Below are 72,089 nucleotides of genomic sequence, written 5' to 3' on the forward strand. Positions count from 1 at the left end.
GAAACCAAAGTAGCCGAGCTGGCCCGATTATTAAGGGCGAACTCAGCCAAAGGCAAGAAGGACACCCAATCATCCTGATCAGCATAAACAAAACATCTCAAATATGTTTCCAAAGTCTGATTGGTTCGTTCGGTTTGGCCATTTGTCTGAGGATGGAAGGCCGAAGAAAAAGACAAATCAATGCCCATCTTAGCACAAAAGGACCGCCAAAACCTTGAAACAAACTGGGAACCTCTGTCCGAGACGATGTTCTCCGGAATGCCATGCAAATGAACCACATGTTGGAAAAACAATGGCACCAGATCGGAGGAGGAAGGCAACTTAGACAAGGGTACCAAATGGACCATCTTAGAGAAGCGATCACAAACCACCCAGATGACCGACATCCTTTGAGAGACAGGGAGATCTGAAATAAAATCCATGGAAATATGCGTCCAGGGCCTCTTCGGGACCGGCAAGGGCAAAAGCAACCCACTGGCACGAGAACAGCAGGGCTTAGCCCGAGCACAAATCCCACAGGACTGCACAAAAGAACGCACATCCCGTGACAAGGAAGGCCACCAAAAGGATCTAGCCACCAAATCTCTGGTACCAAAGATTCCAGGATGACCAGCTAACACCGAACAATGAACCTCAGAGATAACTCTACTAGTCCATCTATCAAGGACAAACAGTTTCTCCGCTGGACAACGGTCAGGTCTATCAGCCTGAAACTTCTGCAGCACCCGCCGCAAATCAGGGGAGATGGCAGACAAAATTACCCCCTCTTTGAGAATACCAGTCAAATTCTTGTGATCCGTCAAGACCACCACGCGATGCTTAGCTCCTTCAAGCCAATGTTGCCACTCCTCGAATGCCCACTTCATAGCCAACAAGTCTCGGTTGCCAACATCATAATTACCCTCGGCAGGCGAAAACTTTCTAGGAAAGAAAGCACATGGTTTCATCACCGAGCCATCCGAACTTCTCTGAGACAAAACAGCCCCTGCTCCAATCTCAGAAGCATCAACCTCGACCTGAAACGGGAGCGAAACATCTGGCTGGCACAGCACAGGGGCAGAAGAAAAATGACGCTTCAATTCCTGAAAAGCCTCAACGGCCGCAGAAGACCAATTGACCACATCAGCACCTTTCTTGGTAAAATCAGTCAACGGTTTAACAACACTAGAAAAATTAGCGATGAAGCGACGGTAAAAATTAGCAAAACCCAGGAACTTCTGCAGACTCTTCACAGATGTAGGCTGAGTCCAATCATAAATGGCCTGAACTTTAACAGGGTCCATCTCGATAGTAGAAGGGGAAAAAATGAAACCCAAAAATGAAACCTTCTGAACTCCAAAGAGACATTTAGACCCCTTCACAAACAAGGAATTAGCACGAAGAACCTGGAACACCATTCTGACCTGCTTCACATGTGACTCCCAATCATCCGAAAAGACCGAAATATCATCCAAATATACAATCATGAATCTATCCAGATACTCTCAGAAGATGTCATGCATAAAGGACTGAAACACAGATGGAGCATTAGAAAGCCCGAATGGCATCACCAGGTACTCAAAATGGCCCTCGGGCGTATTAAATGCTGTTTTCCATTCATCGCCCCGTTTAATACGCACAAGATTATACGCCCCTCGAAGATCTATCTTGGTGAACCAACTAGCCCCCTTAATCCGAGCAAACAAATCAGACAGTAGCGGCAAAGGGTACTGAAATTTGACCTTGATCTTATTAAGAAGGCGGTAATCGATACAAGGTCTCAAAGAACCATCCTTCTTGGCCACAAAAAAAGAAGCCTGCTCCCAACGGTGACGACGACGGGCGAATATGCCCTTTCTCCAAGGACTCCTTTATATAACTCCGCATAGCGGCGTGTTCTGGCACAGATAAATTGAACAGTCGGCCCTTAGGAAACTTACTACCAGGAATCAAATTAATAGCACAATCACAATCCCTATGAGGAGGTAGGGCACCGGACTTGGGCTCATCATATACATCCTGGTAATCCGACAAAAACTCAGGAACTTCAGAAGGAGTGGAAGACGAAATTGACAGCAATGGAACATCACCATGTACCCCTTGACAACCCCAGCTGGACACAGACATAGATTTCCAATCCAATACTGGATTATGGACCTGTAGCCATGGCAACCCCAAAACGACCACATCATGCAGATTATGTAACACCAAAAAGCGAATATCCTCCTGATGTGCAGGAGCCATGCACATGGTCAATTGAGTCCAGTACTGAGGTCTATTCTTGGCCAAAGGCGTAGCATCAATTCCTCTCAATAGAATAGGACACTGCAAGGGCTCCAAGAAAAAAACCGCAGCGCCTGGCAAACTCCAAGTCCATCAAATTCAGGGCAGCGCCCGAATCCACAAATGCCATAACAGAATAGGACGACAAAGAGCAAATCAGAGTAATGGACAAAAGAAATTTAGGCTGTAGCGTACCAATGGTGGCAGACCTAGCGAACCGCTTAGTGCGCTTAGGACAATCAGAGATAGCATGAGTGGAGTCACCACAGTAAAAACACAGCCCATTCTGACGTCTGTGTTCTTGCCGTTCAGCTCTGGTCAAGGTCCTATCACACTGCATAGGCTCAGACCTATGCTCAGAGAATACCGCCAAATGGTGCACAGCCTTGCGCTCACGCAAACGCCGATCGATCTGAATGGCCAAGGACATAGACTCATTCAGACCAGCAGGCGTGGGAAATCCCACCATAGCATCCTTAAGGGCTTCAGAAAGACCTTTTCTGAAAATTGCCGCCAGGGCACACTCATTCCACTGAGTAAGCACAGACCACTTTCTAAACTTCTGACAATATACCTCCGCTTCATCCTGACCCTGACACAAAGCCATCAAGTTTTTCTCTGCCTGATCCACTAATTTTGGTTCATCATAAAGCAATCCAAGCGCCAGAAAAAACGCATCTACATCACGCAATGCAGGATCTCCTGGCGCAAGGGAAAATGCCCAGTCTTGAGGATCACCACGTAACAAAGAAATAATGATTTTTACTTGTTGAACTGGGTCACCAGAGGAGCGGGGTTTCAAAGCAAGAAACAGTTTACAATTATTTTTGAAATTCAGAAACTTAGATCTATCCCCAGAAAACAAATCAGGAATTGGAATTCTAGGCTCTAACATTGGATTCCGAACTACAAAATCTTGAATGCTTTGTACCCTTGTAGTGAGATGATCCACACAAGAGGACAGACATTGAATGTCCATATCTACACCTGTGTCCTGAACCATCCAGAGGTAAAGGGGAAAAGAAAGACAAAACACACTGCAGAGAAAAAAAAATGGTCTCAGAACTTCTCTTATCCCTCTTTTGAGATGCATTAACACTTTTGGCCACCTGTACTGTTATGGACCTGGTGGTTAGGAGCACCCGGAAAGACCTGATGGTTAAACTCACAGGTCAAGCTCTGGGAAGTGGGAACTCTGCTGACCGCAATCCCTAATCCTATCACACACACTAGAAATAGCCGTGGAGCATACCTAACATGGCCTAGACGCCTCGACACAGCCTAAGAACTAGCTAGCCCTAGAGATAGAAAATAAAGCCTACCTTGCCTCAGAGAAATATCCCCAAAGGAAAAGGCAGCCCCCCACAAATATTAACTGTGAGTTAAGATGAAAGTCACAAACACAGAAATGAAACAGGTTTTAGCAAAGGGAGGCCAGACTAACTAAATAGACAGAGGATAGGAAAGGTATCTTTGCGGTCAGCACAAAAAACTACAAAAGACCACGCAGAGTGTGCAAAAAGACCCCCGCACTGACTCACGGTGCGGAGGTGCCACTCTGCCTCCCAGAGCTTCCAGCTAGCCAGACAGAATCATATTAGCAAGGTGGACAAGAAAACAAGAACAACAAAATAAACTAGCAGGGACTTAGCTTCTGCTGGAGTAGACAGGTCACCAGAAAGATCCAAGAGCGAACTGAACCAGTACTGGAACATTGATAGGTGGCATGGAGAAACGATCAGGGTGGAGTTAAATAGAACAGCCAGCCTAAGAATAACCCAGGTCACCTGTGAAAGGAACCTCAGAACCAGCAGCTCCACTCACAGCCACTAGAGGGAGTCCATGGACAGAACTCGCCGAAGTACCATTCATGAGCACAGGAGGGAGTTCCAAAACAGAATTCACAACAGTTGAGTAGCGCGTGTTTTATGTGTCCCTCCACATGCTTGTGCAGGGCAGGGACGGCTTGCCTGCTGAAATAAAAACAGCTGGGCACATTGTACTGTGGGACTGCCAATGCCATCAAGTCACGGAATCTGTCAGTCTCAACCAGCCTGAATAAGAGCATTTCCAGTGACAGAAGTTTGGCAATGCCTGCATTCAGAGCCTGTGCTCGGGAGTGGTTTGCTGAGAATGGCCACCTTTTCTCCCATGCCTGTACTACTGATGGCTGTAGACTGGGCTGGGAGTGTGAGGATGACTGGGAACGTGGTGCTGTGGGTGGAATTACAGTGGGTCTCTGGACAACAGTGCCAGAGGTTCTTCCATGGCGATCCTGGGAGGAAGCCGAACCAGCTGTGTGTGAGCTGGAGGAAGAGGCAACACGAGCTGAAGAGGTGGTAGCTGCCTCTGTTGGTTGGCCTAGGTCTTCAGTGTGTTTTTGTAACTCCACCGCGTGCCTGTTCCGCACATGTTTCCACATATTTGTGGTATTGAGGTTGCTGACACTTTTCCCTCTTTTGACTTTCTGATTACACAGCTTGCATTTGACAAAGCAAATGTCATCTGCAACTGTGTCAAAAAAGGACCAGGCACTGCAAGTTTTGGGAGCGCCCTTTTTGGCTTTTGGAAGAGACAAGTGTTATGATCCGGTGACCTTGGAGCAGCATGAAAACTTTCACTGGAGTAGGTGGTAACTATACTGACCGCAAATCCTGATCTTAACACCGCAACTAGAAGTAGCCGTGGGGAGTACCTAACAAACCCTAGACACCTCGTCAAAGCCGGCGGACTAGATACCCCTAAAGATGGAAATAGGAATACTATCTTGCCTCAGAGCAGAACCCCAAACGATAGGCAGCCCCCCACAAATATTGGCTGTGAGTAGGAGAGGAAAGACAAACACAGGCAGAAAACAGGATTTAGCCCAAGAGGCCACTCTAGCTAAAATAGGAAAGTATAGAACAGAGTCCTGTGTGGTCAGTATTAAATCCCTTCCAAAAATATCCACAGCAGATTATACAAAAAATTCCTCCATCTAACTAAAGACGTGGAACGTATATCTGCAACTCCAGAGACTACTACACTCAGAGCAGGAATACAATCAAAAAAACAAGCACACAGCTTGTGTGCCATAGAAAAAGAAACAGACACTTATCTTTGCTGAATTGGCAGCTAAGCAGGAGAAGCCAGACAGAGATCCAACACTTCCCAAGAAACATTGACAACTGGCAAGGACTAATGAGTCCTGCAAACCTAAATACCCCAGTCAGAATTGCAATCAGCAGATACACCTGTACAGGACTGCAGGCCAGGGACAACTGCATTACCACCTAAAACCACCGGAGGGAGCCCAAAAGCAGAATTCTCAACAGTACCCCCTTCTTGAGGAGGGGTCACCGAACCCTCACCAGAGCCCCCAGGCCAGATGAAAGGCACGAACCAAATCAGCGGCATGGACATCAGAGGCAAAAACCCAAGAATTATCCTCCTGGCCATAACCCTTCCATTTGACAAGGTACTGAAGCTTCCGCCTCCAAAAAAGGGAATCCAAAATCTTCTCAACAACATATTCCAACTCCCCATCAACCAACACAGGGGCTGGAGGATCAACAGAAGGAACAACGGGCTCCACATATTTCCGCAATAAAGATCTATGGAAGACATTATGGATCGCAAAAGAGGCCGGAAGCGCCAGTCGAAAAGACACCGGATTAATAATCTCAGAAATCGTATAAGGACCAATAAACCGAGGCTTAAACTTAGGAGAAGAAACCTTCATAGGAACATGACGGGAAGACAACCAGACCAGATCCCCAACCCGAAGCCGCGAACCAACACACCGACGACGGTTAGCAAAACGTTGAGCCTCCTCCTGAGACAAAACCAAATTGTCCACCACATGAGCCCAAATCTGCTGCAACCTGTCAACCACAGAATCCACACCAGGACAGTCAGAAGGCTCAACCTGCCCAGAAGAAAAACGAAGATGAAAACCAAAATTACAAAAAAAAGGCGAAACCAAAGTAGCCGAACTAGCCCAATTATTAAAGGCAAACTCGGCCAATGGCAAGAAAGCCACCCAATCATCCTGATCAGCAGACACAAAGCATCTCAAATAAGTCTCCAAAGTCTGATTAGTTCGCTCGGTCTGACCATTTGTCTGAGGATGAAACGCAGAAGAAAAAGACAAATCAATGCCCAGCCTAGCACAAAAGGCCCGCCAAAACCTAGAAACAAACTGGGAACCTCTGTCGGACACAATATTCTCCGGAATACCATGCAAACGGACCACATGCTGAAAAAACAACGGAACCAAATCCGAAGAGGAAGGCAGTTTAGGCAAAGGCACCAAATGAACCATCTTAGAGAACCGGTCACAAACAACCCAGATAACCGACATCCTCTGGGAAACCAGAAGATCGGAAATAAAAGCCATAGAAATATGCGTCCAGGGCCTCTCAGGGACCGGCAATGGCAAAAGCAACCCACTAGCACGGGAACAACAAGGCTTGGCCCGCGCACAAGTCCCACAGGACTGCACAAAAGAACGCACATCACGTGACAAAGAAGGCCACCAAAAGGACCTACCAACCAAGTCTCTGGTACCAAAAATGCCAGGATGACTAGCCAACACGGAACAGTGAACCTCAGATATCACTCTACTAGTCCATCTGTCAGGAACAAACAGTTTCCCCACAGGACAGCAGTCAGGTTTGTCAGCCTGAAATTCCTGAAGAACCCATCGTAAATCAGGGGAAATGGCAGAAAGGACCTTTCAGAATACCAACCGGTTCTAAGACCTCAGGAGAATCAGGCAAAAAACTCCTAGAGAGGGCATCAGCCTTAATGTTCTTAGAACCCCGAAGGTACGAGACCACGAAATCAAAATGGGAAAAAAACAAGGCCCATCGAGCCTGTCTAGGATTCAGCCGTTGGCAGACTCGAGGTAAATCAAATTCTTATGATCAGTCAAGACCACAATACGGTGCTTAGCTCCCTCAAGCCAATGTCACCACTCCTCAAACGCCCACTTCATAGCCAACAACTCCCAATTGCCGACATCTTAATTGCGTTCAGCAGGCGAAAACTTACGGGAAAAGAAGGCACACGGTTTCATTAAAGAACCAACAGGATCCCTCTGAGACAAAACGGCCCCTACCCCAATCTCAGAAGCGTCAACCTCAACCTGAAACGGAAGAGAAACATCCGGTTGGCGCAACACCGGAGCAGAAGTAAATCGACGTTTAAGCTCCTGAAAGGCAGAGACAGCCGCAGAGGACCAATTCGCCACATCAGTGCCTTTCTTCGTCAAATCGGTCAAGGGTTTAACCACGCTGGAAAAATTAGCAATGAAACGGCGATAAAAATTTGCAAAACCCAAAAATTTCTGAAGGCTCTTCACGGATGTGGGCTGAATCCAATCATGAATGGCTTGAACCTCTCTATAGACGAGGGAGAAAAAATAAAGCCCAAAAAGGAAACCTTCTGCATCCCAAAGAGACACTTAGACCCTTTCACAAACAGGGCATTGTCACGAAGGATCTGAAATACCATCCTGACCTGTTCCACATGAGACTCCCAATCATCGGAAAAAATCTAAATATCGTCCAAATATACAATCAAGAACTTATCAGTATAAGTCCCGAAAATATCATGCATGGAGGACTGAAAAACAGATGGAGCATTAGTGAGCCCTAATGGCATCACAAGGTATTCAAAATGGCCTTCGGGCGTGTTAAACGCAGTTTTCCATTCATCACCCTGCTTAATACGAACACGATTATATGCCCCCCGAAGGTCAATCTTCGTAAACCAACTAGCTCCCTTAATCCTAGCAAACAAATCGGTAAGCAAAGGTAAAGGGTATTGAAACTTAACCGTGATTTTATTCAAGAGGCGATAATCTATACAGGGTCTCAAGGAACCATCTTTTTTAGCAACAAAAAAGAACCCCGTTCCCAACGGTGAAGAAGATGGCTGAATAAGCCCTTTCTCCAAAGACTCCTTAATATAGCTTCGCATTGCGGTATGTTCAGGCACAGACAGGTTGAAAAGTCGACCCTTAGGAAACTTACAGCCTGGAATCAAGTCAATAGCACAATCGTAGTCCCTGTGCGGAGGAAGGAAACTGGACTTGGGCTCATCGAATACATCCTGAAAATCAGACAAAAACTCTGGAATGTCAGAAGAGGAAGAAGAGGAGATTGACATCAAAGGAACATCATTATGCACCCCCTGACAACCCCAACTAGTCACAGACATGGACTTCCAATCCAACACAGGATTATGTACCTGCAACCACGGAAAACCCAGCACGATAGCATCATGCAAATTATGCAACACCAGAAATCGACAATCTTCCTGATGGGCTGGCGCCATGCGCATGGTCACCTGTGTCCAAAACTGGGGCTTATTTTTAGCCAAGGGTGTAGCATCAATGCCCCTTAAAGGAATAGGGTTCTGCAAAGGCTGCAAGGGAAAACCACAACGCCTGGCAAACCCAAAGTCCATTAAGTTCAAGGCGGTGCCTGAATCCACAAACGCCATGACAGAAAATGATGAAAATGAGCAGATCAAGGACACAGATAACAGAAATTTAGGTTGTACAGTACTGATGGTAAATGAACTAGCAATCCTCTTTGTCCGCTTAGGGCAGACTGAAATGACATGAGAAGCGTCGCCACAATAATAACACAACCCATTCTGACGTCTGAATCCTTGTCGTTCCATTCTAGACAGAATCCTATCACACTGCATTGGCTCAGAAATCTGCTCTGAGGACAACGCCACAGCGCGCACAGTTCTGCGCTCCCGCAAGCGCCGGTCAATCAGAATAGAATCACTCAGACCGGAAGGTGTGGGAAACCCCACCATAACATCTTTAACGGATTCAGAAAGACCCTTTCTGAAAATTGCCGCAAAAGCATCATTATTCCATTTAGTCAACACAGACCATTTTCTGAATTTCTGACAATACAATTCTGCCGCCTCTTGACCCTGAGACAAGGCCAACAAGGTCTTCCCAGCTTGATCCATAGAATTAGGTTCATCATATAATAATCCTAAAGCCTGAAAAAAGGAGTCTACATCTAGCAAAGTCGGATTCCCAGATTCCAGGGAAAACGCCCAATCCTGCGGGTCGCCACGCAGCAGGGAGATGACTATTTTAACCTGCTGAATGGAATCAGGTCTCAAAGCAAAAAACAGTTTACAGTTGTTTTTAAAACTCAAAAATTTGGACCTGTCACCAAAAAACAAATCAGGAGTAGGAATCTTCGGTTCTAAAACAGGATTCTGAACAATATAATCAGAAATACCCTGTATCCTAGCAGCAAGCTGGTCTACACGAGAAGCTAATTCCTTTACATTCATGCTAGCACTAGGCTCCTCAGCCACCCAGAGATAAAGAGGGAAGAGAAGATAAAGCAGACTGAAGAAAAAAAATGGCTCAACATCTTTTTTCCCTTCTTCTGAGATGCATTTAACTCATTATTGGCCAGTTGTACTGTTATGATCCGGTGACCTTGGAGCAGCATGAAAACTTTCACTGGAGTAGGTGGTAACTATACTGACCGCAAATCCTGATCTTAACACCGCAACTAGAAGTAGCCATGGGGAGTACCTAACAAACCCTAGACACCTCGTCACAGCCGGAGGACTAGATACCCCTAAAGATGGAAATAGGAATACTATCTTGCCTCAGAGCAGAACCCCAAACGATAGGCAGCCCCCCACAAATATTGGCTGTGAGTAGGAGAGGAAAGACAAACACAGGCAGAAAACAGGATTTAGCCCAAGAGGCCACTCTAGCTAAAATAGGAAAGGATAGAACAGAGTCCTGTGCAGTCAGTATTAAAACCCTTCCAAAAATATCCACAGCAGATTATACAAAAAATTCCTCCATCCAACTAAAGACGTGGAACGTATATCTGCAACTCCAGAGACTACTACACTCAGAGCAGGAATACAATCAAAAAAACAAGCACACAGCTTGTGTGCCATAGAAAAAGAAACAGACACTTATCTTTGCTGAATTGGCAGCTAAGCAGGAGAAGCCAGACAGAGATCCAACACTTCCCAAGAAACATTGACAACTGCAAAGGACTAATGAGTCCTGAAAACCTAAATACCCCAGTCAGAATTGCAATCAGCAGATACTGTACACCTGTCCAGGACTGCAGGCCAGGGACAACTGCATTACCACCTACAACCACCGGAGGGAGCCCAAAAGAAGAATTCACAATAGACAAGCTCCTAACGGGTGCCAAAGTGAAGGCTTCAGGCTCCGCAGTCTTCCCCCTCCCTCTCCCTCTTTGGCCTGTTTGGGGAATCTCTTCCTCAGAGCTGCTCCCACCACCTTCCTGTACCTCACGCCACGATGGGTCAAGGACCTCATCATCTACACTACCCTTTGCCACCAACTGCTCCTCCTGGGTAGTCTCGGCAGCACAGTACGCATCATAAAGCGGCACCTGAGTTTCATCATCAGATGCGTACTGCGCTGTGGTCACCGCAGGCACTGGCCCACCCGCCTCTTCAGAGTCAGAGAGACAAAGCTGTTGGGCATCACTGCACACTGCCTCTTCTTCCATTTCTCCAATGCTGCTTGGCTGGCCCCCTGTTTCCAAGCCAAGAGATTCAGAGAACAGAAGTAGAGACGGCTCCTGTCCTGGGCTCTCTGACTGCTTGGCCAATTTGGCAGTTGGTGGTGAAGAGACAGATGGCTGGTCTCCAGTGGTCTGTCCCTGAGAGGATGTGGCACTAATTGAAGTCGATGCCGATGCGTTAGCTGCCATCCATCCGACAACGGCTTCAATTTGATCTTCACGCAGCAGCAGTGTACGGCGCTCTCCTACAAAGCTGCGCATGAAGGACTGTTCCCTGCTGAAACTGGGTGATGATGAGTCACCGGTGCCCGCAGCAGGCACAGAATCACCACGTCCTCTCCCTGCTCCTCTCCCTGCTCCGCGCCCACGCCCCTTACTTCCTGCCCTCTTCATCTTGGTTGACAGATAAAGATAAGCAGAAAAGTACTAAGGCCATGGTGTGCTTATTATTCCTGAACAGCTCCTCCTAACAGGTATAAGAAACACTTATTTTCTAAAGTGTGGACTAGACTTTATTATTACTATGGCCTACACAACTGTTAAGTGGTGTTTGGTGAACTTTACTTTTTTGTGGGGGGGGCAGATCGGACTACAGAGCGAGTTTCACTCACACGGAGACCGTGCAGACAGTCGTAAATGGCGCTGCAAGGCCCAAAAACACTCCTCTAGGTTATCCTATGTAGTGTTTTTCCACAATTTAGCTGGAGACGAGTGAAGAGCCACTAATAGGAAATTTAAGAAAAAATGTGCAGCAGGCTGCACTATTAGCAAAAAAGGACAATTTATTTTACAGTATGAGGCAGTGACGCACCCTGAGCTGAATACAACCGGCTGTGGCTGCACACAGACTACACGGCGAGCTGCACTCACACGGAGACCGTGCAGACAGCCGTAAACGGCGCTGCAAGGCCCAAAAACACTCCTCTAGGTTATTGTTGTGAGTTCTGTTTTTGGGCTCCCTCTGGTGGTTACTGATGGTACTGGGTGACTTGTCTTTCCTGGGTCTCTGGGTTCCACCTGTTCCATCAGGATATGGGAGTTTCCTATTTAACCTGGCTTTGCTGGCATTTCCTCGCCGGTTATCAATGTATCCAGTGTGTCTTGTTACCTCTGCTCCCTGCTCCTAGAACCTTCTGGTCAAGCTAAGTTTGGATTTTCCTGTTTTGGTGTTTTGCTTTATTTGGTTTTTTAGTCCAGCCTGCAGATATGTGATTATTGCTGCTGGTTGCTCTAGTGGGCTGAAATTGCTCCTCATGTACCATGAGTTGGCACATGAGTTCAAGTAATTTCAGGATGGTTTTTTGAAGGGTTTTTCGCTGACCGCGCAGTTCACTTTTGTATCCTCTGCTATCTAGCTTTAGCGGGCCTCATTTTGCTGAAACTGTTTTCATACTGCGTATGTGCTTTCCTCTCATTTCACCGTCATTATATGTGGGGGGCTGCTATTTCTGTGGGGTATTTCTCTGGAGGCAAGAGAGGTCTGTGTTTCTTCTAATAGGGGAAGTTAGATCTTCGGCTGGAGCGAGACGTCTAGGATCATCGTAGGCACGTTCCCCGGCTACTTTTATTTGTGTGTTAGGTTCAGGGTCGCGGTCAGCTCAGGTTCCATCGCCCTAGAGCTTGTTTGTATCTGTGCTTGTCCTTTAGTGATCCCCTGCCATTGGGATCATGACAGTATAACCGGCCCACAAAGTGTTAATTGTATTGGCTGAAGTAGGAGGATAAGTAGTCTGAGGAAGTTTTTTTTTTTTTCCCCCCAGAGTTTGCTGCCTAGCCTTATTGCAGCCTGGCTACTTCCTCCTCCTCTTAATCTTTGAATGGCTCTGATCCCAGCTGTTTATCATGGACGTCCAGAGTTTGGCTTCCAGCCTGAATAATCTTGCCGCTAAGGTTCAAAATATACAGGATTTTGTTGTACATGCTCCTATGTCTGTATTAAGCTGGGGTTGTCAGGGGGTTCATGATGATGCACCTCCGATTTCTATCGCTTCATCTACTCCTTCTGAGATTCCTGTGTTTTTGTCTGACTATCGGGATGTTTTTGAGGAGCCTAAGCTCAGTTCGCTTCCTCCTCACAGGGATTGCGATTGTGCTATAAATTTAATTCCAGGCAGTAAATTTCCTAAAGGTCGTTTGTTCAATCTGTCAGTGCCAGAGCATACTGCTATGCAGGATTATGTTAAGGAGTCCTTGGAAAAGGGACATATCCGTCCATCTTTGTCCCCTTTGGGAGCAGGTTTTTTTTTCGTGGCCAAAAAAGATGGTTCCTTGAGGCCTTGTATAGATTATCGTCTTTTGAATAAGATTACCGTAAAATATCAGTATCCTTTGCCATTGTTGACTGATTTGTTTGCTCGCATTAAGGGGGCTAAATGGTTCACTAAGATTGATCTTCGGGGTGCGTATAATCTTATACGAATAAAGCAAGGTGATGAGTGGAAAACCGCATTTAATACACCTGAGGGCCATTTTGAGTATTTGGTAATGCCTTTCGGACTTTCCAATGCTCCTTCAGTCTTCCAGTCCTTTATGCACGATATTTTCCGTGAATATCTGGATAAATTTATGATTGTGTATTTGGATGATATTTTGGTTTTTTCTGATGACTGGGAGTCTCATGTTCAGCAGGTCAGGAAGGTGTTTCAGGTCCTGCGGGCCAATTCCTTGTTTGTAAAAGGCTCAAAGTGTCTCTTTGGAGTCCAGAAGATTTCTTTCTTGGGGTATATTTTTTCCCCTTCTACTATTGAGATGGATCCCGTCAAGGTTCAGGCTATTTGTGACTGGACGCAGCCTACATCTCTTAAGAGTCTACAGAAGTTCTTGGGCTTTGCTAATTTCTATCGTCGTTTTATAACTAATTTTTCTAGTGTTGTTAAGCCTTTGACGGATTTGACTAAGAAGGGTGCTGATGTTGCTAATTGGTCTCCTGCGGCTGTGGAGGGCTTTCAGGAACTTAAGCGCCAGTTTTCTTCTGCTCCTGTGTTGCGTCAGCCAGATGTTTCGCTCCCTTTTCAGGTTGAGGTTGATGCTTCCGAGATTGGAGCGGGGGCGGTTTTGTCACAGAGAAGCTCCGATGGCTCAGTGATGAAGCCATGCGCGTTTTTTTCTAGAAAGTTTTCGCCGGCTGAGCGGAATTATGATGTTGGTAATCGGGAACTTTTGGCCATGAAGTGGGCATTTGAGGAGTGGCGTCATTGGCTAGAGGGTGCTAGACATCGTGTGGTGGTCTTGACTGATCACAAAAATTTGATTTACCTTGAGTCTGCCAGGCGTCTGAATCCTAGACAGGCGCGTTGGTCACTGTTTTTCTCTCGTTTCAATTTTGTGGTTTCATACCTGCCAGGTTCAAAGAATGTGAAGGCGGATGCTCTTTCTAGGAGTTTTGTGCCTGACTCCCTTGGAAATTCTGAGCCCTCTGGTATCCTTAGGGATGGGGTGATTTTGTCTGCTGTCTCCCCAGACTTGCGACGTGCTTTGCAGGAGTTTCAGGCGGGTAAACCTGATCGTTGTCCGCCTGAGAGACTGTTTGTTCCGGATAATTGGACCAGTAGAGTCATCTCCGAGGTCCATTCTTCTGCGTTGGCAGGTCATCCTGGAATATTTGGTACTAGAGACTTGGTGGCCAGGTCTTTTTGGTGGCCTTCCTTGTCGAGGGATGTGCGTTCTTTTGTGCAGTCTTGTGAGGTTTGTGCTCGGGCTAAGCCTTGCTGTTCTCAGGCCAGTGGATTGTTGTCACCTTTGCCTATCCCGAAGAGGCCTTGGACGCACATTTCCATGGACTTTATTTCGGATCTCCCTGTCTCTCAAAAAATGTCCGTCATCTGGGTTGTGTGTGATCGCTTTTCTAAAATGGTTCATCTGGTACCCTTGCCTAAGTTACCTTCCTCCTCTGAGTTGGTCCCTCTGTTTTTTCAGAATGTAGTTCGTTTGCATGGGATTCCTGAGAACATCGTTTCTGACAGGGGATCCCAGTTTGTGTCTAGATTTTGGCGGACGTTCTGTGCTAAGATGGGCATTGATTTGTCCTTTTCGTCTGCATTCCATCCTCAGACGAATGGCCAGACTGACCTTGGAAACTTATTTAAGGTGTTTTGTTTCTGCTGATCAGGATGACTGGGTTACCTTTTTGCCGCTGGCCGAATTTGCCCTTAATAATCGGGCTAGTTCTGCTACCTTGGTTTCTCCTTTCTTTTGTAATTCGGGGTTTCATCCTCGTTTTTCCTCTGGTCAGGTGGAACCTTCTGATTGTCCTGGAGTAGACATGGTGGTGGATAGGTTGCATCGGATTTGGAGTCATGTGGTGGACAATTTGAAGTTGTCCCAGGAGAAGGCTCAGCAGTTTGCTAATCGCCGTCGCCGCGTGGGTCCTCGACTTCTTGTTGGGGACTTGGTGTGGTTGTCTTCTTCTATGAAGGTCTCTTCTCCTAAGTTCAAGCCTCGGTTCATCGGTCCCTATAGGATCTTGGAAATTCTTAACCCTGTGTCGTTTCGTTTGGATCTCCCGGCATCGTTTGCTATTCATAATGTGTTCCATCGGTCGTTGTTGCGGAAGTATGAGGTACCTGTTATTCCTTCGCTTGAGCCTCCTGCTCCAGTGCTGGTGGAGGGAGAATTGGAGTATGTTGTGGAGAAGATCTTGGATTCTCGTGTTTCCAGACGGAAACTCCAGTATTTGGTCAAGTGGAAGGGTTATGGTCAGGAGGATAATTCTTGGGTGGTTGCCTCGGATGTTCATGCTGATGATTTGGTTCGCGCTTTTCATAGGGCTCATCCTGGTCGCCCTGGTGGTTCTCGTGAGGGTTCGGTGACCCCTCCTCAAGGGGGGGTACTGTTGTGAGTTCTGTTTTTGGGCTCCCTCTGGTGGTTACTGATGGTACTGGGTGACTTGTCTTTCCTGGGTCTCTGGGTTCCACCTGTTCCATCAGGATATGGGAGTTTCCTATTTAACCTGGCTTTGCTGGCATTTCCTCGCCGGTTATCAATGTATCCAGTGTGTCTTGTTACCTCTGCTCCCTGCTCCTAGAACCTTCTGGTCAAGCTAAGTTTGGATTTTCCTGTTTTGGTGTTTTGCTTTATTTGGTTTTTTAGTCCAGCCTGCAGATATGTGATTATTGCTGCTGGTTGCTCTAGTGGGCTGAAATTGCTCCTCATGTACCATGAGTTGGCACATGAGTTCAAGTAATTTCAGGATGGTTTTTTGAAGGGTTTTTCGCTGACCGCGCAGTTCACTTTTGTATCCTCTGCTATCTAGCTTTAGCGGGCCTCATTTTGCTGAAACTGTTTTCATACTGCGTATGTGCTTTCCTCTCATTTCACCGTCATTATATGTGGGGGGCTGCTATTTCTGTGGGGTATTTCTCTGGAGGCAAGAGAGGTCTGTGTTTCTTCTAATAGGGGAAGTTAGATCTTCGGCTGGAGCGAGACGTCTAGGATCATCGTAGGCACGTTCCCCGGCTACTTTTATTTGTGTGTTAGGTTCAGGGTCGCGGTCAGCTCAGGTTCCATCGCCCTAGAGCTTGTTTGTATCTGTGCTTGTCCTTTAGTGATCCCCTGCCATTGGGATCATGACAGGTTATGCTTTGTAGTGTTTTTCCACAATTTAGCTGGAGACGGGTGGAAAGCCACTAATAGGAAATTTTAGAAAAAATGTGCAGCAAAAAAGGACATTGGATAGAACAGTATGAGGCAGTGTGAACCCCCCCTGAGCTGAATACAACTGGCTATGGCTGCACACAGACTACAAAGTGAGCTGCACACACACACAGAGAGACCTTGCAGAACGCTGTTAAAACAGCGCTGCAAGGCAAGAGCAAGGTGAACACACAGCGGTTGCTAAATTAGCCTGGGAAAAGCGCAATGAAGCAATTCGCTATCTCAACTGGCCCTCAGTCAGAACACAGCGTCCTGTCCCTAACTGAATTCACAGCAGAGTGAGTGCAAAATGGCGGCAGCGTTTTTTATAGTGCATCATGACATCATTTCAGCAGCCAATCACAGCCTTGCCAGTAGTTACATGCCCACCATGCTAAACAGGATGTGCCCCCACTTCCATTCATTCCTTATTGGCTGCTGCGTGTAGTTTGAATTCTGGGAACTTCCGATTCCGGTATCCGATATGCGGTGAGTATCGGAAATCGGTATCGGAATTCCGATACCGCAAATATCGGCCGATACCCGATACTTGCGGTATCGGAATGCTCAACACTAATCACAAGCCCACAGTGAACCTTCCAATCTTTGTTGTATTTTTGCGGTGCCCTCCATTTATATATTTATTCCTGGCTAAACAGGTTAGCTGTAAGGGGTAAAGGATAGGGAAGGTGAGCTGTGATTTTATTACCCTCTCTGAAGTCCAAGCATGGATGCCGCCCTCCATCCTATTAAACCCCCACAGTGACGGGAGAGGGGCATGGCCGTATATGACCCTAAGGCCGGGATCACACATGCGAGAAACACGTCCGTGTCTCGCATGTGAAATCCAAGCTCTGGCTCCGGCACTCCAGAGCGGAGCATGCGGCTCCATATGTTGCTATGCGGCCGCACGCTCCACTCCACAGTGCCGGCGCTAGAGCTTGGATTTCACATGCGAGACACGGACGGGTTTCTCGCATGTGTGATCCCGGCCTTAGCCGGACACTGGAAGGGGTTAAATAAGCGAGATTTCGGCATTTTAGCTCCTGGTGTGGAGGCGATAGCACAATCATATGCCGCCATATACTAGACGTCCGGTAAGCGGTAATATTTCCCTCATGTGTGGGGTCTACTTGTCTCCAGAGAAATCACACGTTACATTCCACACATAACATTGTGTAGAAAAGGCGGCGCGAGGTAATTGTGCCAGTAGTGATGGCGGAAATGTCACTGACTGAGGAGAAGTCTCCATGTAGCGTCTTCACTGCGGATCACATGACCCCTGACTCCTCCCTCCTGTGACCTCATCACAGGTCCTGTGCACACAGAGCAGCCATATATGTGGAGTGCGGCTCTGCAGGTGGAGGTATGTGGAGATTCCCCATTACTGAGCGCGGGGACATTAACCCCTTCTGCACTGAGACTCTTCTGGGGTTGTTGTTGGCACTTTATAAGAATCATAACGTTGTTGTTCTGTTTCCTGTAATAGATACATACGAGCCAACTATGGAGGACAGAAAGTGAAGGAGCTGATTGTTCTCCTAGTACAGGGCCCCTTTCTTGGCCCCACACAGTGTAATGCCCCCATTATGCCCTGTAAGCAGGGTTCTGCCCCACACCCAGCTGCCTCGGGCACGTTACCATGAGCTGGTACCTCAGATTCTTCCCTGCACCCCTTTCCTTTGCTTGGCGCCAAATCTGTTCTGCCTTTGGGGCTCCGGCCTTTATAATATCAGTAACTGCGTCATCAAGGTCTCCTGACCAGGTGCACCCTCTAGACTCTGCCCTCCGGAAACCCTCCCTCTTCCCATTGATGTCACATGGTCCCGTCTGGATGGCAGATAGCAGTCTTTTTGTACAAATGCAGCACAGCCCTGAGGAGTCTTTTTATGACTCTCCTTTTTACATCCCTTATGTAATATATATGATGGCGCTCACACAGTATAATGTTTCCACAGTACTGGCATCTCTCGTAAAAAAGGTATTTTCACACTACTGCCATACCCCCACACAGTATAATGTTCTCATAGTACCGCCATACCCCCCACACACAGTATAATGTTCCTACAGTACCGCCATCCCACCACACAGACAGTATAATGTTCTCATAGTACCGCCATACCCCCACACAGTATAATGTTCTCATAGTACCGCCATACCCCCACACACAGTATAATGTTCTCATAGTACCGCCATACCCCCACACACAGTATAATGTTCCTACAGTACCGCCATACCCCCACACACAGTATAATATTCTTATAGTACCGCCATACCCCCACACCAGGGTGGATTTGATTTAAATCTAACTGATTTAAATCACGATTTAAATCACGATTTAAATCACTAGTCAGTAAGGCTTGATTTAAATCAGTGATTTAAATCAAAGTTTCTACCTAAACTAGTTCTTGATACTTTAACATGCAAGTAGATGAAGATTTTTAGAATCATTTTTTATATTACCTTTTTCTCCCCAGTTTAATGGGTTAATCATTCATATTTGGACACCACTGTTCTGTTGTACTTAGGAAGGAGAAAAATAATCCTGACCTTAATAACAATTTAAATAGATTTATTCAACTGAAACAATAACAACATTACAGCATAAGTTATTTGCTTAAACAAACATCCATGTTTGTTAACTAATTTGGCTAAACAAAATATATATATATTATAAGAAACTTAGACTGTCAGCCCAGCCGACACATGAAAAACTTAAATACTACTGTCCCTGCTGTCCTCTGTAGCTCACTTGTCATCATCTTCATCATCATCATCATCATCTTCTTCTTTGTTCCTATTCATAATCTGGAAAAGAAAAACAAGCTTTCCTGCTTTATTGGGTCCCAACCAATTTCTCAATTTAGAATGAATGAGTCCAAAGGAAGAGAATATTCTTTCAACGCCTGCAAAAGAAGCTACTGCTGTTAAAAGTGAAATCATTACTTGAACAGTCTCTAAATCCAAGCGCTTAAGTGACTTCCACCAGTTTACTGGTGTGACCTTCCTTAACCCCTTAGTGACAGAGCCAATTTGGTACTTAATGACCAGGCCAATTTTTACAATTCTGACCACTGTCACTTTATGAGGTTATAACTCTGGAACGCTTCAACGGATCCCGCTGATTCTGAGATTGTTTTTTCGTGACATATTGCACTTCATGTTAGTGGTAACATTTCTTCGATATTACTTGCGTTTATTTATTAAAAAAACGGAAATATGGCGAAAATTTTGAAAATTTTGCAATTTTCAAACTTTGAATTTTTATGCCCTTACATCAGAGAGATATGTCACACAAAATGGTCAATAAATAACATTTCCCATATGTCTACTTTACATCAGCACAATTTTGGAAAAAAAAAAAAAATTATTAGGGAGTTATAAGGGTTAAAATTTGACCAGCAATTTCTTATTTTTACAGCAAAATTTACAAAACCATTTTTTTTAGGGACCACCTCACATTTGAAGTCAGTTTGAGGGGTCTATGTAGCAGAAAATGCCCAAAATTGACACCATTCTAAAAACTGCACCCCTCAAGGTGCGCAAAACCACATTCAAGAAGTTTATTAACCCTTCAGTTGCTGCACAGGAACTGAAGCAATGTGGAAGGAAAAAATGAACATTTTACTTTTTTCACAAATATTTTACTTCAGAATCAATTTTTTTTATTTTCACATGTGTAAAAAAAGAAAATGAACCACATAATTTGTTGTGCAATTTGTCCGGAGAATGCCGATACCCCATATGTGGGGAGGGACCACTATTTGGGTGCACAGTAGAGCTCAGGAGGGAAGGAGCGCCATTTGGCTTTTTCAACATAGAATTCCCTGGAATTGAGATCGGACACCATGTCGCGTTTGGAGAGCCCCTGATGTGCCTAAACAGTGGAAACCCCCCACAAGTGACACCATTTTGGAAACTAGACCCCCTAAGGAACTTATCTAGGTGTGTGGTCAACACTTTGAACCCCCAAGTGCTTCACACAAGTTTATAACGTAGAGCCGAAAAAATTAAAAATCATTTTTTTTTCACAAAAATGATCTTTTCACCCCCAATTTTTTATTTTCCCAAGGGTAGCAAGACAAAATAGACCCCAAAAGTTGTTGTGCAATTTGTCCTGAGTATGTCGATACCCCGTATGTGGGGGTAAACCTCTGTTTGGGTGCACAGTAGAGCTCAGAAGGGAAGGAGCGCCATTTGACTTTTTCAACATAGAATTCTCTGGAATTGAGATCGGACACCATGTCGCGTTTGGAGAGCCCCTGATGTGCCTAAACAGTGGAAACCCCCCACAAGTGACACCATTTTGGAAACTAGACCCCCTAAGGAACTTATCTAGGTGTGTGGTCAACACTTTGAACCCCCAAGTGCTTCACACAAGTTTATAACGTAGAGCCGAAAAAATTAAAAATCATTTTTTTTTCACAAAAATGATCTTTTCACCCCCAATTTTTTATTTTCCCAAGGGTAGCAAGACAAAATAGACCCCAAAAGTTGTTGTGCAATTTGTCCTGAGTATGTCGATACCCCGTATGTGGGGGTAAACCTCTGTTTGGGTGCACAGTAGAGCTCAGAAGGGAAGGAGCGCCATTTGACTTTTTCAACATAGAATTCTCTGGAATTGAGATCGGACACCATGTCGCGTTTGGAGAGCCCCTGATGTGCCTAAACAGTGGAAACCCCCCACAAGTGACACCATTTTGGAAACTAGACCCCCTAAGGAACTTATCTAGGTGTGTGGTCAACACTTTGAACCCCCAAGTGCTTCACACAAGTTTATAACGTAGAGCCGAAAAAATTAAAAATCATTTTTTTTTCACAAAAATGATCTTTTCACCCCAATTTTTTATTTTCCCAAGGGTAGCAAGACAAAATAGACCCCAAAAGTTGTTGTGCAATTTGTCCTGAGTATGTCGATACCCTGTATGTGGGGGTAAACCTCTGTTTGGGCGCACTGCGGAGCTTGGAAGGGAAGGCGCGCCGTTTGACTTTTTAATCTCTTAATTGTGAGAGCGGACGTCATTTTGGGTTTGTAGATGTGCCTAACAGCAGAAACCCCCCACAACTGACCCCGTTTTGGAAACTACACCCCTCAAAGATTTTAATCAGGGGTATATTGAGCAATTTGAACCCACATGTATGACACAGAGTTTGATAATATTAGGTTGTCATATTGAAAAAATTAATTTTTTTCCACGAGAATCTTGTTTTAGACCTGAATGTCTCGATTTTTCAGAAATAACATCAAAAAGTGGACCCCACAATTCGTTACCCACTTTATTATGAGTGCAGCAATATCCCATATGTAGTAAAAAAGTTCTGTTTGGACAAATGGCAGGGCTTGGACAGAAAGGGGCACAATGTGACAAATTTGGCTTTATTTGAAATTGAAGATCCAGGACCCATTCAAAGCTTCTAGAGACATTGAGCAAAAAAGAAAATCCTTCCAGGAATTATTACTCACAGAGGGAGGCATGCTCCTAAAACACAATGGCTGACTATAAAATTGGTCTTGCAGTTGTCCCGCATTTGCGTATATTGTAGCAGGAAGAATAAACTGTACTGGAATGAAGGGCAAAATGTGTAGGAAAATGCAGCCAACTATGTGGCAAAGCGGAGTTTGTTCCAAAGATGAAAGAACACCATCAGGGCTAGAATGGCAGACACTTTCAGAGACTGGTCGTACAACGTCCTTTTAGCTCCATCAATCCCTATATGAGAGACGAATGTGCCAATAGACGTGGTACACCATAGCAAGCTCCCACCCGCCAAGGTCAGAACCGCTATATGCACAAAACAACCAGTTCTCTATAGAAAGTATTGTCTGGTACCAGAGGTTCGGCAAGAACCATAAAGTAAAGCCCATAGTGTATAAGTACGGAACTTCCTCATTTTTTAGAAATCCTACAATAAAATGATCATGCCCGTATCATCAACATAAATATAAGTAATATAAATGGAAGCCAAAGTTTTGTGTAGCAAGACAGTTATAAAAACAGTCAAAGTTAGATAAATGGTCAAAAATGTTTGAGTAATAAAGTCCTAGAATTCATTTTCAGATAATCTCACTTTTCAAGATCATTTCTGGGGTCCACATTCTAACGCTTATTGACATAGGTACGTGGACGAGAATTTGTTGGAATAGTAGTTTGGTATGGGATTGATCGAGTCGTAGAATTTTCAGATGACCTGACTTTGCAAGAACATTTGTGGGGTCCACACTCTAGAGCGTACAGACGTGGGTACGTGGATGAGAATTTGTTGGAATAGTAGTTTGGTATGGGATTGATCGAGTCGTAGAATTTTCAGATGACCTGACTTTGCAAGAACATTTGTGGGGTCCACACTCTAGAGCGTACAGACGTGGGTACATGGATGAGAATTTGTTGGGATAGTAGTTTGGTATGGGATTGATCAAATTCTGGAATTAATTGTGAAATGGGGTAAAATGGGATCTACTAATTAAAATATTTATCAATTGTTCCAAATTGTACTACTGGGGCCACTAAGCAGAAAATAAAAATGATTGAAAAAAAAAACAAACTAATAATTGTAGGTGGTGTGGTAGGTCTCAAAACAGGGGGAGATACAAAGGCCTGGTTGGGATGGGCATGTGGGGCAATAAAATCGGGAATCACTCCGCCTGCCATGCTTTCTGCAAACTCGGCACCTTTTTTGAGGATACCTTTGGGTGGGAGTGACAGGGACAGGGTGAGGAAAATGGCGTTCTGACAGTCTCCGGGAATCCTCAGAGTCGAAGGCTTCCCCCGGTGCCATGGACTCAAATATGAGGCTCTCTACTACTTTTTCCTGAAAGTGCAGGAAAGTTAGTGGTCCTTGAGATTTTTTGTATAGGACAAAACTGTTGTAGGTGGCAGTCTGAATTAGATAGATTCCCACCTTTTTATACCACGCCCTGGTCTTCCTCTTGACCAGGTATGGTTGCAGAACCTGGTCTGACAGGTCTACGCCACCCATATGTCTATTATATTCTGTGACGCAGACAGGTTTTTCTTTGTCCCTGGTGGCACCCCTCTCTCTGACCGTCACAGTGGTGTCCGTATGCAGTGTGGAAAGCATATAGACGTCCTTCCTGTCTTTCCACTTCACTGCAAGTAGTTGGTCGCTTGCAAGTGAAAATGACGCCCCCCTCTCCAAACGTCTGGACACCAACTGTGACGGAAACCCCACTCTGTTTTTCCTCACTGTCCCACAGGCCCCTGTACTTGCAGCATGGAGGGATTTGTATAGGGGGATACTCGTGTAATAATTATCTGTGTACACGTGGTACCCTTGATTGAGAAAGGGCGTCATTAGCTCCCAGACAATTTTGCCTGGGATACCAATTGTCTGGGGGCAGTTTGGGGGGTTTATTTGGCGGTCCCTACCTTCGTAAATTAGGAAGGTGGACGTGTACCCTGATGAGCTCTCGCAAGCTTTATATAATTTTACGCCGTATTTGGCTCTCTTGGAGGGAATAAATTGGCGGAATGAAAGACGGCCCTTGTAGCTCATCAAGGACTCGTCGACTGCCATATTTTGCTCTGGGGTATAGGAATTTAGAAAGGAAGTTTTTAGGAGGGAAATTAGGGGTCTTAATTTATTTAGCCGATCGTAGTTGGGGTCAGTTCTTGGGAGAGCTTGGGCATTGTCACTGAAGTGGAGGAATCTCATCAGGGCTTCGTAACGGGCTCGGGACATGATGGCTGCAAATACAGGGGTGCAGTGGACAGCTTTTGTTGCCCAGTAAGAGCGGAGAGTGGGTTTTTTTACTATACCCATATTCAGGGTGAGGCCTAAGAATTTTTTAATTTCGGGGACATTTGTGGGGATCCAGGAACGGGAATGAAAGGCAGTGGGTTTTTGGGAAATATATTGCCGGGCATATAGGTTAGTTTGGTGGACGATTAATTGCAGGACTTCGGGGCTAATGAAAATTTCAAAAAAATCAATGGGGGTAAAATTGGCGACATCTACTTTTATTCCAGGGACTGCAGAAAAAGGGGGAATTTGAGGGGAAAATGAGGTGTCATTATACCACAGCGGTGGGGGGACTGCAGTACTTGGTCCTGCCTCTGAAGCTTCAGCAGTGACGACCGACTCCGCTACCACCGGGCTGGGGGATCCCGTGGAGGAAGAGTCGTCATCACTGTCTGAAAACTGCTCAACTTCAGGGGCAGAATCTGTTTCGCTGCCGGAGCTGCCGGAGCAAAGCAGGCTGTAAGCTTGCTCCGCGCTAAAAGTTCTGCGAGCCATTTTATCTAATTCCTCCCCTAACCCTAACCCTAACCCTACCCCTAACCCTAACCCTAACCCTAACCCTGAAAAAATTTAAAAAAAAAAATTATAATTTTTTTTTTTCTTTTTTTTTATAATCCTCTGCTGGTGATGCAGGGATTACGGAGAACGGGGGTGGGTAAATGGGATGCTGGCGGAGGCAGATATTATGTTTTTTGTCACTGACAGAGCAGCACTTGAACTGTAGTCTCTCTCTCTTCTCTCCTAGAACAACTACAAGGAGAGAAGAGAAAGGTACAGCCCAAGTGCTGCCATGTTTATCAAATATTAGGGGTTTTGATCACTGTAATTGGACATATTACAGTAATCAAAACCCAGCAGCCAATGAGAAAATTCTCATAGGTTGCTGGGTCTCTGCTGGCAGATCATGGCAGGCGCACTGCGCATGCGCCCGCCATTTTCTTCCAGCAGAGAAGAAGAAGGGGGGCCAGGAGCAGTGGGCTGGGGACCGGGGACCACTACTGAGGACCGGGGACCACTACTGAGGACCGGGGACAGGAGCAGGCGGTATGGTGGGGGGCTCGGGGGCTCTATTTCTCTCCCCTCTGATGTGCGATCACATCAGAGGGGAGAGAAATGCAAAGCATTTTTTTTTTTTTACAAACTATTTGCAGCGATCGCAATCCCGGGGGTCTGTAAAGACCCCTGGGATTGCGATCGCTCCAGGGGGTCTGCGATCGCTCCAGGGGGTCTGTAAAAACAGACCCCAATACACCGGGGGAAGCTAGGCTTTGGCGGGCGCATCTGCACATGCGCCCGCCATTTTGGAGCCCGGGCAGGAAGGAGGAGGGTCGGGGACCGGGGGGGCACCTTCTCCGGTACATAAGGTACCGTGGGGGGCTCGGGGGACCCTATTTCTCTCCCCTCTAATGTCCGATCACATTAGAGGGGAGAGAAACACAATACTAATCGCGTTTTTTTTTTTTTTGCGATCGCCGGTAAACGGTTAATTACCGGCGATCGCAAAAGCGGGGTCGGTGAAAACCGACCCGAATCATGTTCTCTGGGGTCTCGGCTACCCCCGGCAGCCGAGACCCCGGAGAAAATCGGCCTCTGGGGGGCGCTATGTACTTTTTCCACAGCGCCGTTAATTAACGGCTTAAGTACCCTTAGCGGCCGCCGTTAAAAGGCATATCGGCGGTCGCTAAGGGGTTAAAATATCTTCAGCAAACATATATTTCTTGAATGGTTCCCCCTTAGCTCTGAAGTTTATTATAGTTGGCATTAAAGATGGATGATTGCTGGATACCCATGTCATAGCTAACTCCTCTTCCTCAGCACTTAGGTTTTGACCCCGATATTGGATATTGACAATATTTGCCAAAAAATGAGCTGGAGTCAGTGCTTGTCCCATTCGTTTGTTTACTGCTTGTAATTTATTTCTGTCTATGTGTAGTTCTGTTTTTAAGTGTTCACTCAGTTCCTTCCAAATTTCAACAGCATCTGCAATAAAACAGCTATTTTTCTGTATTTTGTTTAAAGCTTGAGAGATGGGTTTCAGGAAGCTCAGCATATGTTCAACATTTCTCTTAAGCCCAATGTTGAGGATTTTGGCCGTGACAGTGCCATCTATTTCATCTCGATTTTCTTCACAAAGTGTCATCAGAATAGGCCAGTTTTTGATATACTGCTCAAAACAGTCCACCACAGAGTTCCATCTAACATCTTGTGGGAGCATTAGCTTGGTTCCACCCATCCTTTTCAGAGCTGCTGCAGCAAAATGATTATTACGGAAGTATTTAGCAATTTCAAAAACATTAGCCTTTATTTCTGGAACACTTAAGTCTTTGGCTAAGAGGTGCAGCAAATGAGCACTGCAACCATATGTTATTAGCAGCTTTGTATTCCCTCCCTGCTCTTCTAAATCTCTTCTCATCTTGGATACGTTTGCAGCATTGTCAGTGACCAAACTGCCTACTAGACATTTGAATTTTTGTTCACATGTCGTTATAGCTTTTACTGCCACTTCTTGTAAGTATTCTGCTGTGTGTGCATTTCCTGACGTATCAGTTGTTTGTGCAAGGAAGACTTTACCTTCTTCTGTTATTATACAAGCACATACAATAGGATCATTGTGGACATTAATCCACCCATCAATACTTAGGTTAACAATTTTACCCTCCAGAGCTGTTGCACATTGCTCCATTTCTCTGTCATACACTTGATCCAGCAGTTTCCCTGCAACATCAGCTCTGCTGGGTGGACTGTATCCTGGTCTCAGTGACTGAACCATATTAATGAAATGTGGGTTCTCAGTCAGACGGAAAGAAGAGTTCGTTGCATAAATAAACTGGGCAATTTTTTTCATCAATCAACTCTTTTTCTAATCTGCTAGTTCTTATGACAAACCTATCTATGGTGGTTCCAGGAGGTAAAGGTTTTTTTCTTCCTTTTGGGTGATGGTGATATGTGGGTGTCTGATGATGATGCTGCTACTAATGAAGCACTATCCTGGATGGATAACTCTGAAACTGTAGAACAGGATGATGGTGATCTTGGAGGTGGATAGTTTCCAGAATCCATGAATTCCCCTAAACAAAAAAAGTCAATGCTGTTATTTTATTGTTTATACAATTTCTGCTTATTGTACACAACACATCACTGCCCCTGCCCCAAAAGGAATATTTGTTTTTCTTCATAACTGTACCAAATGACAGTAACATGCAGTAATAATAAGAAATATAATTTTTCTCACACATGACAGTTCAGTCTTTAGAAATAGGATTCAATAAAAATGTTTACCAACCTGAAGATCCTGCCTGTTCAGAAGTGTTTCTTTGGTCATCTTCATCACCGCACTTCTCATGATGTTGCCTCATTCGCGCCACCAGGCCTTGCATCTCTTTGTTGCATCGTCTGCATTTTGCACGCATGCCTGCCTTACCGATAGGCGAAGGAGCTTCATTAAAATATTCCCAAACTGGGTCTCTTTTATGGCCTGCTGCTATTCTAAGGAAAGAATGTAATAAACCTCAGATCGTACACACAAACAGATCCAGACTTGTCTGTCTGTGGCTATGCTGCAGTATTGTGCTCAAAGTTTCAATTTCATTTTCTTGTCTGCTTGCCCTTCCTCCTCCTCACACTTAGATTCACATTCTTCTTGTGTTGTGCAGATCTATTCCACTCCAAACAATCAGAAACATATTGTCTAACTTCTTGGACTTGGCACTGAAGGGGTTGATTCTGTATTCATAGGTTTGTAGAACAATAGGCTTAAGGTCTTTTTCTCAACTCTGTTCATGTTGTAACATTTTTGCCGTGAAGAAGAGGCTGGGACCTCTGCGGAGTCAAATTCAGTTTTGAGAACTGCGTAAGTAAAGCGAGCGTCTGTGATAATATAGGAGAGAAACTGCCCACTAATCCTACAGAAACCTCTGGAAGAGCATGGCATTGTGAATGTTATACATATACAGCCTTTATTCTACTGAGTTAAACAACTCAGCTTTATCTCATGATGGAAGAACCAGGTAAAATATTTCCTCAAAAAGCAGTTTATTGAAAAAAATCCGATTTAAATCCATAGCCTTAAACTGTGTGAGCCTTATTATTGGCAGACAGTAGTAGTAATATTTCCGGGACTCATCGCCCGTGTGTTCGGTGAGTGGTGGCAGCATATATGAGCTGGTGTGTGGCCTGGGTCAGTGTGTCATTTATGCTCCCATTACAGCATAGGACAGAGGCTTAGTGCTGGACCGAGAGAGGGAAGATAGATTAACCCTTGCAGGCGCAAACCCAAGTCACGTGCTGAGAGCGGGTACGTGACAAATTGGTGGCAGCACGGAAAGGATCTGTGGCATATATGTTATGATAGGTAATTCAGTACCACAATGGACATAGAGGTCAGAGCACATACAGTGACCTGACAATAACCAAAAACATAGAACGAGCTCTGAGACGTGGGAACTCTGCTGACCGCAATCCCTAATCCTCTCCAACCACACTAGAGGCAGCTGTGGATTGCGCCTAACGCTCCCTATGCAACTCGGCACAGCCTGAGAAACTAGCTAGCCTGAAGATAGAAAATAAGCCTACCTTGCCTCAGAGAAATACCCCAAAGGAAAAGGCAGCCCCCACATATAATGACTGTGAGTTAAGATGAAAAGACAAACGCAGAGATGAAATAGATTTAGCAAAGTGAGGCCCGACTTTCAGAACAGAGCGAGGATAGGAAAGGTAACTTTGCGGTCAACACAAAACCCTACAAAAACCACGCAAAGGGGGCAAAAAGACCCTCCGTACCGAACTAACGGCACGGAGGTACACCCTCTGCGTCCCAGAGCTTCCAGCAAGCAGGAAAAAACAAATAGACAAGCTGGACAGAAAAAAAACAGCAAACAAAATAGCAAAGCGGAACTTAGCTATGCAGAGCAGCAGGCCACAGGAACGATCCAGGAGGAAACAGGTCCAATACTAGAACATTGACTGGAGGCCAGGATCAAAGCACTAGGTGGAGTTAAATAGAGCAGCACCTAACGACTTCACCACATCACCTGAGGAAGGAAACTCAGAAGCCGCAGTACCACTTTCCTCCACCAACGGAAGCTCACAGAGAGAATCAGCCGAAGTACCACTTGTGACCACAGGAGGGAGCGATGCCACAGAATTCACAACAGTACCCCCCCCCTTGAGGAGGGGTCACCGAACCCTCACCAGAGCCCCCAGGACGACCAGGATGAGCCATATGAAAGGCACGAACAAGATCGGGGGCATGGACATCAGAGGCAAAGACCCAGGAATTATCTTCCTGAGCATAACCCTTCCACTTAACCAGATACTGGAGTTTCCGTCTTGAAACACGAGAATCCAAAATCTTCTCCACAATATACTCCAACTCCCCCTCCACCAAAACCGGGGCAGGAGGATCAACAGATGGAACCATAGGTGCCACGTATCTCCGCAACAATGACCTATGGAATACGTTATGGATGGAAAAAGAATCTGGAAGGGTCAGACGAAAAGACACAGGATTAAGAACCTCAGAAATCCTATACGGACCAATGAAACGAGGTTTAAACTTAGGAGAGGAAACCTTCATAGGAATATGACGAGAAGATAACCAAACCAAATCCCCAACACGAAGTCGGGGACCCACACAGCGTCTGCGATTAGCGAAACGTTGAGCCTTCTCCTGGGACAAGGTCAAATTGTCCACTACATGAGTCCAAATCTGCTGCAACCTGTCCACCACAGTATCCACACCAGGACAGTCCGAAGACTCAACCTGCCCTGAAGAGAAACGAGGATGGAACCCAGAGTTGCAGAAAAATGGCGAAACCAAGGTAGCCGAGCTGGCCCGATTATTAAGGGCGAACTCAGCCAAAGGCAAAAAGGACACCCAGTCATCCTGATCAGCAGAAACAAAGCATCTCAGATATGTTTCCAAGGTCTGATTGGTTCATTCGGTCTGGCCATTAGTCTGAGGATGGAAAGCCGAGGAAAAAGACAAGTCAATGCCCATCCTACCACAAAAGACTCGCCAAAACCTCGAAACAAACTGGGAACCTCTGTCAGAAACGATATTCTCTGGAATGCCATGTAAACGAACCACATGCTGGAAGAACAATGGCACCAAATCAGAGGAGGAAGGTAATTTAGACAAGGGTACCAAATGGACCATCTTAGAGAAGCGATCACAGACCACCCAAATGACTGACATCTTTTGAGAGACGGGAAGATCTGAAATAAAATCCATAGAGATATGTGTCCAAGGCCTCTTCGGGACCGGCAAGGGCAAAAGCAACCCACTGGCACGAGAACAGCAGGGCTTAGCCCGAGCACAAATCCCACAGGACTGCACAAAAGTACGCACATCCCGCGACAGAGATGGCCACCAAAAAGATCTAGCCACTAACTCTCTGGTACCAAAGATTCCAGGATGACCAGCCAACACCGAACAATGAACCTCAGAGATAACTTTATTCGTCCACCTATCAGGGACAGTTTCTCCGCTGGGCAACGATCAAGTTTATTAGCCTGAAATTTTTGCAGCACCCGCCGCAAATCAGGGGAGATGGCAGACACAATTACTCCCTCTTTGAGGATACCCGCCGGCTCAGATAAAAACGGAGAGTCGGGCACAAAACTCCTAGACAGAGCATCCGCCTTCACATTTTTAGAGACCGGAAGGTACGAAATCACAAAGTCAAAATGGGCAAAAAACAGCGACCAACGAGCCTGTCTAGGATTCAACCGTTTGGCAGACTCGAGATAAGTCAAGTTCTTATGATCAGTCAAGACCACCACGCGATGCTTAGCTCCTTCAAGCCAATGACGCCACTCCTCGAATGCCCACTTCATGGGCATTCCAGCAACTCTCGATTGCCCACATCATAATTTCGCTCAGCAGGCGAAAACTTCCTGGAAAAGAAGGCGCATGGTTTCATCACCGAGCAATCAGAACTTCTCTGCGACAAAACAGCCCCTGCTCCAATCTCAGAAGCATCAACCTCGACCTGGAACGGAAGCGAAACATCTGGTTGACACAACACAGGGGCAGAAGAAAAACGACGCTTCAACTCTTGAAAAGCTTCCACAGCAGCAGAAGACCAATTGACCACATCAGCACCCTTCTTGGTCAAATCGGTCAATGGTTTAGCAATACTAGAAAAATTGCAGATGAAGCGACGATAAAAATTAGCAAAGCCCAGGAACTTTTGCAGACTTTTCAGAGATGTCGGCTGAGTCCAATCATGGATGGCTTGGACCTTAACAGGGTCCATCTCGATAGTAGAAGGGGAAAAGATGAACCCCAAAAATGATACCTTCTGAACACCAAAGAGACACTTTGATCCCTTCACAAACAAAGAATTAGCATGCAGGACCTGAAACACCGTTCTGACCTGCTTCACATGAGACTCCCAATCATCCGAGAAGATCAAAATGTCATCCAAGTACACAATCAGGAATTTATCCAGGTACTCTCGGAAGATGTCATGCATAAAGGACTGAAACACTGATGGAGCATTGGCAAGTCCGAATGGCATTACTAGATACTCAAAATGGCCCTCGGGCGTATTAAATGCAGTTTTCCATTCATCGCCTCGCTTAATACGCACAAGATTATACGCACCACGAAGATCTATCTTGGTGAACCAACTAGCCCCCTTAATCCGAGCAAACAAATCAGATAACAACGGCAAGGGGTACTAAAATTTAACCGTGATCTTATTAAGAAGGCGGTAATTAAGAAGGCGGTAATCTATACAAGGTCTCAGTGAACCATCCTTCTTGGCTACAAAAAAGAACCCTGCTCCTAATGGCGACGATGACGGGCGAATATGCCCCTTCTCCAAGGACTCCTTCACATAACTCCGCATAGCGGCGTGCTCAGGCACAGATAAATTAAACAGTCGACCTTTTGGGAATTTACTACCAGGAATCAAATCAATAGTACAATCACAATCCCTATGCGGAGGTAGGGTATCGGACTTGGGGCTCATCAAATACATCCCGGTAATCAGACAAGAACTCTGGAACCTCAGAAGGGGTGGATGACGAAATAGTCAGAAATGGGACATCACCAGGTACCCCCTGACAACCCCAGCCGGACACAGACATGGATTTCCAATCTAATACTGGATTATGGACTTGTAGCCATGGCAACCCCAACACGACCACATCATGCAGATTATGCAACACCAGAAAGCAAATAACCTCCTGATGTGCAGAAGCCATGCACATGGTCAGCTGGGTCCAGTACTGAGGCTTATTCTTGGCCAAAGGCGTAGCATCAATTCCTCTCAATGGAATAGGACACTGCAAGGGCTCCAAGAAAAACCCACAACGCCTAGCATACTCCAAGTCCATCAAATTCAGGGCAGCGCCTGAATCCACAAATGCCATGACAGAATACGATGACAAAGAGCAGATCAAGGTAACGGACAGAAGAAATTTTGACTGTACCGTACCAATGGTGGCAGACCTAGCGAACCGCTTAGTGCGCTTAGGACAATCAGAGATAACATGAGTGGAATCACCACAGTAGAAACACAGCCCATTCCGACGTCTGTGTTCTTGCAGTTCAACTCTGGTCAAAGTCCTATCGCACTGCATAGGCTCAGGTTTAAGCTCAGGTAATACCGCCAAATGGTGCACAGATTTACGCTCACGCAAGCGTCGACCGATCTGAATGGCCAAAGACATAGACTCATTCAGACCAGCAGGCATAGGAAATCCCACCATGACATCCTTAAGGGCTTCAGAGAGACCTTTTCTGAAAATAGCTGCGAGCGCACCTTCATTTCATTGAGTGAGTACGGACCACTTTCTAAATTTCTGACAATATACCTCTATCTCATCCTGACCCTGACACAGAGCCAGCAAATTTTTCTCTGCCTGATCCACTGAATTAGGTTCATCGTACAGCAATCCGAGTGCCAGGAAAAACGCATCGATATTACTTAATGCAGGATCTCCTGACGCAAGAGAAAATGCCCAGTCCTGAGGGTCACCACGTAAAAAAGAAATAATGATCCTAACTTGTTGAACAGGGTCACCAGAGGAGCGAGGTTTCAAAGCCAGAAATAGTTTACAATTATTTTTGAAACTCAGAAATTTAGTTCTATCTCCAAAAAACAAATCAGGAATAGGAATTCTCGGTTCTAACATAGAATTCTGAACCACAAAGTCTTGAATATTTTGTACTCTTGCCGTGAGCTGATCCACACATGAAGACAGACCTTTAATGTCCATCGCTACACCTGTGTCCTGAACCACCCAAATGTCTAGGGGAAAAAAAAGGCAAAACACAGTGCAGAGAAAAAAAAATGGTCTCAGAACTTCTTTTTTCCCTCTATTGAGAATCATTAGTACTGTTGGCCTCCAGTACTGTTATGATAGGTAATTCAGTACCACAATGGACATAGAGGTCAGAGCACATACAGTGACCTGACAATAACCAAAAACATAGAACGAGCTCTGAGACGTGGGAACTCTGCTGACCGCAATCCCTAATCCTCTCCAACCACACTAGAGGCAGCTGTGGATTGCGCCTAACGCTCCCTATGCAACTCGGCACAGCCTGAGAAACTAGCTAGCCTGAAGATAGAAAATAAGCCTACCTTGCCTCAGAGAAATACCCCAAAGGAAAAGGCAGCCCCCACATATAATGACTGTGAGTTAAGATGAAAAGACAAACGCAGAGATGAAATAGATTTAGCAAAGTGAGGCCCGACTTTCAGAACAGAGCGAGGATAGGAAAGGTAACTTTGCGGTCAACACAAAACCCTACAAAAACCACGCAAAGGGGGCAAAAAGACCCTCCGTACCGAACTAACGGCACGGAGGTACACCCTCTGCGTCCCAGAGCTTCCCGCAAGCAAGAAAAAACAAATAGACAAGCTGGACAGAAAAAAAACAGCAAACAAAATAGCAAAGCGGAACTTAGCTATGCAGAGCAGCAGGCCACAGGAACGATCCAGGAGGAAACAGGTCCAATACTAGAACATTGACTGGAGGCCAGGATCAAAGCACTAGGTGGAGTTAAATAGAGCAGCACCTAAAGACTTCACCACATCACCTGAGGAAGGAAACTCAGAAGCCGCAGTACCACTTTCCTCCACCAACGGAAGCTCAAAGAGAGAATCAGCCGAAGTACCACTTGTGACCACAGGAGGGAGCTCTGCCACAGAATTCACAACACATATATAAATATCTAATAAATATATAATATCTATTTCATAGGCACATCTTCTTGACCACAACTAGTGTTGAGCATTCCGATACCGCAAGTATCGGGTATCGGACGATATTTGCGGTATCGGAATTCCGATACCAAGTTCCGATATTTTTGCGATATCGGGAATCGGTATCGGGATCCATATTCATGTGTAAAATAAAGAATAAAAATTAAAAATATTGATATACTCACCCTCGGACGTGCCCTGGTTGTAACCGCTGCAACCGGCAGCCTCCCTTCCTAAGAATGAGCGAGTGAAGGACCTGCGATGACGTCGCAGCTTGTGATTGGTCACATGAGCGGTCACGCGACCAATCACAAGCCGCAACGTCATCGAAGGTCCTTCACCCTGCATTCTTAGGAACAGAAGCTGCCGGTTACACCGCTAAGGTCCAGGGTCCGCCGGAGGGGTGAGTATATTGCAGATTCAGTCTTCCCAGCCTGGTGCAGGGCTACAATTTTGTTTCTGGTGTCCTTTGACAGCTCTTTGGTCTTCACCATAGTGGAGTTTGGAGTCAGACTGTTTGAGGGTGTGCACAGGTGTCTTTTTATACTGATAACAAGTTTAAACAGGTGCCATTACTACAGGTAATGAGTGGAGGAAAGAGGAGACTCTTAAAGAAGAAGTTACAGGTCTGTGAGAGCCAGAAATCTTGATTGCTTGTTTCTGACCAAATACTTATTTTCCACCATAATATGCAAACAAAATGTTAAAAAAACAGACAATGTGATTTTCTGGATTTTTTTTTCTCAGTTTGTCTCCCATAGTTGAGGTCTACCTATGATGTAAATTACAGACGCCTCTCATCTTTTTAAGTGGTGGAACTTGCACTATTGCTGACTGACTAAATACTTTTTTGCCCCACTGTATATACAGGGGAGATGACACAGGTGTATACTGTATGTAGGAGGAGATGACATACAGGTATATACATATACAGGGGAGATAACACACAGGTGTATACTGTATACAGGATGAGATGACACACAGGTATATGCTATATACAGGGGAGATGACACAGGTATATATGTATGTAGGAGGAGATGAAATACAGTTGTATGCTGTATACAGGAGGAGATGAAATACAGGTATATACTATATCCAGGAGGAGATGACACGGGTATATACTATTTACAGGAGATGACACACAGGTATATACTGTATGTAGGAGGAGATTAAATACAGTTGTATACTGTATACAGGAGATGACATACAGGTATATACTATATACAGGAGGAGATGACACACAGGTATATACTATATACAAGGGAGATGACACAGGTGTATACTGTATGTAAGAGGAGATGACATACAGGTATATACTGTATACAGGAGGAGATGACATACAGGTATATACTGTATGTAGGAGGAGATGACATACAGGTATTTATACACCATGTTCCAAATTATTATGCAAAATATATTTTTCTCGGATTTTCCTAAATAGTCGGTGCAAATGACAGTCTAATAAAAGTCATCAACCCTTAGATCAGGGGTCCCCAACCTGTAGCTCGGGAGCCACATGTGGCTTGCAATCCCAGGAATTGTGGCTCGCGACTGTCTGCCAGCTTGGTGCATTAGCTCCAGGTCTAGCAAACAGGTATGAAGAGTACATCTCAAAATTGTGAAATTTTGAGTAGCCCAGCACAGAAGATCAGATCTAGATGCACATATACTGGTCTTAGGGGTTTAGAGATGTTTTAGGTATGGTACACTGGAGGATGATACTACCTATTAGAGGAGGTTCTTGAAGCCGGATGCAAGTGTGTTGGGAGTCCTTGATGGGATAATACTGAATTGGGGCATAGTGGGAACCCCTGGGTCTCAGTGTACTGCTTTGGAGTGATTTCTGTGGAAAAGCTTTGGTTATCATTATACCCATAATGGGGGCTTTGGTTGACACAACTTTGAGGGTGACAAGCAGGATGTTGCTCGTGACCCCCTCTCAGAGCTGAATGTGGCTCTCAAGGTCAAAAAGTTTGGGGACCGCTGCCTTAGATTATACATCGAATTTTATTGAAGAACCCTTCCAATGATAACAGTATAATCTCCAAAACGAATAAAACCTCACAATGCACTGTTCCAAATTATTAGGCACAGTAGAATTTCTAAACATTTGATATGTTTTAAAGAACTGAAAATGCTCATTTGTGGAATTTGAAGCATTGGGCCGGGGTCACACCCAGCGTAGGGAAATACGGTCCGTAATTTACATGCGTAATACGCAGAAATATTCCCAAAATAGTGATCCGTATGTCATCCGTAGGCAAGGTGTGGCAGTGTATTTTACGCATGTTTACCTCTGTATGTAATCCGTATGCCATCCGTAATGCGTTTTTTTAACGCAAACTCACAAATTGGACATGTTAATGGTTTTGAGGCCTGAAAATAATTTAAATCATCAGCCTAATCCTATTTAAGGCCTCAACAACAGATGAAACCCTCCCATATGGCCATTTTGTTGCTGTGCTTGGGTAGGTGTTGTGGTGTTACTTGTGTAACATGTCTGGCGTCCTGCAATTCACACCAACTCAGCGGGTGTTAGTTAATTGGGTCTTGTCACGCCGCTTTGGCCAGCCATACCCTGTGATAGTTGATCCACGAAGGAGGAGAAGAATGTGGGTGCGTCCACTTTTGCGGCAACGCCTCACTAAAGGGCATTTTCACAGGCTCTATTCAGCTCTGTGGACACATTCGGGAAAATTCTACAACTACTGTCGGATGATAATATCCACCTTTGATATATTGTTGGAGATCGTACGTCCAGGAATCACGTATCAGGATACCAGGATGTGGAAATGCATATCCGCAGAGGAGCGTCTTCTCCTTACCTTACGGTATGTAATCACCATCCTCACATACTGTATGTTGATGATATTTTTTTGGTAATGTTAACAACCTAGCATATTTTGTTAATTACAGTAGCTTACAAAATGTTTTATCAATCCTATACAAATATGTCTTAAAGGTTAAATGTTGTTATCCAGTGTAAATTTATGAAGGTACACTGTTCTCCTGCCTTTTTAAAAAAATTTTTTTTTTTAACTATGGTTTAGTCTAAGCATTGTAACGTAGATATTTTTTGTCTTGTGCTTTCAGATTCCTGTCAACTGGCTTAACTTATGCAGCATTACATCTTGAATTTCTCATAGGGCGGTCAACAATTTTAGGCATTGTACGTAACACATGTATAGAAATCTGGAACAGACTGCATGGACTTGTGATGCCGGAGCCTAAAATGGAGGATTGGCTCAAAATAGCCCGTGCTTTTTCACAATCTTGTTTTTTTTCTCACTGTATTGGAGCCTTGGATGGGAAACATATCAGGGTGCGTAAGCCACCGAACTCGGGCACCCAATTCTATAATTATAAGCAGTTTTTTTCCGTAGTTCTGTTAGCTGTAGTTGACAGTAACTACAGGTTTATAATTGTAGACATTGGGGCCTATGGGCGAACTGGAGACTCTAGAGTCTTAAATGCGTCCATTATGGGTCGGCGGCTACGTGAAAACCTGTTGGACCTCCCACCACCACAACAACTCCCAGGCTCCAATGCTGAACCAGTGCCATATGTACTTGTGGCAGATGAGGCCTTCCAATTGACCAGGCATGTCATGAGGCCTTATCCCCGACGCAACCTGGATCACCGGCAGCGTGTATTTAATGTCAGACTTTCATGGGCACGGTGACTGGTGGAGTGCGCCTTTGGCATTATGGCAGCAAAATGGCGTGTTCTCTAGTCTGCCATTCAGCTGAGTGTGGCAAATGTTAATGAAGTAATAAAAGCTTGTGCTGTTCTACACAACTTCACAAGAATTCATGAGTGCTCCTCAGCTGACAGTGGTGAAGGCATGTCGCCTAATGTGGGTAGGCCTACAACACAAGTCCTTCCTCCGCGGCGTCCCCTTTCTGGCCTAAAATTTAGGGATATATTTACAAATTATTTTGTGTCAACTCTTGGAGCTACTCCCTGGCAAGATAATGCTGTTTCTATGTTGTAATGTTGAAATATATATCTATATATGTTTTGCCAAGTTAAAATCTTTAAAAAACAAAAAAAAAAAAAACTATGTGTGTTTCTTTGACTAATGGAGCAGATGTTCAACAACCGAGTAATTGTGTCAGATGTTTGAATGATTGGTCAAACAAACTGTAAATGATTTTGGACTCTATTTTTTCTTTTGAGCCCAAGCCACTTTGGTTTTTTATAAAAGTAATAAAAAAAAAATTTAACCAAGTGCTATCACAGCAGATTAAAACATAAAATTTTACGAAAATTAAATATAAAAAATTAGCAAAATATGAAAAAAAAACCATTACAGATTTCTGTACATTGGTGGAGGAGATGGTGGAAGCTCAGGGCTCTGGTCAGGTGGCCTTTGTTGGGCCAATTGTACATCATCCTGTGTGTTGGATGTTTGACCATGCTCAAAATGTTGCCCTTGATCATATTGGCCAGTTGGGTATTGGCTAGAAACATACATGATTTGAGTCTGGCCCTCATGAGGTTGCAAAAAAGGCCTTGACTCATAACCCCACCCAATATGGCCATGTCGTCCAAAACCAGGTTGGGACCAGCCTCCAGCACTGGGTCTGGACAAGTGGCCATATTGGGAAGGTTGCTGGAGTATTGGATTATTGTAATGTGATGGCCTTGGTTGGTTTTGGGTGGGAAGGGGTTGACATTTATAAAAATCTGAATGTAACCCCTTTCTCATGTCCAGCACCATGTAATTAATGGTGCTAGATAGATAAATAAATGATAATAATTTTAATGTAAAATACAATAGGTAGTAAATCATGTAAGTAATATACATTGTATATATATATAATATCACTGACTGCCTCCTTTGGCCTTACTCAATGGTCCTCTGAGGCCACTCACAAAGATGGCCACACGCTGGACCTCATCTTCACCCGCCTCTGCTCCCTTACTAATCTCACTAACACACCCCTCCCCCTGTCTGACCACAACCTACTGACATTCTCTTCCCTCTCCTCTCCTAATGTGCAACCCTCACTCCACAAACTCCCTCGCAGAAATCTCAAACATCTCAACTTACAATCACTCTCGGAGTCCCTTCTCCCTCTCACAGACATAGCCTCCCTTCATGACACAATTGCTGCTGCCACTTTTTATAACACCACAATAACAGCAACACTCAATTCGGCTGCCCCGCTCATGCATAGTAAAACTCGTACAATTAACAGGCAGCCCTGGCTGACCAGCCTGACCAAAGAATTGAGACGGGCTTCCAGGATTGCTGAGCGGAGATGGAAGCAATCCCGCTCTGCTGACCACTTCACCACATACAAGCAATCCCTCGGCAGCTTCAAGTCCATGCTCATTGCCTCAAAACAAACTTACTTCTCATCTCTCATATCCTCCCTGTCTCACAACCCTAAACAGCTTTTCAACACTTTCAATTCTCTACTCCATCCCCCAGCACCTCCCCCCTCCCCCCTCATTTCTGCTGAAGACTTCGCCTCTTTCTTTAAACAGAAGATCGATACGATCAGAGAAAGTTTTGGCCCACAGCGCCCACTGCCCCTACTAGCTGCTCAACCCTGCTCCTCCAAAACCAGCTTCTCCACCATGACAGAAGATCAGCTCTCCACCCTCCTGTCAAGATCACACCTCACCACCTGCACGCTTGACCCGCTCCCATCTCACCTCATCCCTAATCTTCCATGGTCTTCATCCCAACCCTAACGCACCTCTTCAACCTCTCACTCACAACAGGTGTCTTCCCCTCTTCCTTCAAGCATGCCAAGATCACACCCATCCTCAAAAAGCCCTCCCTCGACCCATCCTCTGTGTCTAGCTATCGCCCGATATCTCTTCTCCCTTATGCCTCCAAATTGCTGGAGCAACATGTCCATCTTGAACTGTCCTCCCACCTCTCCTCCTGCTCCCTCTTTGATCGGTTACAATCAGGCTTCCGTTCCCATCACTCAACTGAAACTGCCCTAACTAAAGTCACCAATGACCTGCTAACTGCCAGGAGCAAGCGACACTACTCTGTCCTCCTTCTCCTGGACCTGTCTTCTGCCTTTGACACTGTGGACCACTCCCTTTTGCTACAAATTCTCTCATCTCTTGGCATCTCAGACTTGGCCCTATCTTGGATCTCATCATATCTGACAGACCGAACATTCAGTGTCTCCCTCCCCCACACTACCTCCTCACTTCGCCCCTTGTCAGTCGGTGTTCCTCAAGGCTCTGTTCTGGACCCCTACTCTTCTCCATCTACACTTTCGGCCTGGGACAGCTCATAGAATCCCACGGTATGCAGTACCACCTCTACGCCGATGACACGCAGATCTACCAATCTGGACCTGACCTCACCTCCTTACCAAAATCCCGCACTGTCTGTCTGCCATTTCAGCCTTCTTTTCTGCTCGCTTTCTACAACTGAACATGGACAAAACAGAATTCATCATCTTTCCCCCATCTCACTCTACCCCTCCACCAGACCTATCCATCAATGTCAATGGCTGCTCACTTTCCCGAGTCCCACACGCCCGGTGCCTCGGGGTGATCCTCGACTAATCTACCTGTCTCCCCGCTATTCCCCAGCCTCTCCCCTATGTCAAGCTCTTCACTGGCTTCCTATCGCCCAGAGACTCCAGTTCAAAACGCTCACAATGACATACAAAGCCATCCACAACCTGTCTCCTCCATACATCTGTGACATGGTCTCCCGGTACCTACCTACACGCAACCTCTGATCCTCTCAAGACCTCCTTCTCTACTCTCCTCTCATCTCATCTCTTCTTCCCACAACCGCATCCAAGACTTCTCCCGTGCTTGCCCCATACTCTGGAACTCTCTACCCCAACACATCAGACTCTCGCCTACCATAGAAACCTTCAAAAAGAACCTGAAGACCTACCTCTTCCGACAAGCCTACAGCCTGCAGTGATCCTGAAGTTACTGAACCGCCGCGCAACCTGCCCTACCCTCTCCTAGTGTTTCATCACCCATCCCCTGCAGACTGTGAGCCCTCGCGGGCAGGGTCCTCCCTCCTTATGTACCCGTGTGCCTTGTTATCTGCTCATGTTTAATGTATTTGTCTATATTTGCCTCATATTCACATGTAAAGCGCCATGGAATAAATGGAATAGATGCTAAAATGCATCCCGTGCGAACAGAGGCCACAGTGTACAGAACAATTTGGGCCCAGCTGCACCCTGCAAAAAATATACGTGCAAAAAAAACATATAAATATATGTAAGGTATTAGTTGATATTATGGCCATAATATGGAAGCTGGTCCACTGGTCAGCCCGCCATATGGTGTCATTAAAGGGAACCTGTCACCCCGTTTTTTGAGATTGAGCTATAAATACTGTTAAATAGGGCCTGCGCTGTGTGTTCCTATAGTGTATGTAGTGTACCCCGATTCCCCACCTATGCTGAGAAATAACTTACCAAAGTCGCCGTTTTCGCCTGTCAATCAGGCTGGTCAGGTCGGGAGGGCGTGGTGACATCGCTGGTTCTTCCTCAGCTTTACGTTGGTGGCGTAGTGGTGAACAAGCAGCGCGCGATCTGCGCTGTCTTCTCTTTCGTCGGTGGGGGCGGCCATCTTCCTGGGGCCGCGCGTGCGCAGATCGAGTGCTCTGCTGCACAGGGCTTCAGGAAAATGGCCGCGGGATGCCGCGCGTGCGCATTAGAGATCGCGGCGGCCATTTTCCCAAAGCCGAGATGCAAACTCGGCTTTGGGAAAATGGCCGCCGCGATCTCTAATGCGCACGCACGGCATCCCGCGGCCATTTTCCTGAAGCCCCGTGCAGCAGAGCACTCGATCTGCGCACGCGCGGCCCCAGGAAGATGGCCGCCCCCACCGACGAAAGAGATGACAGCGCAGATCGCGCGCTGCTTGTTCACCACTACGCCACTACGCCACCAACGTAAAGCTGAGGAAGAACCAGCGATGTCACCACGCCCTCCCGACCTGACCAGCCTGATTGACAGGCGAAAACGGCGACTTTGGTAAGTTATTTCTCAGCATAGGTGGGGAATCGGGGTACACTACATACACTATAGGAACACACAGCGCAGGCCCTATTTAACAGTATTTATAGCTCAATCTCAAAAAACGGGGTGACAGGTTCCCTTTAATAGGCTGTAGCCAGATGCTTTGTATTCCTTGTGTGAACACGCCACATACAGAGTATTTTATCTTAGTGCATTGGTGTACCACACGGCCAAACCCTTATTGAAGGCTGGCTGGTTCATTAGGTATTGCACCTGTGCACTTGCTATTTTGTTCGGGTCCGCTGCACCCTGCTTGTGCATTTGTATTGAGGCCTATTTAGACAGGTAAGCATCTTTGCCTGTTTTTGGTGTTATTGCTTTCTGCCACTACAAATGTGTTCACTGGGAAATGTCATTGTAACATTTAATAACCCTAGCTGGCCATGTGGTGTGTGCCCAATTCCCCAATGTGGGTTCCTTTTTTAACAAAATAATAGTGCCATCACAGCCCCTTTGCCCAAAATGCACCGTACAGAGCACGTTCACCCTGGTGATCTATTGGCAGTTAAAGGACACATTGCAGGAGACAGAATGAAGAAGTAGGCCCAATGTTATGTCATGCCCAAATCCTTTTTTAACAAAACAATAGTGCCATCACAGCCCCTTTGCCCAAAATGCACCGTACAGAGCACGTTCACCCTGGTGATCTAGTGGCAGGTAAAGGACACATTGCAGGTGACAGAATTAAGAAGTAGATCCAATGTAGGGGTGTTTTAACAAAAATTGTTTACGGGAAGATAAACACCTTGCAAAACTGTAAAGTGGTTTCCTACACAGTTGCTGCTGGGAAGGTGCAGGTTTGTAGTAAAAATATGGTGGACAAATCGTTGGATGAAGTGATCAGGAAAAGGAGCATGGTGATGACAGGAATGGGAACGTACATGATTAATAACAGCGGTGGCTATGGGAGGTATGAGATCCAGGATACAGCCTACAATGATTAGTCGTTGAGCAACCAACAATTATCAGAATGTGTTTCATGCCCGTCAGAAGATCGGTGTAACAGATGCGCATGTTTGACTCGGCCTAAAAAATGCCTGTCAAAAATATGTAGATAACCACGACCCTGGGAAACACCAGATTTCCTCTTTACGAGATATGGATGATGATGGTATTGATGATGACTTTGAAATTTACCACATCAACACCAAGAAGATGAAGATCACAGCTTCAAAAAATGCGCAAAAAAGGCCGTGAATGTCTGGAAAATCATTTTCTCTTGGGCTAACTTTCCCTCTTACTAAAGTGGTACCGAATGATGCATACACAGTTCTCATGTCTATTTAGCGTGAGATGATTGAATGATGTATTCTGTTTTGCCCATGTCCACTTTTTGAAAGCGAGCATAAAAGAAGGATAAAATAGCGGCAAGACGTGTGATTTTGGTCAGTAAGGAGGTAATGTCAGGTGCAGATAGATAGATCTGCGTGTCAGCGGAGTACTGATAATATTGCAAACCGTGCCATTACATCAGCTGTCCCAGGCCGAAGGTGTAGATGGAGAAGAGTAGGGGTCGAGGTGAGGAGGTGGTGTGGGAGAGGGAGACACTGAATGTCCCCGTAACACCCTGGTTGTTTTTTAAAGACTCTGCCGATAACCCCAGAAAGGCCATTTGCACCAATGGCCATGCCCGCATCAGCAGGGGTAGCAAAACTCCCATCCTAATCACCACAAGCATGATCAGGCACATGGCACCAAAGCACCTGACTTTGTTGGCTGAACACAAGGCTCCATGAACAGTGTCTGTGGGTGATACCACTGCTTCTTCCGATGTGCGTGCAAGCCAATCCCCTTTCCATGGTGCATGCAAAGATGCCTCATGTCCTGCATCTGCAGTTGCACACAAACTCAACTAGCACCATTAACAAGCACGTCCACGTCCTTGTCCCAGCGCAGCATTCAGTTGTCCATACCCCAGTCTTTGGAACGCAAGCGGAAATAAGCAGCCAATGCCACAGTACTAAATTCACACATTTCTCGTCTGCTTGTGCTCGAAAAGTGACATTTTAGACCCATAGGACACATAAGCTTTCCGCAACCTGATGCCGGTGACCATCACAAGGTACTCGTTACCCAGCTGCCACAATTTTTCCTGGTCTGCCATCACAACATTACACAAGCAAGCACGTGTCCCACAACATTACCTGGGCCCTCTACAATGCTGTTACAGGGAAAGTGCACCTAAACACGGACACTTTGATAAGTGCACGTGGGCAGGGATGGTACATCTCGCTGACGGCACACTGGGTTAGCGTAGAGGAAGCCATGACCCAATCGGACATTGGGAGACCATGTTGCAGATGTATGGAGACAGGTTGTGGAAGGCTTTGTCTGTCATAGTTAGGGTTTTAAACTGTAGCCTCTGGGCAATTGGAAGGCACTGAATGGCCTGGCAGAAAGTAGAGGCTGGGGAATAACAGAGGGACAGTTGGATTACTTGGGCATCAGACTTTAGGATAGATTGGAGTGGTGCAAGAGTACTAGGGGGGAGGCCAGAGAGTAGAAGGTTGCAATAGTGGAGACGGGAGATAATGAGGGCGTGCGCAAACATTTTTGCAGTTTCTTGGAATGTACGGATCCTGGAAATGTTTTTGAGTTGCAGTCGGCAGGAGGAGGCAAGGGCTTGGATATGTATATTGAAAGAGAGGGCAGAGTTGAGGATCACCCCGAGGCCCCGAACATGCGGGACTATTTGTACCAGTGTGCCGTCCCGGCATTACACAGGCACATGTCCCACAACATTACCTATGCCCTCCACAATGCTGTTATTGGGAAAGTCCACCTAACCACAGACACGTGGACAAGTGCTTGTGGTCAGAGACGGTACATCTCACTAATGGCACACTGGGTTAACATAGTGGAAGCCAGGACCCAGTCCGACCTTGGGATCGTGCACATCCTCCCAACCCCGAGTATTGCGGGCCCTACGTTAATCTGGTTTGCCACCACAGTCTACAGCTCCTGCACCTCCTCCTTCTCATCCTCTTCGGCCTCCATCTCCGAAAGTAACACATCAGTCACAAGCTGGAAGCACTGGAGCACTGCCTCAGCCAAGCGGGAACAGGCTGTGCTGAAGATAATATGCTTAGGAGACAAACCGCACAATGATGAAGAGTTGTTTACAGCTCTGAAAGAGCAGGCAGATCTGTGGTTGATGCCACTGAACCTACAGCCAGGCATGGTCACGTGTGACAATGGCTGGAACCTGGTGGCTGCTCTGTGTCGAGGCGAGCTCACACAGGTGCCATGCCTGGCCCATGTGCTTAACCTCATTGTTCAACATTTTCTGAAAAGCAACTCAGAGGTGTCAGATCTGCTAGGAAAAGTACGAGGCTTTGCGTAAACATTTTAGAAAGTCAGTTATAGCTTCATCCGCCCTTGCCGTGATTCTGCAGTGCTTGCAGCTTCTGGCTCACCGACTGGTGTGTGATGTCCTCCCCATGCATTGGAACTCTACACTGGATATTTTGGAAAGGATTTGTGAGCAGAAGAGGGAAGTTGTTGACTACCAGCATCAATAAGGCCGTTGGTATTCAGTTCTGACTTCACACATAAGTTCTCTGGAGTGCACATGGATGTCAGACATATGTACCATCCTTCAAACCTTTGAGGAATTCACCAAGATGGTGAATGGCAATGACGCCATAATTAACATCTCCAGCCTGCTTCTCTGTGTTCTAATATTAATATTTATAGTTATTTATATAGCGTCAACATATTTACAGTTTCAAACACAACAGTCCTAAGTAACAACGATAACAATAATACAATAATTCAACAGAAATAAAACAATCCTGCTCATGACAGCTTACAATCTACATTAAGTAACAACGATAACAATAAATCAACCCCCCAAAAAACGACAACTTACAATCTGTAATGAGGTGGGGAGATAAAAACTACAGGGGAATGTATTTACAATGATGTATTTACAATGATATTACTGAGGTTTGTCGAAAGTTGTGGAGGAGGAGGAGAGCATGGTCAGTTGTCTTCTTGGTGATGACACAGAAGTATCGACTGTTTGCAGTCTTGCACGCATGGCTGAGCTTATGTTCCACTGCTTTTCCCGTCACCCTCACGTTCTCAAAATTTTGGGTGACAGGAAATACTGATTAGTGACACTTCTAGACCCACGCTTCAAGGAGAACTTTATTTCTCTTATTCCAGAGGCAGACAGTTGTACTACAATGTTGGAGGACCATAGGGCCCTTCTAGCTGAATTATTAAAAAAAATCCCATCTGAAAACGCTGGCAGAAGAGGTCACAGTTCGTTGGCCAAGCAAGGCGTACAGGTGAGAGAGACACAACTCCAATCCATCAGAGGCAGAGGAACACTGACAAAGTTCGGGGAGAGTTTTCTCAGACACTCCAATCGCCCTGGCCCAGAGGCGTGGGGGACTCTCACAAGGAGTGTTTGGGAAAATGCTGAGGGAGTACCTTGCTGACCGTACCAACATCCTATGTCATTCCTCTGTCTCTCTTGATATGACCTGGTGGTTAGGACAATAATGGACCTGATGATCAAGAGCACCCGGAAACACCTGATAGCTACAAAAACACGGGACAAGCTCGGGGAAGTGGAAACTCTGCTGACCGCAATCCCTAATCCTATCACACACACTAGAAATAGCCGTGGATTGCTCCTAACGCTCCCTATGCAACTCGTCACAGCCTCAGAACTAGCTAGCCCTAAGAAAGGAAAATAAAGCCTACCTTGCCTCAGAGAAATTCCCCAAAGGAAAAGGCAGCCCCCCACATATAATGACTGTGAGTTAAGATGAAATCACAAACACAGAGATTAAATAGATTTAGCAAAGAGAGGCCCGACTTACTGGACAGACAGAGGATAGGAAAGGTCACTTTGCGGTCAGCACAAAAACCTACTACAAGCCACGCAGAGAGTGCAGGGAAAAAAAACCTTCCGCACCGACTCACGGTGCGGAGGCGCCCCTCTGCGTCCCAGAGCTTCCAGCAAGCAAGGCAATATTCACAATAGCAAGCTGGACAGAAAAAATAGCAAACAGGAAAATAGCAAAGAGGAACTTAGCTTCTGCTGGAGTAAACAGGTAACAGAACGATCCAGGAGCGAACTAGACCAATAGTACAACATTAAGAACTGATACCACTGATACATATCCTAGATCAAACCTCGGGATATAATCCCATACTTTTAAGGACAATGCAGAAATTACTAGGACACTCCAAAATTAACCAATCCTACAAAAACCAAGGAGTAATAAAGTCCCATAAGCGAGTGTACAAATATAAACAATAATTTTATTAAACATGTATATCACATATAAACAAATCAGCAGCACAGGGTACAGGGATGATGCGTATACAAAAACACTAACACTGTAGTAACACCAGAGGTATGGCAGGCGGATAACCTATATCCTGATATAGTACAACATACAATCCTAAAGTGCTAAGTGCAAAAATAAGGTGCCAAGATGCATGAGGCTATATCCCATCAGAATATAATGATCATGACATGTGATCAATCCTGCATAGGGTGGTCAAGAAAAATAATAAGTAAATAGCAATAGGTACTCCGCCATTCTTACCCGAATAAATGTGCCAGTGCGTGTTGCCAGCAGCCCCGACGCGCGTTTCGTGTTGGGCTTCCTCGGGGGGCTGTACAACATTGACAGCTGGCATGGGGCAACGATCTAAGTGGAGTTAAATAGAGCAGCCCACTAACGACTTAGCCTCGTCACCTGTGGAAGGAAACTCAGAAACACCCACAGCCACCAGAGGAAGTCCATGGACAGAACCAGCCGAAGTACCATTCATGACCACAGGAGGGAGCTTGACAACAGAATTCACAACACTCTCTGTATTGTGAACGTGCACTGTACTCACGGTCATGGAGCTCATGGTGCCTCGCTCTCTGGCAGTCACTGTGAACATGGCTCCTCGCTTTCTGACAGTAACACTTTTATTGGTGGGCATAGAGCCACATAGAAAAAAGGCATGTTGTATAGGAGATCAACATGACTAAATGGTAACAAAATATCAAAAGTTTTTATTGCACAACATAGTAAGCAAACAACACCATTAAAAACAATTAAAAAGCACAAAAAATGCCCGTAATAACGGGAATGCAAGACATATCCCACAGACTGAAGTGTAGTAATATATATTGGCACCTGAGAGGGCTAGAAATGATAATAACAGGGCATCTCCAGAATAAGAACAATCAAGATGGTAAATCAATATATTAAGAATAGTTATATACAGTGGGGCAAAAAAGTATTTAGTCAGTCAGCAATAGTGCAAGTTCCACCACTTAAAAAGATGAGAGGCGTCTGTAATTTACATCATAGGTAGACCTCAACTATGGGAGACAAACTGAGAAAAAAAAATCCAGAAAATCACATTGTCTGTTTTTTTATAATTTTATTTGCATATTATGGTGGAAAATAAGTATTTGGTCAGAAACAAACAATCAAGATTTCTGGCTCTCACAGACCTGTAACTTCTTCTTTAAGAGTCTCCTCTTTCCTCCACTCATTACCTGTAGTAATGGCACCTGTTTAAACTTGTTATCAGTAAAAAGACACCTGTGCACACCCTCAAACAGTCTGACTCCAAACTCCACTATGGTGAAGACCAAAGAGCTGTCAAAGGACACCAGAAACAAAATTGTAGCCCTGCACCAGGCTGGGAAGACTGAATCTGCAATAGCCAACCAGCTTGGAGTGAAGAAATCAACAGTGGGAGCAATAATTAGAAAATGGAAGACATACAAGACCACTGATAATCTCCCTCGATCTGGGGCTCCACGCAAAATCCCACCCCGTGGGGTCAGAATGATCACAAGAACGGTGAGCAAAAATCCCAGAACCACGCGGGGGGACCTAGTGAATGAACTGCAGAGAGCTGGGACCAATGTAACAAGGCCTACCATAGGTAACACACTACGCCACCATGGACTCAGATCCTGCAGTGCCAGACATGTCCCACTGCTTAAGCCAGTACATGTCCGGGCCCGTCTGAAGTTTGCTAGAGAGCATTTGGATGATCCAGAGGAGTTTTGGGAGAATGTCCTATGGTCTGATGAAACCAAACTGGAACTGTTTGGTAGAAACACAACTTGTCGTGTTTGGAGGAAAAAGAATACTGAGTTGCATCCATCAAACACCATACCTACTGTAAAGCATGGTGGTGGAAACATCATGCTTTGGGGCTGTTTCTCTGCAAAGGGGCCAGGACGACTGATCCGGGTACATGAAAGAATGAATGGGGCCATGTATCGTGAGATTTTGAGTGCAAACCTCCTTCCATCAGCAAGGGCATTGAAGATGAAACGTGGCTGGGTCTTTCAACATGACAATGATCCAAAGCACACAGGGCAACGAAGGAGTGGCTTCGTAAGAAGCATTTCAAGGTCCTGGAGTGGCCTAGCCAGTCTCCAGATCTCAACCCTATAGAAAACCTTTGGAGGGAGTTGAAAGTCTGTGTTGCCAAGCGAAAAGCCAAAAACATCACTGCTCTAGAGGAGATCTGCATGGAGGAATGGACCAACATACCAACAACAGTGTGTGGCAACCTTGTGAAGACTTACAGAAAACGTTTGACCTCTGTCATTGCCAACAAAGGATATATTACAAAGTATTGAGATGAAATTTTGTTTCTGACCAAATACTTATTTTCCACCATAATATGCAAATAAAATGTTAAAAAAACAGACAATGTGATTTTCTGGATTTTTTTTTCTCAGTTTGTCTCCCATAGTTGAGGTCTACCTATGATGTAAATTACAGACGCCTCTCATCTTTTTAAGTGGTGGAACTTGCACTATTGCTGACTGACTAAATACTTTTTTGCCCCACTGTATATGTTTAGATAGAATAACAATGGGAGCACCTGTCCCAGCAAGTACCTGCCAGATATGATGAGTGGAAAAAGGAAGGATATGGACCACATTAAAGGGTGTACACACTAAAACATCTAACTCCTACCGTGTATATGATAAGGACATATCTGCCCAACTACCATACCATCAAATGACCACTACAGGCTAAGTATAATAACCCAACCGAAGAAGCATCAAATAGGCAGTCTAATTTACGGGAGTATCATGTATATGCATACCAGTAAAGTGCGTAATGCTCAAAACCTATTAAAGACAATGACAGGTGAGTCAAAGGTCCAGTCCGTCCTGTCAGTCAGTTTGCCTTGATGCAGTGACACGCGTAGGGCAACATAGCCCCACGGACTCTCTTTGGCACCCTGAAGGAGCAGTTGTCTGACAGGAGAAAGCCAACTCCTCCACCATGCTTGCTGCTGTGGCGGGGGTGTGGGAAAGATGGAATCCACGATACGAGAGTGCAGCAGGAGAGGCTGTGTCAGAGGGGGTAAGCGAGGTTTCGGTGATGGCGAGGAAGGAAAAGATCATAGATGTAGGAAAGGTTGTTGCAGACAGAGCGAGCATTCCATAGGGCTCCTGTTAGTGGGACTGGGGACGCGGGGGCTGGGTGAATGGGTATAAGGTTAGAGAGGTTACGGAAGGTTGTGATAGAGTGTGGATGGGAGGTAGAAATGACTATGCAAATTCTCAGTGACAAACTATTGCAAACAAAAGGTGACATTTTTAGGCCACAATATTGCTAAAGGTACAGATTCCTGACTAAAGAGAGAAAACAGGCAGTGCTGACAAAACAGCATGGAGGAAAACAGAGACCGATAGCTTACTACTCAGCACAATTAGACCCAGTGATTAGAGGGTCTCCTACGTGTGTCCATGCTGTAAGAGCTGCTGTATTACTGCTAGGCATGTGAGATCACACTGACTTTTCCTTTGACAATTTACTCCCTGCATGACATCCATTCCATACTCGTACAAGTTCAACCAAAACACCTGTCTATGGCCAGACAGCTCAGACTTGAATGTGCCGTACTAATTCTTGAATATGTCCCCCTCACAAGATGTTATGTTCTGAATCCAGCCACTCATCTGCCTGTGGATTCAGAAAAGGGGGAATTGGTGACCGTATTAGTGAGGAAGAGTACTTTGACATGACGCACGAACATGACTGCATAGGAACTGATGAGTCAGGAGACAGTGGGTTGTACATATGTTCATGAAGAAAACCTGTTCCTAATGCATATTCTGAGGTTTTTATTTTTGTAGATGGCTCCAAATACCACCAGGATGGGCGGTTCTACACTGGACATGTAGTAGTATCCTCACATGAGGTAATCCGAGCTGAACCTCTCCCTCCTCACGTGTCGGTGCAGGAGGCAGAGTTGAAAGCACTCACTGAGGCGTGTAGAGCTGCTGCAGGTAAAGTCGCTAATATTTACACAGATTTGAATTGTGCATGGGGAATATCCAATGATTGTGGCCCTATCTGGAGAAGCAGAACGTTTCTTACATCAGCCGGTAAGCCCATTAACAATGTAGAGCTGGTGAAACAATTAGTGGAGGCATTGATGTTACCAGTCCAGGTTGGCATAATCAAGGTGAAAGCACACACAATCGGTGACTCCGTGGAGGTAGAGGACAACAGAAGGGCGGACAAGGCTATTAAAGTAGCAGCAAGGTGGCCTAGAGAGCAATGGACGGTGGCGGGGAGTCAGCGAATTCCAGCCACACTGAGCCTAGATGTCCTGAAATCCCTACAACTACCCAGAGAAGGAACACTGTGGAAGAATGGGAGCAGAGCTGAACTCAGAGTAGTATGGGAGAATAAGGATAAATTGTATATACCAAGGTCCCTGTTCCCAATCATGGCGCAAGCAACACGTGGCCCCACTCATGCCTCAAAAAGTCACATGTCCATGGTAGATGCCTTCTGGATCGCTCCGGATTTCAGTTACGCAGCCGTGAAACTCGTACAGTCATGCCTCATCTGTGCACAGCACAACCCAGGTAAGACAGGAAAAGTCCCTAAGAAAGCGACACCCAGGCCTCTCTACCCGTTTCAGAGACTGCAGACTGGCTACAAACAGCTACCCCAAGGTAGGAGTGTGTGAAAAATATCCTTGTATGTGTAGATCTCTTCTCTGGTTGGCCGGAAGCCTATCCGGTAAAATGTGCAAATGCTAAAGCGACTGCAGACAAACTGATGAAAGAACTGATCTGCAGGTATGGTGTTCCAGAAACCATAGAAAGCGATGGGGCACACACTTCACGGGAGAAATAATGAGGGAAGTCATGCCGGCCCTGGGAGTACAGCAAGCATATCATGCACCATATAGACCACAAAGTAGTGGGAAAGTGGAGAGACTAAACGGGACACTTAAACTGAAAATTCAAAGGCCACGGCAGACACAGGAAAGAGCGGGGTAGAGTGCTTGTCTCTTGCTCTTTTTTCGGTCAGACACACTTCAAACAGAAAGACAGGCTTGTGTCCTTTTGAAGTCCTGTTTGGTTCTGCCCTAAAGACTGGTCTGTACTTCCCACAGGTGCTACAAATGGAACACGGAACTATGACAGCCCATGTCCAGCCCTTGCAGAAAAGACTTAATGTGGTGCATAAACATGTGCTCTCATCCATTCCAGATCCTAATGCCAGTGCAGACGTACATCAGCTGAATCCAGGTGATTGGGTGGTCATACACAGACGTACATCAGCTGAATCCAGGTGATTGGGTGGTCATACACAGACGTACATCAGCTGAATCCAGGTGATTGGGTGGTCATACACAGACGTACATCAGCTGAATCCAGGTGATTGGTGGTTATACACAGACGTACATCAGCTGAATCCAGGTGATTGGTGGTCATACACAGACGTACATCAGCTGAATCCAGGTGATCGGTGGTCATACACAGACGTACATCAGCTGAATCCAGGTGATTGGGTGGTCATACACAGACGTGCATCAGCTGAATCCAGGTGATCGGTGGTCATACACAGACGTACATCAGCTGAATCCAGGTGATTGGGTGGTCATACACAGACGTACATCAGCTGAATCCAGGTGATTGGTGGTCATACACAGACGTGCATCAGCTGAATCCAGGTGATTGGTGGTCATACACAGACACGTGAGAAGGAGCCTAAATCCACGGTTTGATGGCATGTTTTAAAGTCCAGTTGACCACATTCACCTCAGTGAAACTTGAGGGAAAGCCCACCTGGATCAATGCCAGTCACTGCAAAAAAAGATCTTTTCACCGGCAGAATGACTGATCTTCTAATCACCTCTGACAAAATACAATAACATGATACAATATCTACAAAGTATGTACAAAATATTCATAACTTAGCAAACAAGTCTCTGTCCGGTATAGACTGAACCTTATCTTTTACCTTACACTCCTCCATGAAGCTCTCCTGACTACATTCTAACACATATTATGATTGGCCATACTATGTGGTTATATTGCATTCATTACACGCTGCTGTAGCGATACCTTGGGTTCATCGGGGTAGTGGACCTATAACAACACAATGTACAGATATTGTGGGTTTATTTCACTATACATGATTATTTACAGGTTATTGTGACAGAGACTTGTTTGCGAAGTTCTGAATATTTTGTGCATACTTTGTAGATATTGTATAATGTTATTGTATTTTGTCAGAGCTTTTGTATTAAGTCACTTTTGTATAGGGTATTTATACAGCTTCTTTCTCTTGCAGCGGCATATTGAATAAGACCGGAGATCGGTCGAAACGTCGAATAGAGTCGCTCATATACATTTTTATCTTCTCTGCTCTACGAATATTGTGTGTGACCACATAATTTTCCATTTTTGCATCACCTTATGGATAGAGTGTGCGGTGAATTCTCTTCATTCGAGGAGTTACACAGCTTTATGTCATTCCTTAACAACAATTGCCTAAACATACATCTGACATATCAATACCACTCACAGGTGTTTATCATTTTTTGGACATTAAAATTAAGAGAGACGCTATGAATATGTTGCAGACTAACATTTACAGAAAACCCAAGTCAGTAAATGCTCTACTGCACTCTTCTTCGTCTCACCCAAGTTCCCTTATCGATTCCAGGGCGTCAGTTTCTGCAACAATTATGCTCATCTGAGGCAGATTTTGAAACACAAGCTAAAGATCTTAAAGGGAACCTGTCACCCCGTTTTTTCAGATTGAGATAAAAATACTGTTAAATAAGGCCTGCGCTGTGCGTTACAATAGTGTATGTAGTGTACCCTGATTCCCCGCCTATGCTGCGAAATACATTACCAAAGTCGCTGTTTTCGCCTGTCAATCAGGCTGGACAGGTCGGGTGGGCGTGGTCAAATCAGGCTGGTCAGGTCGGGTGGGAGTGGTCACAGCGCTGTTTCTTCCCCAGCTTTACGTTGGTGGCGTAGTGGTGTGCGAATGTCCCAGTGCCGAATCCACTTGCGCGCACGTGAAGAAACAGCGCGCGATCTGCGCTATTACTGTCTTCAGTGGGGGCGGCCATCTTCCTGGGGCCGCGCGTGCGCAGATGGAGTGCTCTGCTGCACGGGGCTTCAGGAAAATGGCCGCGGGATGCCGCGCATGCGCAGAAGAGATCGCGGCAGCCATTTTCCTGATGCCGAGTATGCAAACTCGGCTCCAGGAAAATGGCCGCCGCGATCTCTTCTGCGCACGCGCGGCATCCCGCGGCCATTTTCCTGAAGCCCCGTGCAGCAGAGTACTCCATCTGCGCACGCGCGGCCCCAGTAAGATGGCCGCCCCACCGAAGACAGTAATAGCGCAGATCGCGCGCTGTTTCTTCACGTGCGCGCAAGTGGATTCGGCACTGGGACATGCGCACACCACTACGCCACCAACGTAAAGCTGGGGAAGAAACAGCGCTGTGACCACGCCCACCCGACCTGACCAGCCTGATTTGACCACGCCCACCCGACCTGACCAGCCTGATTGACAGGCGAAAACGGCGACTTTGGTAATGTATTTCGCAGCATAGGTGGGGAATCAGGGTACACTACATACACTATTGTAACGCACAGCGCAGGCCCTATTTAACAGTATTTTTATCTCAATCTGAAAAAACGGGGTGACAGGTTCCCTTTAACACCAGATTTTGTGATCGGGGCTCTTGTCATAGATGTATAAAGAGGGCGTATCACAGAGCTGAGAATACATCCAGACAACAATTACAATCTACCCCTCATCTATCATCACCATCACATGTAATACGTGTTATTACATTCCATCATTCACAATCATCCATGATGAGACAATGCCTGGAACAATCCTGGCCAATTTTATTACCTAATGCGACTTTATCCCAATATTTACCAAAGCCCCCTAGTATTACGTATCATCGGTCAAAAAATATTCACCTGGTCAGCAATCATTATATAAACTAAATGGCCAATTTTTTGGACAACCTCACCCTCTTGGTTTTGACATTCTACAGGATGCTGGTTTAAGGGAACACTGACTAGCTGGAGGAATACAGATCGGATCCATTGACCATCACAGAACCCTCAAAGACGTTTGGAGAATCCAGGTTGGAACAATCAGTCTACTTGGCCACGTACCTCAATAGACTATCAACTTCCTTACCTTGTCATTACCTCTTTTCTGTGGGAGCCTGCCAAAAGCGGAGTGCCACTGGTGGGAGTAGTCGGCCCTGGAAGCGCTAAGGTCGCAGCTCCTCTAATCCCGGCAAGCCAGCAGAAGAGCGAGACTCTGTGATTTGCACCATCTTGAATATTTGCTGGGACTGTTCTGCATGTTATTGTCTGTTGATGGTACAATAAAGTATTGCCACACTGTTTTACACTGTATTGTCTGAGTAGTATTCTGCCCACAGGGGAAGGCTTGTATTCGGTTGATTGAGCCCTGTTCCATGCGGTCTTTTTAAGATAGCTGGACCATCGGACGAGAGCACCCACTGACCACTGTGTCTCCACATGGTCCATTAACCCCTCTTAGTACTATGTAGATCACAGCAGTGCTCCAGATGTTTATTACATAGGACATCCACATCGGTGCTGCATATCCCCATCCACGATGTGTCTGACAGCCGCCTTTCAGGTGTCATTGGCCTTATCTGCCTTGTCCTGGCCCTGGATGACTGACATGTAATCCTGCCATGTGGACAGGGTCATAGAGGACTGGTGGCAGGGCCGATTCTAGTATTCCTGATAACTGAGGTGAAAATTAAAATGACGTCTCTTCCCGCAGTGTAATTAAAGCATGTAGTGAACAAATGCAAATCCTCTTCATTTTAGTTTTCTTCGGAGGGGAGGTAGGTGAGAAGGATATTGGTTTCAACATCAATGGTGTCGTAAAATGACTTTTCAATATGATTAATATTGTATATTATTGTCTCAGTATAATTATGGTGATGTCAAACTTTTGTATTGATTTTTTTTAATTTAATGTTTAGAAAAAAATAATAGGTCTAAATAAAATATGTCAGTAAGATCAACCCTCCTAAGCCACTTATATGGGTATGCAGGTCATAGAGCATTGTGTAATATTATACCTGGATATCTGCAATCTGATGTCTTATTCCAGAGAAATCCAAGCCTTTCCTAATACGTAAATGTTCTGCTAAGATCTATGGGGATCGGACACAGATCTCACTGAGAATCTGACTCCAGAGCTTTTAATGAAAGAGGCATTACCAGAGTGAGACATGTAATGAGTGACAGTTATAATCTAACTCAGCCAAACTGATCCTTGTCTCATTACAAACAAATCTTGTTGTGCATGTAACTTACTATTACATGGGTAACGGGAATAATGAAGCCTACAACTCAGATGAGCCGCACCCACACCCTGCTGGTTCCTGTACAGATTAGTCAGTCTCCAGACCAAATCGGACTTGGCTCCCTATAAGGCTGCCGTCACTCTCGCAGTATTTGGTCAGTATTTTACCTCAGTATTTGTAGCCAAAACCAGGAGAGGAACAAACAGAGGAAAAGTATAATAGAAACATATGCACCACTTCTGTATTTATCACCCACTCCTGGTTTTGGCTACAAATACTGATGTAAAATACTGACCAAATACTGCTAGTGTGACGGCAGCCTAAGGCTGTTGAGGGGTTTCTCAAACCTCCTGGGGAACCAGAGGAGAGGCCGCTGTGCACATCATGAGCATGAAGGGGAAATAAGGAGAACGAAGGAGAATAATAAATGAAGCAAGAATAATCTCCCAAGAAACTAACTGACTAGAAAGGAAAGGTGCTGGGAAGGCAGACAAACAAACACAGCAGAAATACAAAGGTGTTTGAGTAGCAGGGAAAATCCCTTCGCTAAAACTGAGCATGCCGCCAGAAGTCACCAGATTTAATCCCTAAACCTAGCCATGACAGTAGCCCCCTTCTACAAAGGACCTCCGTACCCTCAGAAGCCCTCACTGTTTAATGTCGCTGATGGAACTCCCTCACCAAGAGATCCACATGAAGATCCAAGAAATCAACCTAGGTGAGATCTTCAGGATCATAATCTTTGCACTTAATGTAGACGGTGCCTGACCGTCTTAACCCCAAGAACTCGTTCAGCATTATTCTCCTGATCCTCTTCCAAATTCACCTCAATTCTGTCTTGAGACATGGAGTCCCCTCAAATTTTTTCAGTGGGGATGCATGGAATGAAATATTGATCCTCCAGGCAATATGAAGTAACAACTTAACCATCCCAGGATTCAAAATGTTAAAGGGAATGTGTCACCACTTTTTTGGCATATCATGTAAAAATATCATTCAATTTAGTAACATAGTAACATAGTTAGTAAGGCCGAAAAAAGACATTTGTCCATCCAGTTCAGCCTATATTCCATCATAATAAATCCCCAGATCTACGTCCTTCTACAGAACCTAATAATTGTATGATACAATATTGTTCTGCTCCAGGAAGACATCCAGGCCTCTCTTGAACCCCTCGACTGAGTTCGCCATCACCACCTCCTCAGGCAAGCAATTCCAGATTCTCACTGCCCTAACAGTAAAGAATCCTCTTCTATGTTGGTGGAAAAACCTTCTCTCCTCCAGACGCAAAGAATGCCCTCTTGTGCCCGGCACCTTCCTTGGTATAAACAGATCCTCAGCGAGATATTTGTATTGTCCCCTTATATACTTATACATCGTTATTAGATCGCCCCTCAGTCGTCTTTTTTCTAGACTAAATAATCCTAATTTCGCTAATCTATCTGGGTATTGTAGTTCTCCCATCCCCTTTATTAATTTTGCTGCCCTCCTTTGTACTCTCTCTAGTTCCATTATATCCTTCCTGAGCACCGGTGCCCAAAACTGGACACAGTACTCCATGTGCGGTCTAACTAGGGATTTGTACAGAGGCAGTATAATGCTCTCATCATGTGTATCCAGACCTCTCTTAATGCACCCCATGATCCTGTTTGCCTTGGCAGCTGCTGCCTGGCACTGGCTGCTCCAGGTAAGTTTATCATTAACTAGGATCCCCAAGTCCTTCTCCCTGTCAGATTTACCCAGTGGTTTCCCATTCAGTGTGTAATGGTGATATTGATTCCTTCTTCCCATGTGTATAACCTTACATTTATCATTGTTAAACCTCATCTGCCACCTTTCAGCCCAAGTTTCCAATTTATCCAGATCCATCTGTAGCAGAATACTATCTTCTCTTGTATTAACTGCTTTACATAGTTTTGTATCATCTGCAAATATCGATATTTTACTGTGCAAACCTTCTACCAGATCATTAATGAGTATGTTGAAGAGAACAGGTCCCAATACCGACCCCTGCGGTACCCCACTGGTCACAGCGACCCAGTTAGAGACTATACCATTTATAACCACCCTCTGCTTTCTATCACTAAGCCAGTTACTAACCCATTTACACACATTTTCCCCCAGACCAAGCATTCTCATTTTGTGTACCAACCTCTTGTGCGGCACGGTATCAAACGCTTTGGAAAAATCGAGATATACCACTTCCAATGACTCACCGTGGTCCAGCTTATAGCTTACCTCTTCATAAAAACTGATTAGATTGGTTTGACAGGAGCGATTTCTCATAAACCCATGCTGATATGGAGTTAAACAGTTATTCTCATTGAGATAATCCAGAATAACATCCTTCAGAAACCCTTCAAATATTTTACCAACAATAGAGGTTAGACTTACTGGCCTATAATTTCCAGGTTCACTTTTAGAGCCCTTTTTGAATATTGGCACCACATTTGCTATGCGCCAGTCCTGCGGAACAGACCCCGTCGCTATAGAGTCCCTAAAAATAAGAAATAATGTTTTATCTATTACATCACTTAGTTCTCTTAGTACTCGTGGGTGTATGCCATCGGGACCCGGAGATTTATCTATTTTAATTTTATTTAGCCGGTTTCGCACCTCTTCTTGGGTTAGATTGGTGACCCTTAATATAGGGTTTTCATTGTTTCTCAGGATTTCACCTAGCATTTCATTTTCCACCGTGAATACTGTGGAGAAGAAGGTGTTTAATATGTTAGCTTTTTCCTCGTCATCTACAACCATTCTTTCCTCACTATTTTTTAAGGGGCCTACATTTTCAGTTTTTATTCTTTTACTATTGATATAGTTGAAGAACAGTTTGGGATTAAATTTACTCTCCTTAGCAATGTGCTTCTCTGTTTCCTTTTTGGCAGCTTTAATTAGTTTTTTAGATAAAGTATTTTTCTCCCTATAGTTTTTTTAGAGCTTCAATGGTGCCATCCTGCTTTAGTAATAATAATAATATAATAATAATTTTTATTTATATAGCGCCAACATATTCCGCAGCGCTTTACAAATTATAGAGGGGACTTGTACAGACAATAGACATTACAGCATAACAGAAATACAGTTCAAAACAGATACCAGGAGGAATAAGGGCCCTGCTCGCAAGCTTACAGACTATGAGGAAAAGGGGAGACAGGAGAGGTGGATGGTAACAATTGCTTTAGTTATTCGGACCGGCCTATTCGGACTTTAGTAGTGCAAATGCTTTCTTTTTACTGTTAATTGCCTGTCTTACTTCTTTGTTTAGCCACATTGGGTTTTTCCTATTTCTAGTCCTTTTATTCCCACAAGGTATAAACTGCTTACACTGCCTATTTAGGATGTTCTTAAACATTTCCCATTTATTATCTGTATTCTTATTTCTGAGGATATTGTCCCAGTCTACCAGATTAAGGGCATCTCTAAGCTGGTCAAACTTTGCCTTCCTAAAGTTCAGTGTTTTTGTGACTCCCTGACAAGTCCCCCTAGTGAAAGACAGGTGAAACTGTACAATATTGTGGTCGCTATTTCCTAGATGCCCGACCACCTGCAGATTTGTTATTCTGTCAGGTCTATTAGATAGTATTAGGTCTAAAAGTGCTGCTCCTCTGGTCGGATTCCTCACCAATTGTGAAAGATAATTTTTCTTGGTTATTAGCAGAAACCTGTTGCCTTTATGGGTTTCACAGATTTCTGTTTCCCAGTTAATATCCGGGTAGTTAAAGTCCCCCATAACCAGGACCTCATTATGGGTTGCAGCTTCATCTATCTGCTTTATTTAGTGTCAGCTCTGCGTTATACAAGTACTTTTTATGCCTCTTGACTCCCCACCAATTATACATAAATACCGTTTTTATTCCTCCCGTGTATATAAATATGCTCAGTCCAGTCCAATGGGCTAGGCTTATTGTCCGTCTCTCCCCCCTCCTTTCGGGTAATTTCTGCGTTCGTGTAGCGTTACCGCGCGTGTGTATTCAAATGGTCCCTCGAGCGTGCAACTGTGGGCAAAACCGAAAAACAGTATTGCACATGCGCCGGCATATGCGATTGCGTTCTATGGCCCGGAAGTATACTTGTCTAGGTCATAGAAAGCCTTGGCTTATGCCAGCACATGCGCAATACTGATTATATGCTTTGGCCACAGTTGGACAAAGCATACTGCGCACGCGTGAGAGGCTATTTGAATGTTCGCACGCGGTAATTACACTATCTGTGATATTCACAGAAATGAATACGCACAGCAAGACGAGGGGGGGGGGGGGGTGGAGATGGACAATAAGCCCCGCCCATCGGACTGGACCGAGCATATTTACATACACCGCAGGAGGAATAAAAATGGTATTTATTATTATTATTATTATTTATTGTTATAGCGCCATTTATTCCATGGCGCTTTACATGTGAGGAGGGGTATACATAATAAAAACAAGTACAATAATCTTAAACAATACAAGTCATAACTGGTACAGAAGGAATGAGAACCCTGCCCGCGAAGGCTCACAATCTATTTATTTATCAGTTTTGGGGAGTCAAGAGTTATAAAAAGTACTTGTATAACGCAGAGCTGACACTAAATTGAACGATATTTTTACATGATATGCCAAAAAAGTGGTGACAGATTCCCTTTAATCATTTTATAAGAACCTATGAATTTAGGAGCAAGCATCCTAGATGTGACCTTTAGGCCGGTTTCACACGTCAGTGGCTCCGGTACGTGAGGTGACAGTTTCCTCACGTACCGGAGCCACTGACACACATAGACGCATTAAAATAAATGCATCTGTGCAGATGTCATTGATTTTTTGCGGACCATGTCTCCGTGTGCCAAACACGGAGACATGTCAGTGTTCGTGGGAGCGCACGTATTACACGGACCCATTAAAGTCAATGGGTCCGTGTAAAACACGTACCACACACGGACGTTGTCCGTGTGCAGTCCGTGTGCCGTGCAGGAGACAGTGCTCCAGTAAGCGCTGTCCCCCCCACATGGTGCTGAAGCCGCGATTCATATCTTCTGTGCAGCAGCGTTTGCTGTAAAGATATATATAATATGAACATATATAATATAAATAATTCATTTTTTTGTGGTTTTTCGTGTATAAAATAAAGGTCCATGCCCCACCCCCTGTGCACCCCCCCACCCCCGCTGTTCTGAAAATACTCACCCAGCTCCCTCGTTGGCTGTCGCTGCTTCCTCTCCTGACCGCTCCTTCTACTGTATGCGGTCACGTGGGGCCGCCGATTACAGTCATGAATATGCGGCTCCACCTCCCATAGGGGTGGAGCCGCATATTTGTTACTGTAAATGAGCGTCCCCACGTGACCGCATACAGGAGAAGATGCGGCCAGGAGAGGAAGCAGCGACAGCCAACAAGGGAGCTGGGTGAGTATTTTCAAAACAGGGGGGGAGCGCACAGGGGGTGGGGACATGGACCTTTATTTTATACACGAAAAACCACAAAAAATGGATTATTCATATCTTCTCGGCAGCTGCACAGAAGATACGAATTGCGGTTTCAGCACGAGGCAGGGGACAGCGCTAAACTTTAGCGCTGTCTCCTGCATGCTCCGTGTGGTACCCAGTGGGCACATGGGCGGCACATGTGTGCCGCACGTGTGCCACACTGATGTGCCACAGAAACGCAGGGGCACACGGACTCGGATAATTCCGGTACCGATTTTTTCCGGTACCGGAATTATCTGGACGTGTGGGACTGCCCTTAAGAGTAGATTTTTTGAGGATAACCACCCAAAAGACAGGGGCCTTCCTATGTATGTGGTTAGCACATCTCTTGGCCCAATCAACAGCTACTAAAAGACCCCTTTTGACCTTCTTCCAGACCTTAATTAATCCATAACATAATCCCTCTTCCTCTGGCATGGAGGATTGCACCCCAGAAAAGTTCCCAAACAGTGGATGAAAAACCCTGCAGCAAAAAAAAGGCGAGGTCCCAGAAGCTGTACAGAAACGATTACTAAGAACAAACTCTGCAAGGTGCAGAAATTCCACCCAATCTTCCTATTTAGAAGAAACCAAACCTCTCAAACGCTGCTTTACCTCCTGGTTCATCCTTTCTGTTTCTACATTAATCTCTGGATGATAGCTTGAGGAAAAACACAGCTTGATACTCAATCTGGAGCAAAAACTAGGCCAAACGCAAAGAAATTGGACCCCTTTATCAGAAATAATGTTTTTGGGAACACATTGCTAAGGTTATATGCCCCTCTCAAGTCAAGTTTGGAAAACCATTTAGCTTCAGATAATTGGTTAAACAGGTCAGGTATAAGGGGTAAAGGACAGGGATTGTGATTGTGAACCATGATTTTATTAATCTCTCGTATGTACGCAACTTTCCATTCTTTTTTTTAAGAAAAAAAACCCACGGCGACTGGAGACGAGCATGGCCGTATATGACCCTTAGCCGGACACTGGAAGGGGTAAATAAGCGAGATTTCGGCATTTTAGCTCCTGGTGTGGAGGCGATAGCACAATCATATGCCGCCATATACTAGACGTCCGGTAGCCGGTAATAATTCCCTCATGTGTGGGGTCTATTTGTCTCCAGAGAAATCACACGTTACATTCCACACAGAACATTGTGTAGAAAAGGCGGCGCGAGGTAATTGTGCCAGTAGTGAGGGCAAATAATGGCGGAAATGTCACTGACTGAGAAGTCTCCATGTAGCGTCTTCACTGCGGATCACGTGACCCCTGACTCCTCCCTCCTGTGACCTCATCACAGGTCCTGTGCGCACAGAGCAGCCATATATGTGGAGTGCGGCTCTGCAGGTGGAGGTATGTGGAGATTCCCCATTACTGAGCGCGGGGACATTAACCCCTTCTGCACAGAGACTCTTTTGGGGTCTCTGTGTGGGGTGAACAGTGACGTAACAGCTGTGGACAGAATGCGGCTTAGCTGGTTCCGAGTCCACATTAGAGCCATTCAGACCACTGCAGGATGAGAGGACAGAAGGCCGGAGAAGTTCTCTCACAATGCGATGATTTCTCTCCTAGATCCAGCACAATAATGTAGACACTAGTGATGAGCGCGCTCGGCACTTGATCGAGTATCGTGTGCTTTGGTGCCATGCTCAGGAACCTCCCCCGCATGTTTCATGGCTGTTAGCCAATAAACATAGTTACATGGGTTATTATTATTATTTATTATTATAGCGTCATTTATTCCATGGCGCTTTACATGTGAGGAGGGGTATACATAATAAAAACAAGTACAATAATCTTGAACAATACAAGTCACAACTGGTACAGGAGGAGAGAGGATCCTGCCCGCGAGGGCTCACAATCTACAAGGTTGAATAAAGACCTAGGTCCATCAAGTTCAACCTTTCTCCACCAATTGTTCATTTTGTCGCTAATTTAACTATAAGCCACAGTGTTACTTGTACTGAGGAAATCATCCAGCCAATGTTTAAAAGCTGTTATAGTATATGCCATGCTAGGTGCATTACTCTACATTTATCAATATTAAATCTCATTTGCCAAGTGTTTGCCCATTCGGTCATCTTATCCAGATCATTTTTAATATTGTAATTTCAGGGTCAGATGTTAATATCCTACATAGTTTGGTGTTGTCAGCAAAGACTGACACTTTACTCTCAATCCCATCCACAAGGTCATTAATGAAGAGGTTACAAATAATTGGTCCTAGTACAGATCCCTGCAGTCCCCACTAATGACTATATCCCATTTAGAGAACGTACTATTTATGATAACTCTTTGTTTCCGGTCATTTAGCCAATTCCTTACCCATCTCCATATAGTTCCTCCAGTTCTTGCTTCTATAGCTTCAGCATAAGGCTGCTATGTGGTACTGGATCAAATGATTTAGCAAAGTCCAGATAAATCACATCATTACCAACATCCAGATTTGCACTCACCTCCTCATACTGTAGAAATACAACATATTAGTTAGACATGACTTATCCTTCATGAATCCATGCTGGTCGTCAGTTATTATATTATTCTTTGCAATATATCTCTGCAGGTCATCTCTTATGATGCCCTAAAAAACTTTGCACACTATTAATGTCAGACTTACCAGATGGTAGTTACCTGGATCCACCTTCTTACCTTGCTTAAATATCGGTACCACATCAGCCATCCTCCAATGTTTTTTGCTCAGACACTTCTGAGTACTTCTTTGTGTTTAGCTAGTACAGGTCCTTCTCAAAAAATTAGCATATAGTGTTAAATTTCATTATTTACCATAATGTAATGATTACAATTAAACTTTCATATATTATAGATTCATTATCCACCAACTGAAATTTGTCACGTCTTTTATTGTTTTAATACTGATGATTTTGGCATACAACTCCTGATAACCCAAAAAACCTGTCTCAATAAATTAGCATATTTCACCCATCCAATCAAATAAAAGTGTTTTTTAATAACAAACAAAAAAACCATCAAATAATAATGTTCAGTTATGCACTCAATACTTGGTCGGGAATCCTTTGGCAGAAATGACTGCTTCAATGCGGCGTGGCATGGAGGCAATCAGCCTGTGACACTGCTGAGATGTTATGGAGGCCCAGGATGCTTCAATAGCGGCCTTAAGCTCATCCAGAGTGTTGGGTCTTGCGTCTCTCAACTTTCTCTTCACAATATCCCACAGATTCTCTATGGGGTTCAGGTCAGGAGAGTTGGCAGGCCAATTGAGCACAGTAATACCATGGTCAGTAAACCATTTACCAGTGGTTTTGGCACTGTGAGCAGGTGCCAGGTCGTGCTGAAAAATGAAATCTTCATCTCCATAAAGCATTTCAGCCGATGGAAGCATGAAGTGCTCCAAAATCTCCTGATAGCTAGCTGCATTGACCCTGCCCTTGATGAAACACAGTGGACCAACACCAGCAGCTGACATGGCACCCCACACCATCACTGACTGTGGGTACTTGACACTGGACTTCAGGCATTTTGGCATTTCCTTCTCCCCAGTCTTCCTCCAGACTCTGGCACCTTGATTTCCGAATGACATGCAAAATTTGCTTTCATCAGAAAAAAGTACTTGGGACCACTTAGCAACAGTCCAGTGCTGCTTCTCTGTAGCCCATTTCGGCACCTGTAGCCCATTTCCTGCACACGCCTGTGCACGGTGGCTCTGGATGTTTCCACACCAGACTCAGTCCACTGCTTCCTCAGGTTCCCCAAGGTCTGGAATCGGTCCTTCTCCACAATCTTCCTCAGGGTCCGGTCTCCTCTTCTCGTTGTACAGCGTTTTCTGCCACATTGTTTCCTTCCAACAGACTTACCATTGAGGTGCCTTGATACAGCACTCTGGGAACAGCCTATTTGTTGAGAAATTTCTTTCTGGGTCTTACCCTCTTGCTTGAGGGTGTCAATGATGGCCTTCTTGACATCTGTCACGTCGCTAGTCTTACCCATGATGGGGGTTTTGAGTAATGAACCAGGCAGGGAGTTTATAAAAGCCTCAGGTATCTTTTGCATGTGTTTAGAGTTAATTAGTTGATTCAGAAGATTAGGGTAATAGGTCGTTTAGAGAACCTTTTCTTGATATGCTAATTTATTGAGACAGGTTTTTTGGGTTATCAGGAGTTGTATGCCAAAATCATCAGTATTAAAACAATAAAAGACGTGACAAATTTCAGTTGGTGGATAATGAATCTATAATATATGAAAGTTTAATTGTAATCATTACATTATGGTAAATAATGAAATTTAACACTATATGCTATTTTTTTGAGAAGGACCTGTATTTCAGATAGTGAACTTGGATTTTTGCCTTGTTGAATGATAACTGAAACAGACGGTTCATTGGGGAACATGGATGAAAAGTGCCTGTTTAATATTTCAGCCTTTTCTTTGTCCTCTATTATTATCTTATTATCGTTTTTAACCCCTTTACCCCCAAGGGTGGTTTGCACGTTAATGACCAGGCCAATTTTTACAATTCTGACCACTGTCCCTTTATGAGGTTATAACTCCGAAACGCTTCAACGGATCCTGGTGATTCTGACATTGTTTTCTCGTGACATATTGTACTTCATGATAGTGGTAAAATTTCTTTGATAGTACCTGCGTTTATTTGTGAAAAAAACGGAAATTTGGCGAAAATTTTGAAAATTTCGCAATTTTCAAACTTTGAATTTTTATGCAATTAAATCACAGAGATATGTCACACAAAATACCTAATAAGTAACATTTCCCACATGTCTCCTTTACATCAGCATAATTTTGGAACCAATTTTTTTTTTTGTTAGGGAGTTATAAGGGTTAAAAGTTGACCAGCAATTTCTCATTTTTACAACACCATTTTTTTTTAGGGACCACGTCTCATTTGAAGTCATTTTGACGGGTCTATATGATAGAAAATGCCCAAGTGTGACACCATTCTAAAAACTGCACCCCTCAAGGTGCTCAAAACCACATTCAAGAAGTTTATTAACCCTTCAGGTGTTTAATAGGAATTTTTGGAATGTTTAAATAAAAATGAACATTTAACTTTTTTTACACAAAAAATTTACTTCAGCTCCAATTTGTTTTATTTTACCAAGGGTAACAGGAGAAATTGGACCCAAAAAGTTGTTGTCCAATTTGTCCTGAGTACGCTGATACCCCATATGTGGCAGTAAACCACTGTTTGGGCGCATGGGAGAGCTCGGAAGGGAAGGAGCGCTATTTGACTTTTCAATGCAAAATTGACAGGAATTGAGATGGGACGCCATGTTGCGTTTGGAGAGCCACTGATGTGCCTAAACATTGAAACCCCCCACAAGTGACACCATTTTGGAAAGTAGACCCCCTAAGGAACTTATCTGGATGTGTGGTGAGCACTTTGACCCACCAAGTGCTTCACAGAAGTTTATAATGCAGAACCGTAAAAATAAAAAATCATATTTTTTCACAAAAATTATATTTTTGCCCCCAATTTTTTATTTTTCCAAGGGTAAGAGAAGAAATTGGACCTCAAAAGTTGTTGTCCAATTTGTCCTGAGTACGCTGATACCCCATATGTGGCAGTAAACCACTGTTTGGGCGCATGGGAGAGCTCGGAAGGGAAGGAGCGCAGTTTGACTTTTCAATGCAAAATTGACAGAAATTGAGATGGGACGCCATGTTGCGTTTGGAGAGCCACTGATGTGCCTAAACATTGAAACCCCCCACAAGTGACACCATTTTGGAAAGTAGACCCCCTAAGGAACTTATCTAGAGGTGTGGTGAGCACTTTGACCCACCAAGTGCTTCACAGAAGTTTATAATGCAGAACCGTAAAAATAAAAAATCATATTTTTTCACAAAAATTATATTTTTGCCCCCAATTTTTTATTTTTCCAAGGGTAAGAGAAGAAATTGGACCTCAAAAGTTGTTGTCCAATTTGTCCCGAGTACGCTGATACCCCATATGTGGCAGTAAACCACTGTTTGGGCGCATGGGAGAGCTCGGAAGGGAAGGAGCGCCGTTTGACTTTTCAATGCAAAATTGACAGGAATTGAGATGGGACGCCATGTTGCGTTTGGAGAGCCACTGATGTGCCTAAACATTGAAACCCCCCACAAGTGACACCATTTTGGAAAGTAGACCCCCTAAGGAACTTATCTGGATGTGTGGTGAGCACTTTGACCCACCAAGGGCTTCACAGAAGTTTATAATGCAGAGCCATAAAAATAAAACAAAATTTTTTTCCCACAAAAATTATTTTTTAGCCCCCAGTTTTGTATTTTCCCTAGGGTAACAGGAGAAATTGGACCCCAAAAGTTGTTGTCCAATTTGTCCTGAGTACGCTGATACTCCATATGTGGGGGGGAACCACCGTTTGGGCGCATGGGAGGGTTCGGAAGGGAAGGAGCGCCATTTGGAATGCAGACTTAGATGGAATGGTCTGCAGGCGTCACATTGCGTTTGCAGAGCCCCTAATGTACCTAAACAGTAGAAACCCCCCACAAGTGACACCATTTTGGAAAGTAGACCCCCTAAGGAACTCATCTTGATGTGTTGTGAGAGCTTTGAACCCCCAAGTATTTCACTACAGTTTATAACGCAGAGCCATGCAAATAAAAAATATTTTTTTTTCCACAAAAATTATATTTTAGCCCCCAGTTTTGTATTTTTCCAAGGTTAGCAGGAGAAATTGGACCCTAAATGTTGTTGTCCAATTTGTCCTGAGTACGCTGATACCCGATATGTGGGGGGGAACCACCGTTTGGGCGCATGGGAGGGCTCGGAAGGGAAGGAGCATCATTTGGAATGCAGACTTAGATGGATTGGTCTGCAGGCGTCACATTGCGTTTGCAGAGCCCCTAATGTACCTAAACAGTAGAAACCCCCCACAAGTGACCCCATATTGGAAACTAGACCCCTCAATGAACTTATCTAGATGTGTTGTGAGAACTTTGAACCCCCAAGTGTTTCACTACAGTTTATAACGCAGAGCCGTGAAAATAAAAAATCTTTTTGTTTTCCCACAAAAATTGCCCTGTTTGGGCACACAGGAGAGCTCGGAAGGGAAGGAGCACTGTTTTACTTTTTCAACGCAGAATTGGCTGGAATTGAGATCGGACGCCATGTCGTGTTTGGAGAGCCCCTGATGTGCCGAAACAGTGGAAACCCCCCAATTATAACTGAAACCCTAATCTAAACACACCCCTAACCCTAATTCCAACGGTAACCCTAACCACACCTCTAACCCTGACACACCCCTAACCCTAATCCCAACCCTATTCCCAACTGTAAATGTAATCTAAACCCTAACCCTAACTTTAGCCCCAACCCTAACTGTAGCCCCAACCCTAACCCTAACCCTAGCCCTAACCCTAGCCCTAACCCTAACCCTAGCCCTAACCCTAGCCCTAACCCTAGCCCTAACCCTAGCCCTAACCCTAACCCTAGCCCTAACCCTAGCCCTAACCCTAGCCCTAGCCCTAACCCTAGCCCTAACCCTAGCCCTAACCCTAACCCTAGCCCTAGCCCTAACCCTAGCCCTAACCCTAGCCCTAGCCCTAACCCTAGCCCTAACCCTAGCCCTTACCCTAACCCTAGCCCTAACCCTAGCCCTAACCCTAGCCCTAACCCTAACCCTAGCCCTAACCCTAGCCCTAACCCTAGCCCTAGCCCTAACCCTAGCCCTAACCCTAGCCCTAACCCTAACCCTAGCCCTAGCCCTAACCCTAGCCCTAACCCTAGCCCTAGCCCTAACCCTAGCCCTAACCCTAGCCCTAACCCTAGCCCTAGCCCTAATCCTAGCCCTAACCCTAGCCCTAATGGGAAAATGGAAATAAATACATTTTTTTTTATTTTTCCCTAACTAAGGGGGTGATGAAGGGGGGTTTGATTTACTTTTATAGCGAGTTTTTTAGCGGATTTTTATGATTGGCAGCCGTCACACACTGAAAGACCCTTTTTATTGCAAAAAATATTTTTTGCAATACCACATTTTGAGAGCTATAATTTTTCCATATTTTGGTCCACAGAGTCATGTGAGGTCTTGTTTTTTGCGGGACGAGTTGACGTTTTTATTGAAAACATTTTTGGGCACGTGACATTTTTTTATCGCTTTTTATTCCGATTTTTGTGAGGAAGAATGACCAAAAGCCAGCTATTCATGAATTTCTATTGGGGGAGGCGTTTATACCGTTCCGCGTTTGGTAAAATTGATAAATCAGTTTTATTCTTCGGGTCAGTACGATTACAGCGATACCTCATTTATATCATTTTTTTATGGTTTGGTGCTTTTATACGATAAAAACTATTTTACAGAAAAAATAATTATTTTTGCATCGCTTTATTCTCAGGACTATAACTTTTTTATTTTTTTGCTGATGATGCTGTATGGCGGCTCTTTTTTTGCGGGACAATATGACGCTTTCAGCGGTACCATGGTTATTTATATCTGTCCTTTTGATCGCGTGTTATTCCACTTTTTGTTCGGCGGTATGATAATAAAGCGTTGTTTTTTGCCTAGTTGTTTTTTTTTTTTTCTTACGGTGTTTACTGAAGGGGTTAACTAGTGGGACAGTTTTATAGGTCGGGTCGTTACGGACGCAGCGATACTAAATATGTGTACTTTTATGGTTTTTTTTTTTTTATTTAGATGAAGAAATGTATTTATGGGAATGATATTTTTTTTTTTTTTTCATTATTTTGGAATATTTTTTTTAATTTTTTTTACACATTTGGAAAATTTTTTTTTTACTTTTTTACTTTGTCCCAGGGGGGGACATCACAGATCAGTGATCTGACAGTTTGCACAGCACTCTGTCAGATCACTGATCTGACATGCAGCGCTGCAGGCTTCACAGTGCCTGCTCTGAGCAGGCTCTGTGAAGCCACCTCCCTCCCTGCAGGACCCGGATCCGCGGCCATCTTGGATCCGGGGCTGGAGGGAGCAGGGAGGGAGGTGAGACCCTCGCAGCAACGCGATCACATCGCGTTGCTCCGGGGGTCTCAGGGAAGCCCGCAGGGAGCCCCCTCCCTGCGCGGTGCTTCCCTGCACCGCCGGCACATCGCGATCATCTTTGATCGCGGTGTGCCAGGGGTTAATGTGCCGGGGGCGTCTGTGACTGCGATAAGCAGCTGACACCCGGCCGCGATCGGCCGCGCTCCCCCCGTGAGCGCGGCCGATCGGCTATGACGTACTATCCCGTCCAGGGTCAGATAAGCCCAGGGCACCTCGACGGGATAGTACGTCTAAGGTCACAGAGGGGTTAAGGGGACGAAATTATCTGTTTTTTCTCCTTGGCATTGATTAATGTGGAGACACGTGGAAGTCAGCGGGTGCTCTGGTTTGCTAGCCGACGCTGCATGGACTAGGGATCATCCCAACGAACGCCCACTCTCCTTTTACCATGGGCACAATACTACTCAGACAACACAGGGTGAGGTTAAACAATGTGGCAATAATTTATTTAACCACTCAAAAATACTCAAAATGGTGCACATTTCAGAGTCTCACCTTTCTGCTGACTGGCCGGGATAACAGCAGGTGTTACTTCAGAGCTTACG

At 45.0% G+C, this 72,089-nt stretch overlaps 1 long non-coding RNA gene across 1 annotated transcript; it reads left to right on the forward strand.

Annotated features, from left to right (window-relative positions):
- Nucleotides 1–50,308: 50,308 nt before the first annotated feature.
- Nucleotides 50,309–56,160, forward strand: LOC138662887 (uncharacterized). Its single transcript, XR_011318086.1, has 2 exons — nt 50,309–53,014; nt 55,798–56,160. It is a non-coding gene; the product is annotated as an uncharacterized lncRNA (long non-coding RNA).
- The last annotated feature ends 15,929 nt before the right edge of the window (nt 56,161–72,089 follow it).

Source organism: Ranitomeya imitator, chromosome 2 (assembly GCF_032444005.1).
Source record: "Ranitomeya imitator isolate aRanImi1 chromosome 2, aRanImi1.pri, whole genome shotgun sequence".
NCBI classification, from domain to species: Eukaryota; Metazoa; Chordata; class Amphibia; order Anura; family Dendrobatidae; genus Ranitomeya; species Ranitomeya imitator.